The sequence below is a fragment of the Lonchura striata genome, chromosome 30 (assembly GCF_050655825.1).
Source record: "Lonchura striata isolate lonStrDom1 chromosome 30, ASM5065582v1, whole genome shotgun sequence".
Lineage (NCBI taxonomy): Eukaryota > Metazoa > Chordata > Aves > Passeriformes > Estrildidae > Lonchura > Lonchura striata.
In genome coordinates this window covers 3,398,165-3,469,292 of record NC_140732.1, presented here as the reverse complement: position 1 = coordinate 3,469,292, position 71,128 = coordinate 3,398,165, and the positions used below count along the sequence as shown (strand labels likewise).

Sequence of the window (71,128 nt, the reverse complement as noted above, 5' to 3'; positions counted from 1 at the left end):
GGCGGGGCAGCTCCGCCTCGGCCCCTCGCCACAGCTGTCCCGGCACGGCGGCTGCCCCTGGGCCGTGGCAGCCCCGAGCCGGACGGGCCCGGCAGGGAACCCGGGAGGGCTCCGTCCCCTGCTAGCCTCACAAGAGACTCCAGCCCCACTGCCTGCAGCAGGAGGGACGCAAAGCACCGGCACGCTTAGGAGAGTCCACAGCCCTCTCCACACCTGAAACGAGGCCCCAAAACCCCGTCTGTGCTCAGCAGAGACCCCCAGCACCCTGCACACCTTGGCAGAGATCCCAACCCCCCTGCATGACTCACATAGGATTCCAAATCTCATGCATGCCTTCAAGTGGACCCCAGTGCCCTCCATGCCTCAGAGGGATCCTAAAATATCCCTGTGTGTCTCACAAGGGACCCGAGCCTCCTGTGCACCTTATGGGGTCTCCAAAGCCCCCATGTGCCTTATGGGGAAGCCCAGGCCAGCAACGCCAAGTGTTTTGACCTGGAAATCAAGTGTGGGTGCTGCTGTGTTTTTGTGCCTCTGGGGCTGTTCATCAGCCCTATCAGGCCCCAAGGCCACACAGCCCTTCCCTTCCCTTTCCTTATGGCTCTTGCTCAGAAAAGCAGACCCTGTGCTGCACCCTGGATTGGTGATGGCCCATCAATTAGGTCCCACCAATGTGTGTTAAATGGGGAGGAGCTTTGTTTTGCCTGCTGGCATTGCTGCTCAGGCTGTGTCCCTGGAGATTTTCTTGATGGCTTCCCTCTTTTCCTGGACATGCCACTGGAGGATGTCCAGGCCCAGATGATCCCACTGAAGGAAATGTGCCCTCAGCCCAGGGACGCTCAGCATGGGCTCCCCCAGCCCCTTGGGACCCCGCCGCTGGTCACAGCAGCCCCTGCCTGGCTCCTGCCTGCCCTCACCATGGGCATCCACGGCTGCAACTGGGCATGGAGCTCAGCCAGTGCTGGTGTCGGTTGCGCTTTGCTGCTGGTACCATCCAGACACTGGGGTGACAGCTCCATCTCTTTATTGCAATGGAAAAAGGGGCTATTGCCTCCCATGGCAGACGGGGGGAGGGGGTCACCTACAGTGTTGTTTAGAGGGCAGGGCCAGGGGGCTCAGGGGCAGAGGAAGGGCCATGTTGGTCTCAGTTGGGGCTGGAGGGTGCTGGGCTGATCCTGGGATTTCCAGAACAACACGGGAATGGGCTGGGATGGGACAGAGGGAGATCAAAAATGGATGAGGACAGCTTGGGGATGCCCATGGGGAGAGGAAGTGGCAGGGGGGTCTACAGGGTAATAGGGTTTTCCTCGTAGATGGTCATTTTGTGGTCCTCTTCTCAGAACTTCTAGAATAGGCTGCCCACATCCTTACTAGTGATAAAAGTGCTGCGTCGCTGTCTGGGTGTGAGGTGCAGCCACCGTCTTTCATCTCCTGTCCAGAAGCGTGACTGTGCAAAGAAAGAAGTGGCTGAGGCCCCCAGCTGCCAGTGGCACACAGGGACCCTCCTGCACAGCAGGGCCCAGAGCTGGCAGGGCTCCCCAGCACAGCTGGAGCGGCTGGCACACCTTGGCCCAGCTGCACAGCTGCCCCTCGAGGCCCCGGCGAGCAGGGGACGGCTCTGGGCAGGCTCCCTGGCCAGGAGCGGGTCCCAGAGCACCTCTGCCTTTCAAGGCCATCTCATCCCCTCACTTTCTCCTCCCACCTTGCTGTGCCTCTGCCCTGTGCCCCTGGGGCTGCTCTTGGCCAGGCAGCCTCAGGGGAAGCCAGCACTGGCTGCAGCCCCAGCAGACCCCCGGGACAAGGCCCAGCAATTGGGAGGCCAAGGAAAGCACTGGGCAGCAGCAGAACCCTCAGCAGAGTTCTTTGGACAGCCATGGACTGGCCACAACTTCACTGCAGCCTCACTGGGAATCCTCCCTGACTATCAGCAGCCTTTTAAAGGAAGCTGTTTGAGACTGAGATCAGCAAAACACTCACCATTTGCTCTTCCAGCAATACCAGATTCCAGCAGAGCACATCATCAGGCCAAGTGCTGCTCCACCCACAATGGCCATCAACTTCATCAAACAAGATGTTCCCCAGCAGAAATCTCTTCTCATGCTGTTCCAGATTTTGTCAGCACGTGTTGAGGTGCCAGCTGCATCTTGGGACCAAAGGGCAGTGTGAGCCATTGCTATGCTGCACTGCTGAGCTGGCAGCATGATGGATACAGCCAGGACATTCTCGCTCTCTGTTTCCCCCAGAGCTGGGCCCGCAGGCACCTTGCAGTCCCTTGGCACAGGACTGCTCAGTGCTCAAAGCCCTGAGCCCGCATGCCATAATTCCTCTCTGCTATGTTGTTCAGCTCCAAGCAATACTTGTGAAAGAGGGGGATAAAGACAAGGAAAATGCCCAGAGTTCTGGATCTGCTCCAAAACTCCATCCAGCAAAAAGCAGCCTCTCCGCATCTCTCCAGAGAGTGGGAAATTGCAGTCATCTCAGGCCCATGGTGCAGTTTGGGCTCCCTGTCAGCTGGTGCCAAATGCCTTCCTGCAGAGGCTGGGGAGAAGCTGCAGCCAGCCCAGGTAGGGAAACAGCACTGCAGGCCGTGAGAGCAGCAGCGGGGCAGCGAGGCTGCCATGGATCCCTTCCTGCTGTGCCGGGCATGGCCTCTCCAGATGTGCAGGGAAAGGCCCCGGCTGCTGAGGCCCAGGGGAAGGCTAAGGGAAATGCACCCACCATGCTGTCTCTCCAGATAATTCAGGATTTGTTCCAGATGCTGTTTGGATTCCTTCCAGGATTTACTAACTCCTATATGTTTGTTCTTTCTTCTCAGGGGACCTTAGAGAAAAATTTTCATTTCCCAGGCATGGATCCCGCAAAACCAGTGCTCAGCCTGTGGGGTGAACAGGGACACACCACTCACCCCTGCGATGGGAGCTGGGCTTGTCGGCAGTAGCCATAAAAGGTGCTGGAGAAGTCCTCCCTGCAGCCGCACCTGTAACTGAACAGCCACAGGAGCTTCTGTCATCTCTGCAGATCTGCACGGGCAGCACTGAGCCGCAGGAGCGGTGAGGGGATGGCCCAGGGCCAGGGCACACACGTGCGTGGTTCTGTCCTGGCACCTGCAGCGATGCCCCCCTGGCCGAGCTTTGGGCTCTGAGCTGGCAGCTCTCGCAGGGGGAAAGGCCTTGACCTACCCTCACCATCTCCCAGAGGCTCAGTGATGGGTATACGTTGGTAATCCCGATCCTCTTCATCCTCACGTTCAGCTGCAAAGAAAGGCAGGACAGAACAGCTATGGTGACACTGTTGAAGATTCTCCTTCAGGCCACAGTGGCAGTGAGTGCCCCTGGGGGATTGGTGCCCTCCAAGGCACTCCCTCAGCTCTGCTTTCCACTCAGGAGCAGGGGCAGGGGCACCACGAGCCTGCGGTGGCCCCGCACCGGGATGGAAGCAGCCCCTTGTGGGGCTGTCAGGGAAGAAAGGACTCCCTGGAGCTGCCAGCAGCTCTAAACCCATTCCCAGCCGAGGCCAGGGGTTGGCAGAGGCAGCAAGAACAGCTCAGACTTCCTAGGGCAAGCAAAGGAGCTGTGAAAGGCTCAGCCTCGGGCACAGCCCTGGGCCCGGCCCCTTCCCTCTCTGCTCTTCTCTGGGACTGCACAGAGCACAGAGAAGGACACTCTGGCATTGCACATGGTGGAAGATGGATAGCTAAATGCTCCTTCCTCCCACTGAGAGCAATCCTCCTGTGGGATTGCTGTTGGGCACAGGAGTAGGAATTTGAAGACAGGATTTCCAGAATCCATCAAACTTCAAAGGATCTTAAAGGAAATCACACATAAATATTCCTCTGGACAATGATTTCTCTGTTAGGAAAGGGTTGCTGATAACTTACCTTCACCAGACTCCAAGATCCTTAAACCATGGTTTACCAGTCTTTCCAAATGATGCAAGTCATGGTCCCAATCTAGAAAGGAGCACAAATGGGAAATGTTCCATGGTGTGCTGGAATCCCCCCTTCTATGGGGAAGTGAGCACATCAAGGGGCTCAGGTAATACTGTGAGACCACACAGCCAAGCAGCAGAGAGGGCAGCTCAAGGCTCAGCAGGGTTCAGGCCCAGAGGCTCAGCAATTACCTTCAGTGACTGTGCCTGACATCACCTCCCTCCCTGCAGCAGAGGCTGCCAATGAGCCACTGCTTCCTCTGGGAAACCCAGCCTTCAGCAGAGCCTGTCCTTCGATCTCTGGGGAAAGGAAAAGGGACAGCTGGATCATTTGGGCTGTTACCCATCAGGAAGGTGTCATCTTCAGGAGGAAAAGCTTGTCTAAGTCATGGATGAGATTCAAGATAAAGACCAGGTTATGGGGGCTGCTCCAGGGCCTGCCCTCCACCAAACATCTGCCCCTCCAGATGTGCTCAGAGACTGGGAAATTGCAGGGGATCTCAGGGTGTGCATGGGCCAGGGTGCAGTTGGGGTTCCCTGTCAGCTGGTACCAAATGCCTTCCTGCAGAGGCTGGGGTGAAGCTGCAGCCAGGCCAGGCTGGGAAACATCCCTGCAGGCCGTGAGAGCAGCAGTGGGGCAGCGAGGCTGCCATGGATCCCTTCCTTCTGTGCCAGGCACGGCCTGTCCAGATGTGCAGGGAAAGCCCCTGTCTGCTGATTCCCAGGGGAAAGCTGAGGGAAATGCACCCACCTTGTCCTGTCTGCAGTGTTTTCTTCAGCATTGGCTGCATGAGTTTGGATGGATCCAGGGATATCTTGTCTGCAGTATATTGGATTTTCCCTGTTGGGGGACCTTAGAGAAAAATATTTCCATTTCCCAAGAACGGATCCCACTAAACCTGTGCTCAGCCTGTGGCGTCAGCAGGGACACACTACTCACCCCTGCGATAGGAGCTGGGCTTGCGGGTAGTAGCCGTAAAAGTAGCTGGAGAAGTCCTCCCTGCAGCCACACCTGTAAGTCAACAGCCACAGGAGCTTCTGTCATCTCTGCAGATCTGCACGGGCAGCACTGAGCCGCAGGAGCGGTGAGGGGATGGCCCAGGGCCAGGGCACACACGTGCGTGGTTCTGTCCTGGCACCTGCAGCGATGCCCCCCTGGCCGAGCTTTGGGCTCTGAGCTGGCAGCTCTCGCAGGGGGAAAGGCCTTGACCTACCCTCACCATCTCCCAGAGGCTCAGTGATGGCTGTGGGCTGGGAAGCTGCACCACCTTCACCAACAGGTTCAGCTGCAAAGAAAAGCAGGACAGAACAGCTCCCGTGGTGCTGTAGGAGATCCTCAGGCTGCACCCAAGGCTCAGCCCCGGGGCACAGCCCTGGGCCCGGCCCCTTCCCTCTCTGCTCTTCTCTGTGGCTGCACAGAGCACACACAAGGACACTCTGGCATTGCACATGGGAGGAAGATGGACAGCTAAATGCTCCTTCCTCCCACCGACAGTGATCCTGTGGGATCACTCAGGGCTCCAGAAAGGGAGCAGGGCGAGGCTCCGAGATTCCTTCAACCCTGAGGTGATATTGAGGGTAGTGGAAGATGGGGGAGCTCTTGTCACATTGATTATTGTCGTGGTTTGACACGGAAAGATAATTTTTCCCAGAAGGAAGAGGTCAATTTAGATATTGACCAATTGAAAGTAGACACGCCTCTGAGAACACAGAGGGGTTGAAAGCAGAATTCCCAGGGGAACTCGCTCTCTTTGGTTCCGGTCAGCGTGCAGTGCAGACCTTCCCCAGCCCAGCCACGAGCTGGGTGGGGGAGGGGAAGCCCCCATGGCCTGAGAAAGAGGGACTGTGTTTTGGGAGGATGCCAGTGAGTCAAGAGACCTGCTTCAGCTGGGAAAAGGACAAAGTGGAGTGAACAGAGAAAAGGGCATCCTTGAAAGGAAAAATCCTAAAGGCAGTCTGACCATCCATGCATTGGTGGTGAGAGCACTGTGCATGGAAAGGAGAAGGGTCACCATGGCAAACTTTTTTCTCCGGGCGGTGCCATGTGTGACATGGAAACACAGGATGTGAAGCTCTGTTTCTTGGGGGGTCTGTGGCACAGGAGAGACTCTGTTCCCTCGATGGACTGAGCATCGGTTGTTTGAAGGGTGGAAACCTGATTGGGGTCCAGATTGTGTCTCACTGTGGTTTGTTGGAGTTGGGTGGTGAGGGGGAGGAATGTTTTGCAAGGTTTTCATATGGATTTTGTGGGTTATTTTTTTTCCCTTCTTTAGTTTTCTCTTTTCTTTTGTAGTGGTAGTTTAATAAAGTTTTTTCTCCTGTTATTAAGCTTGGGCCTGCTTTGCTCTATTCTAGATTCCACTTCACAGCATTCAAGGTAGGGATAACATTTTCATGGGGGCACTGGCATTGTGCCAGTGTCAAACCATGACAATTATTCTCTCAGAAAAGGTAGACCGAAAACGTGCCTCCAAAATCCTCCACAAACTTAATCTCATTTTCCAGTAGGGCTTCCAAATAATCCATATTGTCATCCCAGTCTAGAAGGGAGCACAGATCAGAATCATTTCCATGGTGTGCTGTGGTCCCCTTCTGCCTTTAGGAACTGAGCACTGCAGGGGGGTTGGGTTAGACCGTGGGATCCCAATGTGAATGGACATGGCCAAAGGTGCACAGGGGCCTGGGCTTGCTCCTGGTCACAGTCCATCCATTTTGCAGGCCCTACCAAGATCTGTGGAGGGGAGTTGGAGCAACCTGGGGCCTCTCTTCCTCCCACAGAGGAAACCCTCTCTAAAGCCCAGGAGAAAACTGCAGAAGGCAGTGCCACAGATATCCCTGCCTCCCTCTGTCCCTCCTGCCCTCCTACTGCTGCGACAAATCCCCCAGCCCAACGGCACATAGCCAGGCCCTCTCAGGACACACTGGAGCCTTGCTCCCCCTCTCTACCCTATCCCCACCATGGGCACCCTGTGCAGTCACTCCCAGGTTTCGGGATGTGCCTCCTATGGAGGGACCCCAGCAGGACTGCTCAGTACCCGAGTGCCCTGAGCATAACAATTCCTCTGGGCTGTGCCAGCTCTGTTTGGGCTGTGCCCGCACTGCCAAGCAGCAGAGAGAGCAGCTCAAGTCTCAGCAGGGCTCAGGCTGAGAGGCTTAGCAATTACCTCCCGAGACTGTGCCTGGCATCGCCTCCTTTCCTGCAGCAGAGGCTGGCACAGAATCACAGCCTCCTCCGGAAAGTTCAGCCCTCAGCACAGCTTCTCCATCCATTTCTGGAGAAAGGAAGAGGCACAGCTGGATCAGGTGGGGCTGCTTCCCATAATGGAAGGGGCATCTTCATGTGGCAATGCTTGTCAAAGACATTGATATGGATCAAGAAAAGGCTCAAGCTCTTGGGACTGGGCCAGAGCACGCCTTTGTGGGGAGCACTCCCTTGAAAACAGCTGTGCTTCCTGATCTGCTCAGACACAGGGAAACTGCAGGGGACCTCAGCATATGCATGGCCCATGCTCCACTTGGGGCTCCCTGTCATCTGGAGCCAAATGCCTTCCTGCAGAGGCTGGGGGGAAGCTGCAGCCAGCCCAGGCTGGGAAACAGCCCTGCAGGCCGTGACAACAGCAGCAGGGCAGCGAGGCTACCATGGATCCCTTCCTGCTGTGCCAGGCACAGCCTGTCCAGATGTGCAGGGCAAGACCCCGGCTGTTGAGTCCCAGGGGAAGGCTGCGGGAAATGCACCCACCTTGTACCCCCTGCAGCATTTTCTTCAGCATTTGCCACATGACTTCAAATGGTTTCTGGTATATCTTGTCTGCCATCTGGTTCGTGTTTTCTATTGGAGGATCTTAACAGAAAGTTGAGCCATTTTCTAGGAATAGATCCCACAAAACCATTGCTCAGCCTGTGGGGTCAGCAGGGACATACTACTCACCCCTGTGATGGGAGCTGAGTTGGTGCGCATCATCCAGCCCAGGAGTTGGAGAAATCCTCTCTGCAGACATGCCTGTAACTGAACAGCCACACAAGCTTCTGTCACCTGGTCCCTTCCAGATGGTCAATGATTAGGAGACACTGAGAACATACCTGCAGGAATGCCAGAGGGCTTCAAAGTGTCATACTGCCGGGCTAATGGAGAAGCCTTCCCATCACCCGCATCTAGAAGCAAACCAAGATGAGAACATTTCCATTGTGTGCCAGGGCTGGCTCTGGCCCTGGGCTCGCAGCAGGGCTCCCGCTCGGGGCTGCTCCTGTGCCTTGGGCCTCTGGGCACTCAGGGCCGGCTGCAGGAGCAGCTGCAGCGGGAGGGACGTTGGTGCACAAGTCCCAATTCCCCGGGGCTGTGAATGAGCTCCAGAGGCCTGGAAGCCGAGGCACCTCCAGCTTTGGCTGCTGCTGGGCCGTGCAAGGGCAGGGCCTGGGGGAAGAGCTGCTGCCACACAGCCCCGCCGAGGGCTGAGCCCGGCTGAGCTGGCACAGCAATTACCTCCTGTGCCCGTGTCCGTGCCTGGCATTGCCTTCCTTCCTGCAGCAGGGGCTGGCACCAATGAGCCACTGCTTCCTTTAGGAAATGCCGCTTTCCACTGAATCTCTATGTCCATCTCTTGGGAAAGGAATGGAGACAGTTGGATCAGATGGAACTGTTCCCCACTTGGCTGGTGACATCTTCAGGAGGCAGTATTGGTCAAAGACATAGACCAGGAAAATGCCCAGTTTTTTGGAGATGGGCCGTGGAGCTCAGGCCCAGAGTCCCTCCTCCAACAGTCCCTCCTCCAAACAGCAACTCTTTCCTGATCATTCAGGGGACTGGGAAATTGAAGGGGATCTCAGGGTGTGCATGGCCCCTGGTGCACTTTGGGCTCCTTGTCAGCTGGTGCCAAATGCCTTCCTGCAGAGGCTGGGGAGAAGCTGCAGCCAGCCCAGGCAGGGAAACAGCTCTTCAGGCCGTGAGAGCAGCAGCGGGACAGCGAGGCTGCCATGGATCCTTTCCTGCTGTGCTGGGCACGGCCTGTCCAGATGTGCAGGGCAAGGCCCCGTCTGCTGAGTCCCAGGGGAAGGCTGAGGGAAGTGCTCTCACCATGCCCTTTGTGCAGTTCCTCCACTATTTGCGTCAGGATGTTGTTTGACTCAAGCAATTCCTTCTCTCCTCTAGCTTTGTTCTTCCCTCTTGGAGGACCTTAACAGAAAATAGTTCCATTCCTTAGGACTGGATTCAAAAACCAGAGCTCAGCCTGTGGGGTCAGCAGGGACACACTACTCACCCCTGCGACGGGAGCTGGGCTTGCGCGTAGCAATCACCAAAGGGGACGGAAAAATCCTCTCTGCAGACACACCTGTAACTCAACAGCCACAGAACTTTCTGTCACCTGGTTCCTGCCAGGTTGTCAGCAATTATTCCTTGGTGGGACAGTGAGAACATACCTGCAGGAGGCTCCAACGGCTTCACAACGTTATGCAGCCAAGCTAATGGAGAAGCCTTCCCAGCAAGCTCATCTGCAATGGAGCAAAGATGAGAAGATTTTCTATGGTGTGCTTGGATCCTGTTCTGCCTCAGGGAACTGGGCACTGCAAGGCGGTTGGGTAAGGCCGTGGGAGCCAGATAAGAATGGACATGGCCAAAGGTGCACAGGGGCCTGGGGAGCTCTGGGCTGGCTCCTGGTCACTCTCCACATTCTATCCCTGCCCTGTGCAAGATCCCTGGAAGAGAAGGTGGAGCAGCCCAGGGCCCAGTGGGAGTCTCTCACTCCCACACTGAGGAAATCCCCTCTAAAGCCCAGGGGAAGGATCCAGCAGGCAGTGCCACAGCTCACCCTGCCTCCCTCTGCCCGTTCTGCTCTCCCACTGCTGGGATACCACCCCCAGCCCAAGGGCACATAGCCAGGCTCTCTCAGGGCACACTGCAGCCTTTCTCTCCCCCTCTGCCCTTCCCCACCATAGGCAGACCATGCAGTCTCTCCCAGGTTTCAGGATGTGCCTCCCAGGCAGGGACCCCAGCAGGACTGCTCAGTACCCGAGTGCCCTGAGCATAACAATTCCTCTGGGCTGTGACGGCCTAGTCCGGGCTGTGCCTGCACTGCCAAGCAGCAGAGAGGGCAGCTCAAGGTTCAGCTGGGCTCAGGCCCAGAGGCTCAGCAATTACCTCCTGTGACTGTGCCTGGCATTGCCTCCCTTCCTGCAGCAGAGGCTGGCACAGAATCACTGCTTCCTCTGGGAAATGCCTCCTTCTGCACAGGCTCTTCTTTAATTTCTGGAGAATGGAAAAGAGATATCTGCATCAGATAGCAACATTCCCAACACGGAATGGGGAAGGTGACAACTTCAGGAGGCAATAATTGTGAAAGCTATGGAGAAGCATCAGAAAACACTCAGGATGTTGGGACGGTCCGATGCGGGTCCCTTCTCCAAACATCCCCTAAACCTAATCTACCCGATAACAGGGGAATTGCAGGGGATCTCAGCGTGTGCATGGCCCCTGGTGCAGTTTGGGCTCCCTGTCAGCTGGTGCCAAATGCCTTCCTGCAGAGGCTGGGGAGAAGCTGCAGCCAGCCCAGGCTGGGAAACATCCCTGCAGGCCATGAGAGCAGCGGCGAGGCAGCAATGCTGCCATGGATCCCTTCATGCTCTGCCGGGCACAGCCTGTCCAGATGTGTAGGGAAAGCCCCTGGCTGCTGAGTCCCAGGGGATGGCTGCGGGACATGCACCCACCTTGTCCTGTCTCCATCGTTTTCTTCAGCGCTGGCTTCATGAGTTTGGATGGATCTAGGGATATCTTGTCTACAGTATACTGGATCTTTCCTGTCGGGGGACCTTAGAGAAAAATGTTTCCATTTCCCAAGAACGGATCCCACAAAACCTGTGCTCAGCCTGTGGCGTCCGCAGGAACACACTACTCACCCCTGCGATGGGAGCTGGGCTTGTCAGCAGTAGCCATAAAAGGTGCTGGAGAAGTCCTCCCTGCAGCCGCACCTGTAACTGAACAGCCACAGGAGCTTCTGTCATCTCTGCAGATCTGCACGGGCAGCACTGAGCCGCAGGAGCGGTGAGGGGATGGCCCAGGGTCAGGGCACACACGTGCGTGGTTCTGTCCTGGCACCTGCAGCGATGCCCCCCTGGCCGAGCTTTGGGCTCTGAGCCGGCAGCTCTCGCAGGGGGAAAGGCCTTGACCTACCCTCACCATCTCCCAGAGGCTCAGTAATGGCTGTGGGCTGGGAAGCTGCACCACCTTCACCAACAGGTTCAGCTGCAAAGAAAGGCAGGACAGAACAGCTCCCGTGGTGCTGTAGATCCTCAGGCTGCACCCAAGGCTCAGCCCTTGGGCACAGCCCTGGGCCCGGCCCCTTCCCTCTCTGCTCTTCTCTGGGGCTGCACAGAGCACACACAAGGACACTCTGGCATTGCACACGGGAGGAAGATGGACAGCTAAATGCTCCTTCCTCCCACTGACATTGAACCTGTGGGATCACTCAGGGGTACCAGAAAGGGAGCAGGGCGAGGCTCCCAGATTCCTTCAACCCTGAGGTGATGTTGAGGGAACTGGAAGATGGGGGAGCTCGTGTCACATTGGCTCTGATAATTCTCTCAGAAATGCACACTGAAAACTTGCCTCCAAAATCCTCCAAGAACTTCAAGCCATTTTCCAGTAGGGCTTCAAAAGAATCCCCATTGTCATCCCAATCTAGAAGGGAGCACAGATCAGAATAATTTCCATGGTGTGCTGGGTTCACCGTCTGCCTTTAGGAACTGAGCACTTTTAAAAGGTTCGGATAAGGCCGTGGGATCCACATGTGAATGGACAAGGCCAAAGGTGAACAGGGGCCTGGGGAGCTCTGAGCTGGCTCCTGGTCACTCCCCAGACTCTTTGCAGGTCCTACCAAGATCCATGGAGGGGAGGCTGGAGCAGTCCTGGTTCCTGTGGTCTCTCTTCCTCCCACAGAGGAAACTCTCCCTAAAGCCCTGGGGAAGGCTCCACAAGGCAGTGCCATAGGTATCCCTGCCTCCATCTGTCCCTCCTGCCCTCCTACTGCTGCGACAAATCCCCCAGCCCAAGGGCACATAGCCAGGCTCTCTCAGGGCACACTGCAGCCTTGCTCTCGCCCTCTGCCCTTTCACCACCATGGGCACCCTGTGCAGTCACTCCCATGTTTTGGGATGTGCCTCCCAGGCAGGGACCCCAGCAGGACTGCTCAGTACCCGAGTGCCCTGAGCATAACAATTCCTCTGGGCTGTGCCGGCCTTGTCCGGGCTGTGCCCACACTGCCAAGCAGCAGAGAGGGCAGCTCAAGGCTCAGCAGGGCTCAGGCCCTGAGGCTCAGCAATTACCTCCTGTGACTGTGCCTGGCATCACCTCCTTTCCTGCAGCAGAGGCTGCCAATGAGCCACTGCTTCCTTTTGGAAGTTCAGCCTCCAGCACAGCCTCTCCTTCCATCTCTGGGGAAAGGAAAAGATACAGCTGGATCATCTGGGCTGTTTCCCAGCAGGAAGGTGACATCTTCAGAAGGCAGTGATTGTCAAGCACATGGTTTCAAATTAGAAAGTCTCTATGAACTATTTGGCTCAACCAGGGCTCTCCGCTCTCCAAAGCGGTGCCCTTTCTGATAGACACAGAGACTGGGAAATTGCAGGGGATCTCAGGGTGGGCATGGGCCAGGGTGCAGTTGGGGCTCCCTGTCAGCTGGTGCCAAATGCCTTCCTGCAGAGGCTGGGGAGAAGCTGCAGCCAGCCCAGGCTGGGAAACATCCCTGCAGGCCGTGAGAACAGCAGCGGGGCAGCGAGGCTGCCATGGATCCCTTCCTGCTGTGCTGGGCACAGTCTGTCCAGATGTGCAGGGAAAGCCCCTGGCTGCTGAGTCCCAGGGGACAGCTGCGGGAAATGCACCCACCTTGTCCTGTCTCCATCATTATCTTCAGTGCTGGCTGAAGAAGTTTGGATGGATCCAGCGATATCTTGTCTGCAGTATATTGCATCTTACCTGTCGGGGGACCTTAGAGAAAAATATTTCCATTTCCCAAGAACTGATCCCACAAAACCTGTGCTCAGCCTGTGGGGTCAGCAGGGACACACTACTCACCCCTGCGATGGGAGCTGGGCTTGTCGGTAGTAGCCATAAAAGGAGCTGGAGAAGTCCTCCCTGCAGCCACACCTGTAACTGAACAGCCACAGGAGCTTCTGTCATCTCTGCAGATCTGCACGGGCAGCACTGAGCCGCAGGAGCGGTGAGGGGATGGCCCAGGGCCAGGGCACACACGTGCGTGGTTCTATCCTGGCACCTGCAGCGATGCCCCCCTGGCCGAGCTTTGGGCTCTGAGCTGGCAGCTCTCGCAGGGGGAAAGGCCTTGACCTACCCTCACCATCTCCCAGAGGCTCAGTAATGGCTGTGGGCTGGGAAGCTGCACCACCTTCACCAACAGGTTCAGCTGCAAAGAAAGGCAGGACAGAACAGCTCCCGTGGTGCTGTAGGAGATCCTCAGGCTGTACCCAAGGCTCAGCCCCGGGGCACAGCCCTGGGCCTGGCCCCTTCCCTCTCTGCTCTTCTCTGGGGCTGCACAGAGCACACACAAGGACACTCTGGCATTGCACACGGGAGGAAGATGGACAGCTAAATGCTCCTTCCTCCCACTGACAGTGATCCTGTGGGATCACTCAGGGATCCAGAAAGGGAGTAGGTCAAGGCTTCCAGATTCCTTCAACCCTGAGGTGATGTTGAGGGAAGTGGAATTGGGGAGAGCTTGTGTCACATTGGCTCTGATTTTCTCTCAGGAAAGGCACACTGAAAACTTGCCTCCAACATCCTCCCAGATCGTCAAGCTATTTTCCAGTAGGTCTTCCAAATAATCCACGTTGTCATTCCAGTCTAGAAGGGAGCACAGGTCAGAATCATTTCCATGGTGTGCTGGGTTCACCGTCTGCCTTTAGGAACTGAGCACTTGTAAGGGGTTCAGCTAATGCCGTGGGATCCAGATGTGAATGGACAAAGCCAAAAGTGCACAGGGGCCTGGGGAGCTCTGAGCTGGCTCCTGGTCACTCCCCAGACTCTTTGCAGGTCCTACCAAGATCCATGGAGGGGAGGCTGGAGCAGTCCTGGTTCGTGTGGTCTCTCTTCCTCCCACAGAGGAAACTCTCCCTAAAGCCCTGGGGAAGGCTCCAGCAGGCAGTGCCACAGATATCCCTGCCTCCATCTGTCCCTCCTGCCCTCCTACTGCTGCGACAAATCCCCCAGCCCAAGGGCACATAGCCAGGCTCTCTCAGGGCACACTGCTGCCTTGCTCTCTGCCTCTGCCCTTTCCCCACCATGGGCACCCCGTGCAGTCAATCCCAGGTTTTGGGATGTGCCTGCTATGGAGGAACCCCAGCAGGACTGCTCAGTAGCCGAGTGCCCTGAGCATAACAATTCCGCTGGGCTGTGCCGGCCTTGTCCGAGCTGTGCCCGCACTGCCAAGCAGCAGAGAGGGCAGCTCAAGGTTCAGCAGGGCTCAGGCCCAGAGGCTCAGCAATTATTACCTCCTGTGACTGTGCCTGGCATCGCCTCCTTTCCTGCAGCAGAGGCTGCCAATGAGCCACTGCTTCCTTTTAGAAGCTCAGCCTCCAGCACAGCCTCTCCTTCCATCTCTGGGGAAAGGAAAAGATACAGCTGGATCATCTGGGCTGTTTCCCAGCAGGAAGGTGATATCTTCAGGAGGCAGTGCTTGTCAAGGACATGGTTACAAATTAGGAAGTCTCTATAAACTATTTGGCTAAACCAGGGCTCTTCATTCTCCAAAGCGGTGCCCTTTCTGATAGACACAGAGACTGGGAAATTGCAGGGGATCTCAGGGTGTGCATGGGCCAGGGTGCAGTTGGAGCTCCCTGTCAGCTGGTGCCAAATGCCTTCCTGCAGAGGCTGGGGAGAAGCTGCAGCCAGGCCAGGCTGGAAAACAGCCTTGCATGCCTTGAGAACAGCAGCGGGGCAGCGAGGCTGCCGTGGATCCCTTCCTTCTGTGCCATGCGCGGCCTGTCCAGATGTACAGGGAGACTTGCCTCCAACATCCTCCAAGAACGTCAAGCCATTTTCCAGTAGGCCTTCCAAAGAATCCATGTCACCATCCCAGTCTAGAAGGGAGCACAGATCAGAATCCTTTCCATGCTGTGCTGTGGTCTCCTTCTGCCTTTAGGAACTGAGCACTTGTAAGGGGCTCAGGTAAGGCCAAAGGGGCCTGGGGAGCTCTGAGCTGGCTCCTGGTCACTCTCCAGACTCTTTGCAGGCCCTGGAAACCCCTCTGGATGATAGGGTGGAGCTGCTCCATGTGCATTGGCACTCCCTCCCTCCCACAGAGGAATCCCTCCCTAAAGCCCAGGGGAAAACCATCCCCAGCACTTCCCGGGGTGCAGGGAGCGCTGTCCTGGGAAAGGGCAGCCAGGCTGCCGGCTCACCTGCTCCCCATGCCTGTAGCGGAGCAGCCTGGGCAATCCTGGCAGGCAGGGCCACGGCCAGGAGGAGCAGGAGGAGGAGGCGCAGGGCAAGGGCCATGGTGCCTTGCCCTGTGCCAGTCCTGCTGCTCTTGCTGCCACCACTGTCCTGACACCGCTGTCCCAATGTCAGCACCGCTGCTGCCACCGCCGCTGCTGCCGAAGCAGTTCTGCTCCAGGACTGCCTGCTCGGGCGTTGTGGTGCTCTGCAACCACGGGGCTCTGGGACCTCTGTGACCTCAGAGCCTGCTGTGACCTCAGCCTGCTGTGACCCCAGAGCCTGCTGTGACCTCAGAGACTTAGCTGTACCCCCAGAGTGTACCCCCTTCTGTACAAATGGCCTGCCCTGACTGTAAATGTTTTGTTTCATCCAAGGGCCATTGCTCAGTAAAACCTTTATTTTGCCTGCTGGCATTGCTGGTCAGACTGTGTCCCTGGAGATGCTCCTGATGCTTGCAGTATGAATTTATTTTATTGTTTCCTTGTTAGGTGGTTCGTTCTGTAGTACCCCCATGTTCTCCCTGAGTTTGTTCACCGCTGGGTTTTACTCTCCCTCAAAGCTGACCCTCATGCCCTTCCCTGCCCCTTGTTCCAGCTCTTTCCCTGCCTATCCTAGCAACCCAGCCCCTTCATCCCCAAACCTTCCCTGTCACTGTCACATCGGGCCAATCCCTGATTGCAAAACCCCTTTGGAATGCCCCAATTCCTCAAGGCCCCACTGGCCCCTGTGACCCATCCTCTCCACCCTCCTACCCCAATGGGCTCCAGACACTGGATGTGATCCCCTCACTCCTCCCCTGAGGATTCCCTCTTGGTGAGCTGTTTGTATGCACCCCCTGACTTGTATCTTGCACAGGAGTGCCGGGGGCTCTTTGTTTCTGCTCTCTTCACCTGAAGTAAACTCTTTTTTGTGGAACCTCCAGACAGAGAGCTGCCTCCTCTCTCCTCTGCCCGGTCCCTGTGGTGGCTTGTGTCTGGCATCTTAGAGCAAGTGGCTCTAAAGTTTCTACCTCTGGTAAATGCCCATAGCGAGGCAGTTCCCCACTCCTGGTGTGGTGCTGGAGTTCTAAGAGCTAGACTGAGTTCTGGTAGTGACTTCACTAATCTACAGAATGCCCCTTCTACAGTGCCTGCGCTGGTGCTCTGCCATCTCACACACCAGAGTGGGATTCACATTCTGCAGCCCAGAGTTAGGTTTTTGCAACATTGAAATGCGTGTGAACAGCAGGATTGCTGGGGATAAATCTCTGCAAAGCTAAACAAAATGTGTGCATCATCCCAGGCTGGATTTAAATAGGCACAGCAATTTTGGAAAGATGAGGACACAATAGCAGAGAACAAAGTAAAAATTGGCTGAAAATAAAAGGAGGAAATGCTAAAGGAGTGATTTGTGCACATTTGGGGATTTATTTGTCTTGAGTGCAAAGCAAAATCAGAAGGTCCTAAGTGCCCGAAAAATTGGCAATGTGAATGTCCTCCATAGCAGAGTGTTGGACCTCTGGATCCTTAATACAATTTTATTGTGCTGGAAGAGTGGCAGTTAGAGCTGGTGCCTCTGGGGGATCCTGAACAAAGAACCTCTGGGCTTTTATACCCTCCCAGCTGAAGTGTGATAGTCTGGGGCCTTCCTGCTGTGTCCGAGTGGCCGGTCACGGGCTGGCACCACAGGTCCCCAGGTCCTCTGCTGAGCCATCCCTCTCCTACAGTCAGGTTTAGTCTGTCACATTTGGCTTTTCTTTCTGATCCACCACTGCCACGGTGTCTGTCCTGGAAAATGCTTGCCCAGCTCAGCTGGACACCGAGGTCAGCACTGGCCACCTTCCCAATCCTCGGGAGGTAAGGATAGCGGCTTTGGGTTTGGAATTCCTGATCCCCAAGGAGACCTTGGCTACAATGACAAAGGCAAGGAGTTGTCTCTTGCAGGGGTTTGTATTCCAACTTTATTTGGCAGCTCAGAAGAGCTTCTACCCGTCCATCAGTCGACGTTCTGGGTAGAACCTTCTAGAAAGAAAGGAAGGGCTGCCGAGTGATGGATGGGTCCATGGCCGGTCCTCAGAAGGGCTAAATTTCAGGGGAGGAGGGAAAGGAGGATTGACCTAGGGATGGGAGGAGGCAAGGGAGGGCAGGACCACTTACAAGGGGGTACAGGAATAAACCACTGAACAAATGGAACAAACTCAATAACACAATACAACACACCACCAGGATCACAAGAGCACATTGTCCTGAGGATGTAAAAATGCCTGTCCTTGCTGGAACGTTGCTGTTGTGTGACACTTCTGCAGGCAGAGCAGGCAGGTGCAGGGATGTTGACTCTCTTCCCTGGTGCCAGCCCTGCTGCATGCATCAGAGCTCCTGGGCCTTGGTGCTCGCTGGGACGTGGCCCGGCACCACAGGGAGTTACAAATCATCTTCAAGGAATCCCCACACGTTGAACCACATGATTTAGTATGGGATTTTGAGTTGTTTCTCAACTTGAAGAGACCCTAAACAAGTCTGTAAAAGGCCTAAGCAAGTCCCTTATGAATTGTCTCCCTGGCAAGTTCAGTTCTGTCCCCGAATGGCCCTCGGCGTTCTCAAGGCAGTGGCAGGAGCCGGGTGCTGACCCGGAGCCCCGTTGGGCAGGGAGAGCGCGGCACAGAGCGAGCCCTTGGCGCCCGGGATGGCCACAGGCCCGGGAGAGCCGGGCGGGCAGCGCCAGGGCCCCGCTCAGGGCCCCCCGGGCTCCTCTGGCATCGGTTCCGTCCCCTCGGGCGCTGAGCGGTGCCGGTGCCGCCGCTCTGCCTGCGGGGCTGTCTGTGCCTGGCCCCGATGGAGGCAGGGCCACGGCTGTGGCCCCTGGGCTCGGGGTGCCGCCTGCCCGGCGCTCAGCACCGCCCGTGCCGTGCCCGTGCAGCGCGACCCGGCGGGGCAGCTCCGCCTCGGCCCCTCGCCACAGCCGTCCCGGCACGGCGGCTGCCCCTGGGCCGCGGCAGCCCCGAGCCGGACGGGCCCGGCAGGAACCCGGGAGGGCTCCGTCCCCTGCGAGCCTCACAAGAGACTCCAGCCCCACTGCCTGCAGCAGGAGGGACGCAAAGCACCGGCACGATTAGGAGAGTCCACAGCCCTCTCCACATCTGAAATGAGGCCCCAAAACCCCGTCCTGTGCTCAGCAGAGACCCCCAGCACCCTGCACACCTTGGCAGAGATCCCAACCCCCCTGCATGCCTCACATAGGATTCCAAATCTCATGCATGCCTTCAAGTGGACCCCAGTGCCCTCCATGCCTCAGAGGGATCCTAAAATATCCCTGTGTGTCTCACAAGGGACCCGAGCTTCTCGTGCACCTTATGGGGTCTCCAAAGCCCCCATGTGCCTTATGGGGAAGCCCAGGCCAGCAACGCCAAGTGTTTTGACCTGGAAATCAAGTGTGGTTGCAGCTGGGTTGTTGGAGAACAATTGTTGGAACAAGGCCATGATTCTATAGAATATCTGTTCCTAAAAACCTCTGTTTGAGACCCCAGAATCAGGCTATATCTGGCCTGGGAACAGAGCTTGGAAACCCAGCTCTGTGTCTAGGCCTGGGGAGCTGCATTGTTGTACAAGGTCTGGGAATGAGACAATAAGGACAGGCATAGCCTTGAAGATATGCTCAACAAAGATGAACTGTCCTTGGAAGACATGACTTAGAGATGAGAACTTGGCTTGAAAATCTTAGCTACAGCTGTAACATCAAGTAGGATAAAGAAAACAAAGACCTGTGTAAATTAACCAATGAGGGCTTACTGATGATTTTGCTTGTAAAATACCTATATAAGATAAGTGACTTTTTGATTAAAGGCTAGCTTGCTATCAATCATATTTATTGTGTGCTTGTTTCCCCACTGCCCACATCATACTGGCACCTGAACTCAGGGACTTGGTCTCTGCCCCAGGGACCTGGTCTCTGCCTGGTGGCTCTGTCACGAGGATGGTGAGACCAGTACAGCACCGAAAAGCAGCATTTGGCAGGCTAAAAGAAGACCAATGCTGGCATAAGGAGTTGCTCTCATGCCTGAGTCTGCAAAACTCTCCAGCCAGGAGGAGCTACAGTGCTTAGAAGGTACAAAAGGCTGCACTAAAAAAGGATAGATTATAATGGAAAGCAAAGTAGCTCTTCAATTGTTAACTATTTTCTTAAAGAAACGTGAATGAGCTGATATAGATCTTGATAAAGATCCACTGGCATTATACACCTATGGCCAAGATCAAGGCTTGTTTAAAGCCTCAGGGGATCTCTTTGATGAGAAAGAGAGGCTTGAATTAGGGAACATTCTTTGGTTTAAGGTGATTGATGATGATTAGGCTGCCAGAAAGTTAATGAAGGCTTGGTGTTCAGTCATAAATTGTTTGCAGAGGTATCAGGCAGAAAAGAAAGTTGCTGCTCTCACTACTGCAACCTTGGAAAGAGTTAATAAAGCAGGAATGCATTCCTTAGGGGTAGACTACAATCCCACTCCTCCAGTAGGGAATATTATTGAGATAAGGAGCAAACCAAATGAGAAACAACCTACTGCTCTTCCTGCTATTAATCCTGCCTCTAGTTCTACTCAGTTGCCCACAGATCCCCTCCCCGGGAGTGAACAATTAGCAACAAGGAATGAGAGACTCCCAGACAGCGAGGCAGAGCAGCTGCAGAATGAAATTGCTCAGAACCACCATAAAGGAGCTCTAATGATACCTACTGGTGCTCTTTCTAAACAACAAACTTTTAAAGAATTACCAATAATACACAGAATGGATTGGTTAAGTATCCAAAAGAAAGCAATAAGTAATAAGGATTATGCCATGTGTTCTGCTATTACTGACACAGATTTTCAGGCTTTCTCTGTTGTGTGTACACCAAATCCAGCAGGAGGGATGACAGCTAATTATCATCCTGTAGATTGGAAATTGCTTTCACAATTAAGAGCAACAGTTAATGACTGTGGGTTACACGGGGAGCCTGCAAAGCAAATGCTTGGTTACATAGGGGCTCAGTTTTGCTTCTTCCAGAAGACATTAAGGGTATCATGAGAATGATTATGATGCAGTCTCAGCTGATGATGTGGCAAGCTCACTGACTTCAATTGACTGATCGTTTTGCTGGAATTCTACAACAGCAAAATGTTCCTTTAGAAGGGGTGGCAGTTGAACAGTTGATGGGTACAGGACAGTTTGCCACAACTGAGATGCAGGCACAAGTAGGGGCTGAGAAATTAAAAGCTGCTGTGCAGTTAGCTAAAGAAGCATTCCTCAAGGTTAGAACAACACCAGTGTCTCCATCCTATATGTCCATAAAGCAAGGCAGAGAGGAATCTTTTGCCTCCTTTGTTGATAGGGTAACTGAAGCTATTAACCAAGGCTGTGTACAAGACTTTATGAAAGGAAATCTATTACGACAGTGTATTTTAGAAAATTGTAATGCTTCTACCAGAAGTGTTCTTAATACAATGAGCATTGAAGCATCAGTAGAGAGAATGTCGAGAGTTCTTGCAGGTCCACAGGCAATGTTAGTTGAGGCACTTAGGGATGTAGGGAAAGATTTGGTGCAAGCCCAAATGCAAGCCTTTTCTTCTTGAATTCCATTGCAACCTATAAATAATTCTAAGCAACAACAACCTTGTCCAAAGTGCTCCAGGTGTAGGAAAATAGGACATTTTCTTTGTAACTGCAGAGAAGGGACAGTGTGGTGTAACAAATGTTCCATGAACTCCCACTCCACTGAAGCCTGCAGACGATCGGGAAACACGATGAGGAGCGTGAAGAGCCGTGGCACGAAAAACCCAACAGTGGCTCCTGTGTGGCAGGTCCCAAACAGCTACAGCCAGCCAGCTGCCTCCGGCCAGCAGCAAGTGGAAGCCTCGGCCTGGACCTGGCAACCACAATACACATTATGTTAATTGATAGAAAGCCTGTAAAGATCCCTACCGGGATCCAAGGACCAGTGATGCATAAAGAAAAACCTTGTGGTGCACTTGTTTTGGGTCGTTCTTCAGCAGGTTTGAAAGTACTTTTTGTACTACCTGGAGTAATCGATCCTGATTTTACAGGTGAAATCCTTATTGTTGCTGTGATATTTTATCTACCTCTGATTATTCCTGATGGCGGCAAAATTGCTCAGCTTGTACCTACGCTGCAGCTGACAGAAGCTGCCTCTTCCATTATGCAATGGCAGAGGGGACCAGAGGGTTGTGGATTTACAGGAGGTATTGCTTTATTATGTTTGCTGATGGAGGAATGGCCACAAGCTCCTGTTCTTTTGGAAAATGGCCAACAGAGGCTACAGCTATCTGCACTGCTGGATACTGGAGCTGACACCACCATTGCCAGCAAGGACTGTTGGCCTGCCAGCTGGCCTCTGCTCCCAATGCTCTCTGGTGTAGAGGGAGTAGGAGGTTCAGCTTCAGTTTGTAAGAGCAAGGACAAAATTCCTTTATCACTGGATGGTCCCACTTGTGTACAATTTGTTACTGTTATGTCATTACCACACAATGTTCAAGCATTAGTTGGCCATGACATTCTCATGCAATCAGGGGCTCGCCTTGTGACAAAAGGTCGTTTTTAGTAGCAGTCACTACTTGGGCTTTCCTGATCTGCCTGACCTGGAAATCTGATGATCCAGTGTGGATCCAGCAGTGGCCGCTAAAGAGAGAAATCCTAGAACAAGCTCATTCCCTTGTTACTGAACAGTTAGAGCAAGGTCACATTAAACCTTCTACTAGCCCCTGGGATACTCCAATATTTGTTATTGAGAAAAAATCAGGAAAATTTTGTCAGCTGCATGATTTACGTGCAGTCAATGCCCAGATGGAAGCAATGGGGACCTTACAGCCAGGTCTCCCAAATCCAGCTATGCTGCCTGAGGGTTGGAATCTCCTTATAATTGATTGAAAAGTCTGTTTCTTTACAATTGGCCTTCATCTAAAGGATACAAAAAGATTTTCATTTACCTTACCTTCTTTAAATCATGAAGCACCAGCAAGCAGATATGAGTGGACGACCCTTCCTCAGGGAATGCGCAACAGTCCTGTGCTGTGTCAACCTTTTGTGGATGCTGCTCTGTTACCTGTTGGAGCTGCTTTTCCTGACACGGTGATATATCACTACATGGATGATATTCTGTTGGCACAAGAAAGCTCGTTCACTGCTCAGCAGGAGTCTTTCATTCTTGCGCAGTTGCTGAGTAACAACTTGTGTGTTTCTCCGGAGAGAGTACAGCACTCTGCTCCCTGGAAATATTTAGGCTGGGTGATTTCTGACATGCATATTTGGCCACAGAAAGTTGATTTGCAGCTGGAGTTAAAAACCTTACATGACATGCAACGATTTATGGAGATATACAACTGCTTCTTCCATTGGGGTTCTAATGAGATTATTCAAGTTGAGCACAGACTTTCTGTTCAGCAGATGCACAGGCAGGGGCTTCTTGGGCCACTGCTTTGGCACCTATATTTTTAAGTAGGGGATTGCAGGAAAAAAGAAGAGAAGCTCATCAACGACTGAAGAGAAACAGCCACAGAGAGGAACCAATGGGTGAAGAAATGTCAGGAGGAAAAAGGCAGAAAATACTAGATCAAAACAAGTTGTCTTGATTAAGGTAAATTTGGAAGAGAATTTTTGAAGAGCTTTTTTTAGAAAGCAGATTTATTTAGTGGTAGTTTTTGTTTAAAAGTTTTAGGCCAGATTTTGTCTCCCAGCTGTATAGTAGAGTAAGTTTTTCACATTTGGTCTTGTATTGACTGGGTTCAGGGTTATTGTCTGTTTAGCTGCTGACTTCGGTTCACTGTTTGGTTTAGCTATAACCTGAGTAGCTGGGCTGTTGACTGCAGCTTGAGTTACTGGGGTAGCTGCTGATTTATCTCCCTGCCCCCTGCTTCTGTCCACTCTTCTACAGTATTTAGCAGTCTGCGATAAGCAAAGGCTAGGGCCTAGCTTATTGCAATGATCTTTTTCTCATTAAAGTCATCATGGTAGCTCTCTCTAGATATTTCTATACCTCATCTGCCTTCTGAATTTGTTCATATGAAAATTTCTAGGCTGGGGGATCAGAAAATTCTTTCAGGGTTTGACTCATTCTCTCTTATTTTCTACACGACTCAGAATTCTCCCCGCTTGGGTCTACTTCTGGGTTGGGGGACTCATCAGCCCCTCTGGACATCTTAGCCCTCAGTCTAGAGAAGCTGTAGATTATATAGAGGAAGTTTACCAGATTAGGTATGAGGAAAGTGGTCTCTTTAACATTCAGGAGAAAATGAACATTTTCAAAAAGGGATGAAACAGATCCAAAGGATAAGAAGGAAAGGAAAGGCTGGAAAGCTTCATCCCTTGTTTTTCCTCTAATGAACTGGGTGTAATTTCTAATAAGCCCCAAAAACATACTACTGGAACTGGGACATAGGGTAGGATGGAGAAACTATAAACCAAATATATCTTGAACTTCAGTACTTTTGTAAACTCCCTATAAACTCCCTATAAATTATTATTACTGAGCCTAGCACAATAGCTACTCAAACTCATGCCCCTCTACTGTAAAAGCTATGTATTAGAACAATAGTGGAGCTGTTTTTAGATAAGAAAATAATCCTAGTGACTAGAAAGCTCTTACAACTTCAAAAAAGCCTTGGGACTAGAAGCGCGTGAAGGCCCCCACCCCGAGAGACATTACCACTTCAAGTTACATGGTTACTGACGGCTTTGCACCACTACAGAGTAAGCACAACCAAAATGCAATCATTACAGGTTTTTCTTCTTTCTTGGGCCTCACATTGGGTGCCAAAAATGGCTGGTTTAGGGTAAACTTGAGAGAGAACTTTTGCAGTGGTTTTTTTAGAAAGCAGATTCAACTGGCCCATCCCGCAACCGGTATGGGAAAAAATACTTCTTTGGAGAGAAGTGACAATAAGAGAAGGCGTTAACAAGAATGCAACTTCTTTATTGATGAATTCAATACTAAATTCTGTCATCTTAGACTAACTAATCCTATGTTTTTAACAAATAATCATCTACTCAATCCTAACTTGAAGAATCCTAAGAACTTAATCTTCTTTTAAAATAAAACAGCCTGAGTTCACAGATGTTTCCTTGCTGAAGCAGACGACTGGTGCCAGGACTCCACTTGCTGCTTGCCAAATTCAGATACTCATTGCTGAATGTGGGACAGCTTTTTGTGGAGGTGCTGGCATCTGCTCTTCATCTCAGAGTAGCTGGAGCTACCCTAGGATGGAGAAATCAAAAGAAAATTAGGGCATGTCAACATTTCTGCACAGTTTAGAATTTCATGACCTTTTCTTTCAAATAGCCTTGAGGCAGACTCAGAGGCTACCAAGCCAGGCCAGTCTGGTTTTATTCATGTAAAAAAATAAAATTACTCTCAGTTTGACTTTGGAGGTATTTTTCTCTGTGAGCCACCATCCTTCTGGGAAATTTGCAAACTGAGGCTGTTGTATTACACACCTAAGAACAAACTCTAGACAAGTCTGAAACCACAACAACAACAACAACAACCCAAAGCACAGCAGCTCCTAAAGAGGGCAAAACTCATTAACGCTTAAAGCCACTGAAGGGAGTCAAACCTTCTTCAATCCCTTCTCCCTCAAATCAACAGGTGTGAGGTTTATCAAGCTCATGATACAAACCCAAGATGAAGTGGCAATGAGAATAATCAATGCCACATCCCAACACTGTCACACCAAAGCTTCTGCTCCTCTGGGCCTGGAGATCTGGTTCTCTTTGCAATGACAAAAATTCATTCCACATGGGAATAAACACTTCAAACCATCCTGAGATAAATATTTACAAGGAATTAATCTTTAACAAGTTAAAATTCAATGCAAGGACAGACAACAACATATGCCAGTTATGCATCCCAGGCCAGATGCGCCTGACTGGTGTGCAGGATAAGTTTGAAAATAAAACTCTAGATGCCTTTCTACATTTTGAGAGGTTCCCGAGAAGCAGCAGCTTCGACTACTGGCCTCTGCCCAGTGACATTTGCTAGCAAGAGCCCGAGCACAGGCCTCACTGCACTGCTGCCCTGCAGGGCCAGGCTTGCCCTCAGCCTTCCCCAGAGCATCCCTGGCTGTACCCAGCGGGGCCCAGGGCCCTGCCTGCTCCAAAGGCCACAGCTGCCCCAGAGCCCCAGAGCTGCAGGAGCCTGCCTGCCCTTGCCAACATCACTGCTCTGAGACAAGCTGGGAGCAATTCCCAGTGTTTTATACCACACACACCCACACCCATTTCTCCCTCCCCTCCTGCACTGCAAATACGATGAGGGGATGCAGCAGCACTGCTGCAGCTGAGCCTGTGCAGCTGCACTGCAGGAAGGGAGGGCCCATCCGGGCCTGACCCACCTCGGTGTTCATCTCAGCACTTCTCCCCACCTGGCCCATATCCTCCTTTAGCTTTCTACCTCCTTAGCTGACATTTACTATTAAAGAATGTCTGTATTATTGACTCTGGAATATGGTCTTTCTTGCACCTTAATTCATGCAGAGGCTTAATCATCAAATCTTTACTCCATCATTATCCACACTGGAGTTAGGAAAAGATGCACATTGATACTTTCATGGAGATCCAAGGGACAGTACTGCTTCAGCCTCCCAAATTCTCTACACATCTTTCTCGACACGGTAGTCTTCAACACACAAGTGCTGTCATGGTAGAACTCAAAAATTTGTGTCTTTCTTGAACCTGAAGGGTGCAGGGGAAATGGAGCCGACATTTGCAGACAGGTAGAAAGTAGAATGGGATGTCACAGCAAGCACCCAGGAAGAAGAGTGGCCACCAGGTGCTGGCTGGAGGTAACTGAGCTACTGCTCAATCCTCCGCTTCTTGCTCATCGCAGGACTGGTCAAGCCAGAAGCCCAAAGCTGTTTCTACAACAATAACAAAACAGTTCATTAATCTCTGACTAAAGTCAGGTTTTGCCCCCATTCTAAAAAAGCAGGATTTGTGAACTGGCAAAGGCTGAAAACACATGTTCTTTAAATTAAAACAGCTGTCAAACATGGAGGACCTCCAGGTAAATATCTGTTCTTTCACATTCCTAGTTTCTCATCTTAGGACTTAGCCAGTCCTTCTCCAAGTCTACTGATAAAAGGCTTTGGGAAGCAGCCACTCCCTTCAGCAGTTCCAGCAAAACCTCCCCAAAGGGGAGAGCCAGTAAGTTTTATCTGGGTCCCAATTTCTGCTTGCACACACCAGGAAAAGACTCAGCTTTTGCTGTCAAACATCCACATGATTTACTGAAGAGGCACCTGGCTGTTTTAGAGTTTTATGTGTTAAAAACGAGATTAGTGCTTCACTCTTAGAATTCAGGAGTACAGGGTGTGACGGTTGGTTGTGAATTCTCATCAGGATGAACAAAGACAGCAGCCACATGTCAAGGAATTCTTGTGCTTTTAGGAGCAGCTGTCTTAAATCCAGCAGGCTACCTGCTGCGCAGACTCAAAAGCTGCTGGCTAACAAGCCATTGAATTTGTACAAGAGAGTGTCACAAGTGGTTACCAGCAAGCCCTCGCTGTTGCTCAGTGCCCTTCAATCATCTCTCAGCTCCTCCCAAGGACCTTCTCACAGCTGCTGACTCACAAGCCACAACACAGAGCCACAAGCTCCCCAAACCCCCAGCAAACTTCCAACCTGAGGATGGAGTAGAACAGGACAGCCATGTGTGCCCAGACAGAGTGAGGGAGGAGAGAAACAGAGGCAGAGGAGGGACTGAGGAAATATCACCATTCTGTAGCTCCTGTGTTGGTGCAGCCACATGGATAGTGCAGAGCTGGAGTCAGCAATGAGAGTGACAGAGAGACAGAGGGACAAGAGAGCGAGAGGGCCCCATCTGCCCCAACCTGCTGCAGCCTCTTATGTACAGGAGATTTTCCCTGCAGAGCCAGCCCTTTGAGGCCTCCTCCAGGGAATGAGTTGAGGGTGGGGACTGAGCTCAAGTCTTCAGGCAGAGCAGAAATGTGGCTCAGGACAGTGCTGCTCCACCTCTGCTGGATCCTCTCTTCTCATCACAACTTCCTGTCACAGCACTTGGAATGTCTGAGGCAAAACATGCTTAGGACTGGTCCGGCACATTCACATCACAGCTTTTATACCACCAGCAAGTCTGCTGAAACCTAATACAGAGTACAGAATGTTAAAAATGCACAAAATACCTGAGCAGGTCTTGCTGGAGCATCTCTCTCAGAAGGCCCTGGAGATGTTGCTTGGCTGCTGCTAGTGGGGTTCTGAGATGGAGCTGCTTTTCTGTAAGGATGGTCCAATATTTCAAGTTACAAGGCCAAAATATCAACTGTCATAATCCTTTCCTTGCAGATCTTCAGTGCCAGGACTCCAGGAATCAGCATGAAGCTGAGTTGAGGGAGCTTTAGGCAGGATATCAGGAAAACATTCATGCCCCAGAGGGTGCTTGAGCACTGCAACAGTGGTCCCTGCAGCAAGGCTTCAGGAAGTGTTTGGACAGCACTCTTGGGCACCTGGTGTGATTCTTGTGGTGTCCTGTGCTGGGCCAGGATTCTGGCAGGTCCCTGCTGCCTCAGCATATTCTAAGAACCTAGGCTTCATTTCCCAGGGCTTTCTTTTGAAAAGGCTCTTTTCCTTCCCCAAAGGACTGAACTTACCTAGAAAGTATTAACTTCAAATTCGCTCTCTCAGTTTTGCTGTAGCCAGGCCAATCAGTCTAAAGGGTTTGAAACAGATGTTCCTTCAGCCTGAAGGAATTATCCTTTGCATTCAGGTCAGCAACCTACAGGAAGACATTTTGGAAAACAAATGTTCATTACACCTATATATGCAAACTACAGAAACCTACATGGGCTACTTGAGTTGGGATGGCAAAACGTGGCTCCCATTATATTGTGAATGTCTTCAGGGTGAAAAATCCCTGCCACTGCCCAGGACAAACACTGCAACAAACCTCACAGGTTCAGGGAATCAGTTCCTTAAAGTCACTGTAGGATCAACTGAAAGTGTATCCATGTTGAATTGGAGTCCTTTGACTAGGTTCCAAGATGCTTTTTCCTAGCTAAAGAGGAAATAGTCCTATTCGGTATATTAATGCTTGCATTATTCAGCAAAAGCCTATGTGGATGGGGAATATTTAAGAAGGAAGGAAGGATTTACTGCATCTTTCAATGGGTGTGCATTTTATGAAAGCCTATGAGAAAGACATCCCAGTGGAACTTAACTCAAAGGAGTATTGGAAAAGTCTCTAATTTAAACAGGTGAGGAAGTAGTAAAATTATGAATGGCAGAATAGCATGATGGAATAAGTTGTGGCACAAGCTCCACGATCTCACCTCCTGAAGGATTTTTCCAAGGGAATCCTTGTCCTTTTGCCTGACTCCATCTCTCTGCAGCCAAGCAAGTAACTCTGGCTCCTTGTAATCCCTCAGAGCAAGTAAATGAATCACCCTGTCCCTGTAGGGTTGGCCGTAAACAGCAGCGCAACCGCTCCAGTCAATGTCTGCAAGTCTCACAGACATCATCCTCTTCTTCTCAGGCACAGGACCTGAATTGCTTTGCTGGGCTCCTCTGACCTCTGCTTTTTCTCCTAAAGAGAGGGAAAACCAGAAACAAATAGTTCAAACTGGAGGTTTGGAGAAGGCAAGGAAGCTGATACAAAAGGATGTACCAAGACTTCTGAGCCTCTATTTGTCCGTCATTTACAGATCTCCAAGAATCCAAATGTAAAGCATTAAAAAGAAACAGTCATTAAAAGCTGGTAAAGGAGTGATGCTGGATGGGAAGTTTTTATGAAAAAATATTTTTATGCATTTTGCTTTTATATGATTTCCCCAGTTTGTAAGCTCAAGCATTCAGCTATGTTCTAGAATGACACTAAGTGCACCCTCAGCAAATGCATCCTCTAGAATGGATTAGGTGCATCCTCAGCAAGTTTGCCAAAACCAGAGGCATGGGATGCCATCTGGAAGGACCAAGAAGTGGGGCCTTTGGAACCTCATCAGATTCAGCAAGGCCAAGTGCAAAGGGCTGCATCTTTGGGTTTGGGACATTCCCTGACACCAAGACAGTCTTGGGGATGAAGATGAGGACGACTTGGAGGTGCCGGTGGATGGGAGGCTAGATATGACTAAAAAAACATACCAATTTCCAGTAAAAAATGAAATGGAAGCATATCTAAAAGTGGTCCATCAGTTTCATACCCTTTGCACTTGGACTGTGTGACTCCTTTTCTGCTTGGGTCCTGCACTCTCTTTTCATCTCATTGGCTTTGCTCATGGCAGGCATTTTATCGAAATCCAAAGGATGGGATTCTTTCCCCCTGTCTAAGTCTGTTTTCTCACCTTTGGAGCTGGGAGTCTTCCCCTGCACCCTGACAGGCGCTGGGATTCCAGACAGAGTCCGAATTTTATCTATCTCTTGTAACTGATGGGTGGAGGTGGAAATGGAGCTGACACTTGGAGCCAGGTTCAAAGTTGAGCAGGATGTGGAAGGCAGGTCCAAGGAAGAAGGAGAGCGGCCAGCAGCTGCTGGCTGGATACTGCTGGGCTCTTGTTCAATCCTCTGCTTCTTGGTCATCACAGGATGGATAAATGCAGAAGCCAGAGGCCGTTTCTGCAAAGATGATTCCAATTAGTTTTGCTCTGAAAAAGCAGTGTTTCTGACCTGGCAATGGTTGAACACACACCTTTCTTACCTAAAACGGCCTGTCATACAAGGAGGTGCTGCAGCTCAATATGTTCTCTATTTCATTCCTACTTTCTCACCTGAGTATTCAGCAAGTCCCCCTCCAATTCTGTAGCTAAATGGCTTTGGGAGTGTTGCAGCATTTTTGAGAGAAAGAGGACATGAATTATGAGGTTTGAGCAACCCAGTCAGACTAGGCCTGATAAGCAGCCTTGATGGGGCCTCGAAGCCTTTGATGCAGTGAGAATTCAGTAGTGGCACAGTTAGAAATTATGTTAAAGTACCTACAAAGTAATCAGCTATCGGAGCATGAATTAGAGTAGAGCTGCAGTGTGAAAAGTACCTTAAGGAAAAGGTAAACAATGTTAGTGTGCCAATCAGAGTGTCTTTGTAACTGTAAACTATGTAGAAGCTTATATAAAATACTATATTATCTCGAATAAGGGGAGAATGTTTGATTAACCACATTGGTTCAGATCTACATTTGTCCTGTCCAGTTTCCTACTTCCTGAGATTCCCTGGCTTTTTGGGAGAAAGACATTCCCTTCAGCACCTCTATTAAAGGCTTCCCCAAAATGAGGAGCTCAGGTTGGTTTTATCTTGCTCCCTATTTCTGCTTAGACACACCAGGCACACACTCAACTCTTGCTGTCACACAGCCACACGATTCACTGAAGTGGCCCCAAGAAGCGGTCGGTGCGGTGCTGATCACAGCGTGTCCAGTGCAGAGATGATAACAACAGAGAGAAGCCCCAGTCTGGCTGCAGGTCTCATTCCTGCTGCTCTCCAGAGGAAACCCTGGATCACAGCCTCTTCCCTACCAAGCACACGCTGCTCCCACCATCAGCAGCTCAGAGCAGGACTGCCAGACACAGCTCAGTGCCAGCCTGCTGACAGAAGTGCTGTAGGCATGGAGGTAGGACATAAGAGGATGCTGGGCCCTGCAGCACTTCCTGCTCTGGCTGGGAAAAGAGCTAGGGAAAACCAGGGCTGTTTAAAGAGAATTCTTTAAGGTATAGAAAATATACCTTTCATGCAGTGTTTTCCAAGATTCTTTCAAAAGTTTTTCCTTGCCCTCTTGTATTGGCCATTGTCCAAGATTAAAAAAAAAAAACGTTTTCCTATTTACCATCTGAGTAGGAGTTGCCTTGGGGCAGTTTTCCTTATCTGCTGTTAATAGCCCCATCAATGCCTTGCCCCATGACTCAGAGATAACACTGTCCAGGAGCAGGTGATTAAGGACACACCTCGTGACTCATAATGACCCATTGTGAGATGCTCTGCCCAGGGAGGAGGAGCTAGGCATTGGAACTGCTGCAAAATACCTGCACCCCAATAAAGCCACTGGTGTGAGAAGTGCCTTCTGGCCAGGCTGAGGCACTGCTGCTGTGGGTTTTGCTGCCCTTGCAGGTGTCAGCGGGGCAGAGCGGTACCAGCTGCCTGGTGAGCTGGGGCCAGCTGGGACTCACTTTTACAAATGCATGTGGGGGTTTAGATAAGCCCCTGTTCCTTGCCCAGGTCTCTGGCAGCAGGCAGGAAGTTTATTGAGGTGGCCAGCACCCCAAAACCCACTCTGGTTCACAAGTTTTTTAAGAATAGCTGACACAGTCTGTTAGAGAATGAATTCTTTCTTTAATAGACACAAAACAGACATAAGGCTTAAAACAAACTAATACTACTCAGGAAAAAAGACAAAAAGAGACTACTAGTAGGTATATACAGCATTGAGTTAAAGGTACCATTCATTTCACAGCTAGGGAAGAAATAATATGACTTAGGATCCAAAGGATCTTACTGTTGGAGTCCAGGACATCCCTCTGGCTGCCCTGGATGTCTCGAGACCCTGGCAGGGGGCTCGGAGACCCTGGCAAGAAGTCAAAAGCACCTATGGCTTTGGTTTTACTTTCTGGGAGAGGCTGCCAACACTGTATGAGGAATTACAAGCCAAAAGGGTTTGAGTAGTGTAATAGGTGAATTGACACAGGGTGCAAAAGTAGAATTTTAGAGTTTTTAGTATGTAATTCTGACCAAACTGATGCCTTGTAAAGGCTGCCCTAGAACAGAGGCTAGACTGAGTTAATGAATAAAGTAGGTGTGAGAAACTGCATTGACTTGTTTGTTCATCAAAAGTATGAAATTACGATAAAAGGGGGGGAAGTCGGGACATGGAATTTACAGGCTTGACTGGTAACCACAAACAAAGATTGTGAAAGATTTTGCAGGACTGGCTGGAACTGATAACCGCAGTGGAAACCCATTGTTGCTGAAAACTGATAAACCGCAGTGGAAGGAGACACACCACCCCACTTGTGAAATCCATTGTTTTTGGGACTGATAACCACGGTGGAACGAGACTCATCACCCCCACACATGCAAGATAAAAAGGGACTGAAGAGAAGGAAAGGTTGTCAGCTTTTGGCGGAGCCAGGCTCCCAGCTGAACCCAGCGCTGTTTTGCTTGCTATCGCTTGCTGTAATTAATAAAATTATTAATTGATCTTAACAGGCTGAATCAAATTATTCGCCTCAACTTATAACAGTAGGGATTTATGAAAAGGCCTCAATGGATACACCCTGAGCAGTACAAGACTCCAGCCATGTCTACAGCCGAGGTGAACCCAAAATGGTCACAAAATGCACAACTGCTCACAGGGTCTCTCACTTTGATCACTTCTGCTCCATTTGCATATTGGAGTCAATTGTTCAATTCTAGCTTTAGCCCATGAAGTCCCATCCTGCTTGTTTTTCTCTCTTCAACCCACGTTGTTTGTGCCCTTGGGCCTGAGATTTGGATGATTTGTCCTTGGTCCCCAGCTAGAGAAGGAATTGTTTTGTCTCTCTGCTCTGTACAGAGGGCTCACCATCCCCTAATACGAAGCCCAGACCCACACACTAAAGCAGCCCGGAATGTGAAAAATAGAAAAGTTAAAACCCGAGGCATCATTGGGATGCTTCACAATGTTTTTATGCAGTGAATCTTCCTAAAAACTAACGTAACTCAGGGCACCCATTGCCTTCATGGACATCCATGCTGTGGCTGGGCTCAGTGAAGAGTCCCTGAAAGCAGAACCAACTGGGTTCCTCTCACTGAACACTGCTCTTCCCATCACCAGGATAACTCCCACTTGTGAGAGTCTGAAGGACTTCTCAGCCCCAGTGTGGTGCTGCAAGGCTGACTTAGGAGGCTTTGTCCTGCTGCAGAGATTTCTTGGCTTTTGCTAATAAATCTTTATTCTAGTGCACCAATAGAAATACTTGGCACTATATGGCACTTCCCACATGGAGATTCCAAGGCAACTTAATGTACTGCTTAGCCCAGACAAGAGAGTCACCACTCAGATGGGAAACCTGAAGCTTTTGTCACTCAGCTGTCCTCCCAAAGTGCCTGGAAATGAATGGCAGCATCAAAGTAGCCTTAGAGCAGATTTAGGGCTCCAGCTGTGAACTCCCTGCTAACAGCAGGTAAGGCCCCAGCTGGGCAGGTGCTCTCTGCAGTACCATTGTTACCTTCCATTACCACAAGTGATGCCTTAGCATTTCTGCTTTTATATTTTCCATCTATTTCTAACCCTGCAGTTCTTTAGTGTAGAACTCTAAACTCCACACACAGTGTGAGCTGCTGCTTTCCCATTTTGGGCAGACACAGCAATTCCTCTCCAGGCCTGGCAGTCAAGGACACCTCACTGCCGCAGGCCCCCAGAGATGGAAACAAAAGTGAGCTGGGGGGAGCAAACTTGGGGTAAATGACTTCATTACCTGAAGCTGGAATTGGAAGCTGAACCCTCAATATGCAAATGGCCCAAACTTCTAAAAGTGTGAAAACCTGTGAGCCGTGGTCCATTTTTGGGTGCAGCCCCGCGGGGGCTTCATCTGCCCTAAATGTACCTGAAGGCCGTTCAATAAATATAAATGCTTTTTTATTGCCTTAATTTTGTCTGGCTTCTGTTTTCAGGTAGCCCAAAAAGGTGTCTTAGATGCCAAAAAGGCATCAGAGGTACCAAAGATACTGCATTCTGGCAAGTCAGAAAGTCAGATTTAATTTGTTTCCAGCTGTGATTTTAACTGGCAGCTTCTGCAAATGAAGGAGCAGTGAGAGCAGCTCATCAGCACATGGATCAGTGTCTCTGTGCATGCACTTGCCAGGAGCCCAGCAGCCTTCTTGTCTTTACAAGCAGTGTTTTCTTTGACCAGACATTCACTGTCCCCTTTGAGCTGACAGTGGTTGAGGCCCAATGCTACTTGAAGGGAAAATAAATGGAAATATATGACCCTTAATTAAAATAACATTTTAAAAAGGAAAGTAGACTTTCAGTGATTCATAGCAAGAATTGAGAGAGGGAAGAAGAGAGGTCACCCTGAGAAATTTAAGGAGACTTAAGCAGGATTTGATTTGTACAAAAGGATCTGCAGTGCACCTTGAGGCTACAGAACTATCAATCATGTTGTTTCAGGGCTCATTTATCACCGCAGTTTCCCCCAGGATTTGGCAAAGGAGGTAGAAGTCTTCCAGCTGTTTCGTGCAGCAAAGTGTCATTGATAAGTGCAAGTCTGCAAAGTAAACAATAAAATATCAATTATAAGTGAGACAGTTGCAAGGAAGCTGCCTAGAATCAGGTTTCCTCTGGCTTGCAGTGCTGTCTAGATAGTGTCTTCTTGCTCACTGGTGACACAGATTCCTGCATACTGGGAGATTCCTGCATATTGGAGATTCCTGTGTATTTGGAGCAGTTCTCCCGGGTGAAAATAGGTGACCCAGGCTTCACAGTAACTTACTCTCAGTAGCAGGTGCGCAGGAGTGAGCAAGGCCAGGGGAAGGTGCAGCAATTTTGACATGGTGGAACATTGGATCTGGGACACGTCCTGTGCCGGTCGGATTTTTTGGAGGCGGCAGCCCACTCAGGGCCCTGTACAGGCCCCTGACCAAGAACGCCGGCCCTTTTCCCTGGAAAACAAAGCTCGCAACCCCAGGTTCCTGGTGTCAGGTTGCCAGGTGAGCTTGGGACTGTCAGGGCAGAGCAAGTTCGAGGTGGTGGCAGGTTGGGGGGCCTGGGACACATCCTGCGCTGTTTGGATTTTTTGGAGTTGGCTGCCCACTTAGGGCCACAGGCCCCTGAACACAAACAGCGGCCATTTGCTCTGTGAAACAAAGATCGCCACCCCAGGTTGCTGATTTCAGTTTGCAGGGAGCACTTGGGACTGTCAGGGCAGTAGACATTTGAGTTGGTGGCAGGCTTGGTCTGGGAGACATCCTGAGCCGTTCCAAATTTTAGGCGGCGGCCACCCACTCAGGGCCACAGGCCCCTGATGCAGAATCCGCAGCGCACACAAATGAGAACTGGGATTTCAGGGGGTGGCAGGATAAACTAAATCCATCTGCTCGCTTCCCTTTCCTGCCATGTCCACGCTGATGCAATTCAAAGAATTGCTCCTGCTCAGGAAGCTCTCAGATGATAGGAGCAAAAGCCACGTGTTTCTGAGGTGCTAGCTGCCAGTGTCTCAGATTTTCCTTCCCAGTTCTAAATGGTTTTGACTATTTTTTCCATTTCAACACTTTCTGTGCATCCCTGTGAGTTAATAGGCCCTCACAACCCTCTCCCTCAAAGCCTTGAGATACTGCCATAGCAGAACTGGTTCATGCTCTTTTCTCCTGGTGATTTTATAATCTTATGCAGACTCTGAAAGCAGGGGTGCCCAAGGCGCGGTGCAGGATCGGCCCTGCTCAGGGCATCGCGGTCCCCCGCAGCACAACGGCGCCCTTGTGCCCCTGGAGCCGGCACTTTTGGCTGTACAGCATCTTTCGGGTCCATTGTCCCCCAAACCTGTCAATGGTGGTCCCATTGTAATACCAAGTAGCAGAGAGCAGCACAAATGACACAAAGAAACTATGGCAAAAGAATAAGAGGAGATGCCCAGCGAGGAAAGGATGTGGTGACACACTGGCACATCAAATGAGCTGCACTCCCATAACCTCTTGGCTAGCAGGTCCTGGTCTCACATTCTCCATTTGTTTATTTATGTTTAATTTATTTTGGTTTTTTAAATCATCAAAATAAAATATATCCATGTTATAAATTTACGCCACAATGGATCATAATCCAATTAGAATTTTATTAATTACAGCAAGTAGGATATGAGCAAAAACAGCGCTGGACGGCCGGGGAGTCTCTGCTCCCTCTCTGCCATCCCGATTCGTCTAAACAGTTTTCTTTTTATTCCGTTCTTTCCATGAAGTCCTGACAGGCTCCTTTGTTTGCAGTTTCTTTCTGTTTAAGTAAGCCGTAAGTGTGGTTATCTTTATCTTGTATCTTCAGTCCCCAGGTGTTGTTTGTGATTTTTCTTTATCTTGCAAATGTTGTGTCCGCAGGCTATTTGCGTATCCTCATTTCCTAACCAATACCTTAGTCTGTAAGCAGTATGTATTTTCTCACACTCCGTTTCCTATCCTCCGTCTGTGGTTTCTCACGAGTCCGTTTCCTAACCTTTATATATATATCTTAATAAACAATACCTCAGTCTGTAGTTTTCCACAAATTTCCCCATTTTCTTGTTTTATCCCATTATTGTTTATTAGACACTGCTTTCACTTTCGGCATTGCAAATAAACCTTTTTCTACAATCCCAACATTTATCATAGCACTCACAAGGTAATACTTCACAATTACAATAGGCGTAGCCCCTACGTCGCACAACACATTCACAACAATCTTCATCCTCATCAATAGATGCACTTTTATATTTTGCCCCCGACTTTGTAGTTAAAATAAGTAGTTTAGCTATGTTAAATAGTTGTTTAACATCGTGTAAAATACAGCGTAATATACAAGGCATAAATATAAGTCCCAGCATCAATATAATCAGTGGTCTTGCTAAGGCAGACAACAAAGTGGTTAGCCAAGGTGAAACATTAAACCAATTTTCATACCATGACCTGCCCGCCTCATGATCTTTTTTGCGTTGATTTAACCTTTTCCGGAGTTCAGACATAGTATCCTGGACTACTCCTGTATACATTCATTAGGAGTCTTGCTTGCTTTTATATATTTATCAGGAGCCTTTACTGACTAGCCCGAGGCTATTGTTTCACATCCCTAATAACTACAATAATAATGTCTGGGATAATTACAGTAAGACGGTCCAGAGGCCGGGCATATATAAAATGGAGGTCCTTTTTCACAATGTATTGGTACTAAATTACAAAGTTTTACTATGAATTCAGGTGGACCTGGGTTGCTAAAAGTGGCTATTGTTCTCGTTCCTTCCCAAGATATTAATTCCCATTTAAATGGTTCATGAGAATTTCCCCTTTCTGCTTGGGTTATTGTCAATATCAAGACTAACGGTATACCAGGAAAAAGGGTGTCTGTCCATTTTGCCAATTTAAGTATATTTTTACCAATCCTGGGGAAGTTCGGCCGTTGCTGCCTCTGCGTCCCATTGTTCTGGTTCTTTTCTCCACGGTTTGTTCCTCTTCTGCCTCGCCCGTCGACTCGGTTGTGTCGAGTCACGGGGGGTATCATCTTCTCGGCAGCAAGGGAATTCTTCAGGAGAACAGCTGTTTCGGGATTTCTGCCTCTTTATATAGGCTTCCCACTTTGCATCTTGAACTAATGGGGCAAAGCAAGACACAGTTAGTACTTCCCCTCTACACTTTATAGCCAAGATTTCAACCACAAAGGGGGACTGGTTTGTTGGAATGGTAATAATTATATTGAAGGTATCCACCTTCACAGTGTGTCCACCATTTATCCTGGCATACCTTGTACCTAAAACAAGCAAATGGATAACAATTATAGTTTATATCATTACTACAAATTCATATATTTAGAGTACATATATATTATTTACATCAGCATACCTTCTATATTCACTATGGTGTGGCTACATATGTTTAGCAATTTCCTTCAACACACTTTGTACGCTTCTATATATAATAGATAAAAAAAAGAAGTAATTATAGCATATATAAACAGCAATACACACTTTATACCAAAAGGTAATGCAGCAAAAAAATCAAATAACGTCTTTATCATTATGTTATCTTTTCAGGGTTATCTCGGTGTCACCTGGGGTATTGATTACTTTCCAGTGAGGTCTCGTTACTGGGCCTTTAAGGCGGCTGGCATGAGTCCATCCACGCTCAGCAGTCCGGACGGCTGTTTCTGTTGTCAACAAAACAAGATAAGGTCCCTCCCAATTGGGCTTTAGGGTTTCTTCCTTCCACACTTTAATCAATATCCAATTCCCAGGTTTAACGTTGTGTATTTTTAGGTCCAATGGGGGACGTTGCACCATCAGTCCATGTTCCCAAAGCTGGTTATGATGTTTTGCTAATTGTGAAACATATTCATTAATCACACGGTCTCTATCATTAATCACACGGTCTCTAATTAAAACATTTGTTTGTGGGCTTTCAATTCTGTAGGACATTCCGTACACCATTTCAAATGCTGATATTCCTACATCTGCTTGGGGTCTGGTTCTGAGAATTAATAGTGCCATGGGTAGGCATTTAATCCATGATAATTTGGTTTCTATAATTAATTTAGTCAAAATAGTTTTAATTTCTCCATTCATCTTTTCAACTTTTCCTGAACTTTGTGGATGCCATGGTGTATGGTATTCCCACTTTATACTTAAGCTTTCTGTCAATTTTTTTGTCTTAAATTTTTCTTTTTTCCTACTTAACGATGGCATATCTGGACAATTGTTTACTTTCTACTATTTGTGATGACCCATCTATGAATAATACTTCTCTACATTGTAGTTCTTCTAAGTCTGACCTAATGCGTGTTTGTTGTTCGATTGTTTGAAAACAATTGTGTAATGGTTCATTACTTTTTCCTGAGTACAAAAATTCAGCGGGGTTAACTGCTCCAGTAGTTTTTAAAGATAATTTAGGGGATTCTATAAGTATTCCCTCATACTTTAATAATCGGCTATCTGTAAGCCATTTTTCTGCTTTTTGTTGTAACACTCCCCTGATGTTATGAGGCGCATATAAGACAACTTCTCTATTAAAAGTAATGCGATTTGTTTCCTCAAGCAATAGGGCAGCAGCAACAATGATCTGTAAACAACTCGGCCAACCCCTGCTCACAGGATCTAACAGCTTTGATAAGTATGCCACCGGTTTCTTTTGTCCGGCCCATTCCTGAGTTAATACTCCGAATGCCGTTCCTTCATGTATGTTAACAAATAAATGGAATGGCCGTTTTAAATCCGGGAGACTTAAAACCGGTGCTTGACTTAGCTCCCTTTTGAGATTAGCAAACTGCTCTTGATCCTGAAGAGTCCACTAGGGTATTTTGTCTTTAAGCAGTTGTTCATATAGGAATTTAACTTTAAAGCTGTAGTTCTCTATCCATTGCCTACAATACCCAAATAGCCCTAATGCCTGCCGAATTTGCCTCTTAGTGACAGGCATAGGTAATTCCAGAATTCCTTTAATACGCTCTGGATCTAGTATCTTCTGGCCGTTAAACAGATAATGTCCCAGATATTTTACTTTTTCCTCTGCAAATTGTAACTTTTCCTGTGATACCCGTAGTCCCTTTTGTGCAAGAAAGTTTAGGAGTCGAATGGTTTCTTTTCTTACATTCTCCCTATTATTCCCCGCTATGAGCAGATCATCTACATATTGTAACAGCACATTCCCCGTTTGTACTTGATATTCTGTTAAGAGCTCTTCTAGGGCCTGTCCAAACAGATTAGGGGACTCAGTGAACCCTTGGGGGAGCACGGTCCATCTTAATTGCTGTCTCCGGCCGGTCTCTATGTCTTCCCATTCAAAGGCAAAATAATTACGGCCTTCTTCTGCCAATGGACAGACCCAAAAAGCATCCTTTAAATCAATCACACTATACCAGGAGTTATGGGGTCCTAGTTTGCTTAGCAATGTGTATGGGTTTGCTACCACAGGGAACCGAGTAATAGTTCTTTTGTTTATTTCCCTTAGATCATGTACGAGCCGATATTTCCCATTAGGTTTCTTTACAGGCAAAATGGGGGTGTTCAAGGGTGACATACAGGGCTCTAAGATTCCTTGTGCCAATAATCGATCAATTTCTGGCTTCAATCCTCTTCGTCCTTCTAAGGATATGGGATATTGCCTTACCTTCACAGGTATGTGGGGTTCGGAAATTTGGATTTTAATCAGTGGCATTTCCAGTCTACTAATTGTGTCCGGAGAGTACCAGACATTTGGGTTAATTTGTTTTTGATCATCCACGGTCAAAGGATAAGCAGACACTGCCAACTCTTGATTTTTCACTTTAATTTCTAATTGTAATTCAATAATTAAATCTCGTCCTAACAGGTTAAACTCTGCTTCAGGGACGAGCAAGAGTTCACCCATTCCAAATTTATTTTCAGTTTCGAATACCACATTTTTGATTTTACTTACTTTAAAGGGTTCCCCTTTTGCCCCAATTACTTGTACTTTTTCAGGGGAAACCTTACATCCCTCAGGTATCTGTTTAATAGTTGATTTCTCAGCCCCAGTGTCTACTAAAAGGTGAACTCTTGTTTATGGGGACCTATTTTTAATTTTATCAAGGGCTTATAATGACTCCAGTCCCCTAAGATATAGAGCCCCTGACTCCCCTATTCTATTTTCAATGTTCCCTCATCCCTGATTCTTCCTCTGCAATTCCTCTTTATATGTCCCTTCTTTTCACAGTAAAAACAACACCTTTGTTCTCTCCTTCGGGTTAAGGAGTTTTTTATTATTTACCCAGAGGTTTAACTGCTGTCTCACCCAATCTTTTTCTGACCCATAGACTGGCCAAAATACATTTTTTTGAAATCTTCTTCCCTCCCCATATCTTAGTACAATATTCTATCATTTTTTGCTTATCTTTCCCTAGGGTTCCAGGGAAATATCTCCAATTATCTAAGATATATGCCAGAGGGGTATTCTTAGGTACAGTGGGTACCCTTCCCATGGGAGTTGAAGGCTTGCTGCCCTTCGCCCCCATCTTCTGGAATATCTCCACACACACACACACTCGCTCCTCTTGTTCCTGGCCCAGTCCCTCGCGGGAGATGGAAAATGCAGTACTTAAGAGTCCACACTTGCTTGGCTCAGTATATCGAACCTCTCATTCATTATATTCCAGGAAACCCAATCCCGCCCGAACGGAAAACCCATGAACAATTTCGCCGCGAACAATTTCGCTCTGTGAATAATTTCACTACTTACGCGTCCTGCGTCTTAGTCCGGACTCCTATGCACAGAATTTTTATGGGATTTTACCGGTCTCTCCTTTGCTCATTATCCTAGACTTTAGGTTCATCGGTAAGGTGGGGTAAGCTGTTGGTCGCGGGGCCGCGAAATGTCGTGGGGCGCCTCCCCGGAGGACGAAAGCCCACCGTTCCTTATCCGAGTCATGGCACCAGAAATTGTTATAAATTTACGCCACAACGGATCATAATCCAATTAGAATTTTATTAATTACTGCAAGTAGGATATGAGCAAAAACAGCGCTGGACGGCCGGAGAGGCTCTGCTCCCTCTCTGCTGTCCCGATTCGTCTAAACAGTCTTCTTTTTATTCCGTTCTTTCCATGAAGTCCTGACAGGCTCCTTTGTTTGCAGTTTCCTTCTGTTTACGTAAGCCGTAATTGTGGTTATCTTTATCTTGTATCGTCAGTCCCCAGGTGTTAAGTGTTTGTGATTTTTCTTTATCTTGCAAATGTTGTGTCCGCAGGCTATTTGTGTATCCTCGTTTCATAACCAATACCTTAGTCTGTAAGCAGTCTGTATTTTCTCACACTCCGTTTCCTATCCTCCGTCTGTGGTTTCTCACGAGTCCGTTTCCTAACCTTTATATATATATCTTAATAAACAATACCTCAGTCTGTGGTTTTCCACATCCAGTTAAAAAGATGTCATCAAAATTCAAAGATAAAGTCAAAACACATTATTCAAAACTATGAGAACATATGTACATCTCTAACTATACTAAAAGAAATCTATAAAAGTCTATAAAAATCTATAAAATTCTATAAATTTCAATAAAATTCTATATAGTTCTAAAAATGCTATGAATCCTATTCTTGAAACATTCTGCGGACGTTGGGAAGCTTCTTCCTGAGCCTGGAGGAAACAAATCTCTTCCGGACTGCAGGCAAGGACTTTATGGAAGAACATAAGTACATCTCTAACTATACCAGAAGAATTCTATAAAATTCTATATAGTTCTAAAAATGCTATAAAGCCTAGTCTTGAGACATTTGTTGGATGGTGGGTAGCTTCTTCCTGAGCTTGGAGGAAAGAGAGCTCTTCTGGACTGCAGGCAAGGACTTGGTGGTAAAGGGGACATAGAAGGTGTCCAGAGAAAACTTCTTGGTATCCCTACGACCAGTCAGATCTGCAAAGTGGAGAGACCAAGGGTAACAGAGGCCACAGTGCAAACCTAAAGCATATAAAGCTCCAGATTTCATGGGACAGACTCCTTGGAATCTTCTAAGGAGCTGCAGGGAAGCATGCTGCTGCTGGCAGCCCCTTGAAGCAGGCCCGGGGAAAACCCTGACCCGCTTCCACAGGGCTGCCAGAGGAACAGCCTGGCCTCTGGGCTGCCCTGGGACAGCAGGGAGCCCAGAGCCCTGTGCTTTCCAGGAATGGCTCAGCTGCACATGCAGCCTCCTGCTCCTCTCCCTGCCCCACAGCTGAGCACTTGCAGAGCACAGCTGATTGCAGGGGCACATGCAGGGCACAGCTGTTCCCTGGCAATGTGCACAGGCTCTCTGGGCTGCCACAAGAGCCTTCCTCCCACCAGAGAGCGGCCCAGCTCCCCCCTCACCTTTTTGTGAGGCTGAGCCATGCTCAGTCTTCACATTGTCCTCATTGTTTGGAGTTGCTTCAGGGCTCCCATTTCATGACGATGAAGGGCGATGGAGAGAGCGGGGGTAGATGCACACCCTTCCTTAGTGTTTTGTCATTTTTGGCAGACGTAAATAAAGTCACATCCGGAGGTGTCCAAGTCAGAACTTTGTCATCTTTCCGGAGAACATGAGACCTTCACCAGCCCAAAATGTCAGAGAGGTTTTCCTGCACGCGTGGAGGCTTGCTGGCTGCACACTTCTTCAGCTTGGTGCCCATCACCTCGTAGAGGGCCAAGGCAAGCCTGGTGGCCACCGTGCGGACGCTGGCGCTTCGGACAGGCAGCGCCTTGTTCTCCAGGAAGGACCAGAGCACGGGCAGGGCGTAGCGCTCGACGACTTCAGGGCTCCTGGCATAAACCCACTCCACAAGCACTGCCGGGAGAGAGGCACAGCTTCTTACCCACCAGCCTCCATGCAAACAAGGGTCTACCTCTGCCTTTGCTTCTTGGAAGCCTTTCTGGCTAACATCAGCAAAATAGCACACAGAGCCCCATGATCCAGAAACGGGCAAAGCCGCTGATCATCCTTGAAACTGAACCACCAATACCTCAGGACTAATTTCTCCAAACAGAGCCTTGTCCCTGTGGCAGACTTTGTACTTTTACTAAATTATTTCACAATTTGTTTCTGCATGAACAATGAATGAAATATCAAATTGCCTTTTATTTCCATTTAGAAGTTGTCTAAACCCACACTGAAGATTTGGAAATGCACTGTAAGGAGGCAGTTGAGTGATTTCTAATAAAGGGGGTGATTCCATTTTGTAACTTCCATGTAAAGTGCCAGAAGTCTTATCTGACTCCCCTTTGCTCAGTGGCACACAGCAAAGGGCAGTATTAGAACACACTTCAAAGCCCCAGCCCACCAGAGATGGCAGCTGCTTGACAGCTGCCTTAGAAACATCGGTGACTAGCCGGTGTCTTTGGCAGAATGCTTTTGTGCCTTTCAACACGGAGCTGTTTCAAACCTCAGCATGTCTTAGGGAATTACCCAGACCCCACTGCCATGGAATTTGAGCATCTTCATGTTTTAATGGCAGTTCCCCTCCAAATGTTAGTGGCATTTTTTCTTACAATGTGCACTGAAATAGGGGCATAGAGAAAGAAAAATGCTACACAGGGGACTGAAATGTAATCAGAAGGCAAGTGTTTTCTCACATTGTCTCTGAAATCTGCTCTCTGCTCATTTTCTGGACTGAACTATATCAAAAACAGACAAAAATTTGCTAACAACAGGCTCCTTGCATGGCAGATTTGACTGAGGGGTTAAAACCTGAAATGCTAGGGAGACCAGTCTTATTTTCTGATCAGACAAAAAGTTATCTAGTAGCTACTTATTATTCTGTGGTGGAAGAGACTTCATTTTCTCTATGCTGTTAATCCACCAGCAGTCATCAACACTGAAACAGCTCCTGAAAGTACCCAAAACCAATCCTGCTAAGCAGGAAACGGGTAATGGTCCACATTTCAAAATGAGACTTCATTTGAGTTGAAATGCAAATAAAGTCATTGGTCACGACAGAACTTCAGAAAGAGCTATCTGTTCCCACTAAACCTGAGTGAGGACATTTGCACTTTCTAAAGTAGTCCTCATTTTTGTTCATTCCTTTATTTGAAAAAGAGATCAAAATAACTGCAAAACTATATTCCCTGTTCCTGGGGATCTACTTGATTCAAATGCTCTTTGATGGTGGTTTGAAAGAGCCTTTGACATTCCCAATCGCTGAACATGCCCTGTTCAGATTCATAAGGAAGACACAAAGACTATGAAACCTTCTATTTAAAGATGCTGGCATAATTAGCAGTGCCATTAGCCCCAGTTAAAGCAAGGCTATCAGTCGTCTTCTCTACTGTATGTTGAGATTGTCATTTTTCCAATCCTTGGCTACTGCTGACACAGCAAGCTCCTCTGAGGAATCAATTCTCAGCTGCATTTGTAGCATTGTGGACAGTGCTGACACAGGAAGAGGCTGTTTGCACAGCCTGAAATGCTCAGTGCAGTGCCATTTTCACAGCACAGGCAGGCAGCCTCAGCACTCTGCTTCTGCCCCTCTGCCCCCAAAGGCTGCCTTGCACTAAATCCATGCAAGGATAAGTGTGATAGACTCTAACAGAGTATCTGATAGAGTGAGATACACTCTGTGTGGTGAGTTTTGACCTAAGCTGTGACCCCAAGGCTCCGCATGCTTCAGCCTCAAAACTTTCCAAGAGCAAAACAAGAATTCTGTGAGAACAAAACAAACTGATCCCCTGAAACAGCATTTTTCACCATTTTTCCTAAAGGCTCACAGATGTCCCTGAGGCTCCAAGAGAGGAGCCAGCTGGGCTATTTTTAGCCCCTTCCTATCCTGGAGGTGGGTTCTGAGATGTCCCCGTGAGAGCTCAGCCCCCAGGCCCAGCGCCGCCCCCATCTCAGATGCTGCACAGCTCTGCAGCAGCCAGGGAAACCTGCCAGAGACACCTGCCCTGGGTATTGGGCAGGAGGGACAAGCTCAGCACCTCCTGCTGTGGCGGAGCTACTCTACTGTCCATTCCCAGGCATTCCCTGTAAATAATCCCCTAGAGGACCTCTTGGCTTAGAAGGGGAGGCCATACCTGTGATACACTCCGTGACAGCCAGCAGAGCTTCGCCATTCAGTTGGCTCCATTGGTTGCTGAGCTCTTTCATCAGTGATACTTTATCTACAAGTGAAACACACGTTTCTGCTTACTCTTCTGAGGTCATAGCAGAAAGGACAGTGGGGAGGGAAAGGGCAGGGGCAATCCCATTTTATAAAAGAAAGTCATATTCTGCTGATTTTTGAATCCTTTTCTTCTTTCCTGCCAGCCTACTTGGCAGGGTTAAAAGTTCCAAAAGAAAAGCTCTCCTTTCACATTTGAAAATCCAAAGTTGTCTTCTGTACCAGGAGCTAAGTTAACACATTTCACATCAGGCACCTCAAGAGTTCAGTTTCATGTAAGCACTGAAAAGGTTTTGCATCCCACAGTAAAAAGGAAGAACTCCATCCTTGGGACACAGAAAGGCACTGAGTCAGGCAGTTCATGAATTCACAGAGCAGCTGAGGTGGAGAAGGTGGAAACACCCCTTGAAGACCTGCCTCCTCACCACTCAATTTTTCAGGCATTTTCAGAGCTGACAACAATCTGTGTGGCAAAGGAATTTAGAGCAGCCCTTGTCTATGTAGGTGTTTGCTAGAGCCACCTTGCCCCATGCAAAACAACATGTGGAACAAGGCATGATTGACAGCTGGATTTAGACCAGTTTGTTCGAAGGAAATGAACTTGGTGAATCCTAAGTTCCCCTTTGAAAAAAGAAGACAAAGAAGAAAGGTGGAAAATAGGCAGCTAATGCCTATCATGTAGAGCCTTCCAGGTGGCTGCTCTGCAGAAGCTCTGATGGGCTGGTGTCCCTTCATGCCAACAGCAAAGCTGTTCATTTGGGAAGTCAGATGGGGCCCAAGCAAACTTTGCCTCTGAATTGTAGCAAAGCTGTAGTCCAGGACTTTGTCTTCAGATCAGCAGCACAGAGCCAAGGGCTCCTGGGACTTTTGGGAATTGCTGATCACATTCAAGCCTGTTGGAGGACTGGTTCCTAAGGACTGCACCTCCAAAGCTTCTGTGGGTGTCTGCGAGAGCCTTCCACAGACAACAGCAGCTGTCAAGGCACTCAGCGTTCTCTTGTGTCGCAGAGACAGAGACGCAGTTGAGGAGAGTCCATGCTGGGGCTCAGCCTCACCTAAATGAGCAATGGATCCTTCCAGCGCTCTCACAGCTGCGGCATGAATCCCGGGATCCTTTGAGTTTAGATTCTTTGTTATTCCTTCCACCAAACGGATGATCACGGGGCTCAGGGCATCTTCCAGGAGGCCTATGATTTCTGCCAGCACGTCCAGCGCCTTCTGCCTCACTCTCTTATGCGTGTCACATAGTCTCAGGTCAAAATAATCAAAAATCTGTGAAGAGAACAAATAACATGAGAACTTGATTAAAATGACCTTGTTTGAAGAGGGGGTGTGGAAATGAGCACTCAGCAATGTCAAAGGTGAAAGTGATCCTTTCTGTCAGGTCAGCCCTTGCATGCACAATTGCAATGTTTTCCTGTGGGCCTCTCGCTGGAATGGTTCTGCAACCTCATGCTGGTTGAAAGATTTTCATCTGTTTTAAAGAGGTTTAGTTGGGGACAGGAGAGTTCCTATGATGTTTCTCCCCAGCTATAAATCATTCAATCAATTCCCTTTATTAACTGATAAGACTACCTTTGCTTTACAAGAGTGGAAGCTGATATTTACAATGCCCGGGTTTCTATACAGTTGCCTCAAGTACTGAGGGCAATTATGATTCTGCCAAAACTATGGCTGGAGGAGATCTAGGTTTTATTTTGTTTGTCTCAGAACCTGTGTCTGGAGATGGGCAGGGCTCTGATCAACTCTTCCAGGACTCAGACCATTTCTCTAACTAACAGGTAGACTTCTAAAATGCAATGTGCTGTACAGCTCTCATTAGAGCAGGCTCAGTCCCTTGAAAGCCCATTATCAGGCACCAGTTTCTGGAAGAAGGGGAAAAAGCATCTACTGGGAGGAGAAAGGATAGCTCTGTCCTTAACTGTTTTCCTCCTTTTCCAAAGAGAAAAAAAAAAAGCCCCCCTGTGGGAACTCAAAATGTCTCTCAGACATTTTTAGAGGTTCCAGGCCTTGGTCAGAAGCATTCTAGACCCTGGCAGACAGCTGAAAAACAACTGTGATTTTGAGTTTGAGCCATGGAATGAATTACCAACTTTGGAGGTGGAACAAGCAATCACAAAAGGTTAGATAGTATAGTATAAGTAGTCACAAAGTAGAGGGGAAATTTTTTAGTATTGTACAGGGGGGTTTTAGCACATGTACAGGGGGGTTTTCACTTTGTACATGGGGGTCAGAAGTTCTAAGATGGAGGAAAGTGGGCTGAACCCATCCTTCTTCCTTCTTCTTCCTTACCTCCATGTTTTTGGTGATGTTGGCACTCATAGATTGGTTTAGAGTAGAAAAACACTTAGCAACGTAGGTAGTAGGTATTGGGGAATAATTGTAAACATGTTATACGTAATATATCTTATAAAAGATAGCAGCAACCCTGGGCGGAGAGAGAGACGAAGAAGACAGCAGATAGAGAGGATGCCAGGGTGTGTGTGTGCCTCTACCCAGGCCACTGATCAAATAGCTGCAGTCCAAGAACATAATCTGTTAGATAACTAGCAATAAACTGCCTTGAGACCGAACAGCTAAGCCTGCGGAGTTTTTCTTTGGAAGCACGGGTTGGAGGAGGAATTTCACCACCACATGTGGCCCCAAAACAAGGCTGGGGTTCCCACACCCCCCAAGAAGGGTGAGCACCATCTTTACCTAGAGGAATAGGGACAAGGATGGAAATGAGTAGCCAGAGCTGTGCCTGTGCCAGACAAGATGGAGTTTCCAGAAGTATCCTTTAAAAACATTTAGTTGAAACCAACCCAGCCTGAAACATCTCTTCCCCACTCAAACCCATTTTTTGTCCAGAGAATAAGTGCCATTATTGCTTTCAATGGCTGGATTCCCTTCACATAACCCAACTGGCAGTAGGAGACAGCAGCAGTTAAACCAGCAGGAAATTCTGTCATCATCTGATCAACAGCATCAATATAGAAAGCTGCCAGACAAATACAGCTGGACTGAAAAAACTTGTCCTGAAGCCTGGACCTGAATTCAATTTCTCTGGGTAAGAGGGACCAGCCTGTCCCGAAGAGCCAGGATGTCCTGCCAAGACACACTGAATTAACTTTACTTCCCCAGGCCTGGGAAAGGAGCTGATGGAATGGAACAATGAAGATACCCTACATACTTGGACAATGTTAGTGGAGATGAGCTGGGGTTTGGTTTTGGACAGGTCTAGGAGGAGTGCCACTCCTTCCATCCGTGTCTGAAACTCCTTGGCTTCCAGGAGAAGGTAAAGCTTCTGGAGCGGCTTCATCTCTTCCACAGCTGGAGGTAACGTGACCTGGGCTTTTGCACGGTGTAGGAGGCGTCCATCAGAGGTAGACTCCACCCTGGAAAATAAAACCAAATTAGGACCTGTTGGTAATAATAGCTTCAGTTAATTGTGACCAAAACATCTTGAGGAGCTTTCCTAGTGATGTCATTTCAAGCTAGAATATCATGAGGCTCTGAAGAACAACGTGAGCCTCACGCCAGTCATTACAGGAGACAATCTGCAAGTAACATTCTCACACTGCTCACTCAGAAACACCAAGGATGAGCTGCATCTGATCTATCTTCAGATGACTTCCAAGGCGAACTGCTCACATTGCTTTGTGGGGAAAGATAGACGCTACTTCCAAGTTTAAATGCCTCCTCATATGGGAGGTGTGTGTCTTATAATAAGGAAACACATCATTCTGGAGAAGTGTCTCTACACCAGGCATGACAATCTGGAAAAGTAGCTCAGATGCATTTGAACAGATGAACAGGGGCGTATCTGAAGGGTCCAGAAAAGCAGTAACAGAGATAAAAACAGAAGCCAGACATGCCAGAACTACGCTCACATTTTGTTTGCTTCCCTAGAGACCAGATCCACAGCTTAACAAACCCACTGGGAACAATTCTCCTGGATCAACCTGTCTCTTCCATGAGCATGGGCAGATGCAAGCCATGCTACTGAGACATGTGGTCACTTTCCTGCCACCGCTGAGCGGGACAGCTCTAAATAAATCCCCTCTGTTATCAGAGGAGAACAGGCACAAGCAGCTCTGCCACTAGCATGAAGAGACAGCAAGAACCAAATTCCTGTCTTAAACGCTGATTGCAGCACAGGGGGAAATAAACCAAACATGCTGTCCATCAAGTAAACTATATGAAGGACAGGAATATCAAGACAAAAAGTCCACATTGAGGCACCTGTTGGCCAAAGTTGCTCAGGAATTCCCTTACTACTACTACTGCTACTACTACTCAAACGTCATACTGTTTGAGGGTAAAAAAGCCATGAATCAGCCAGGCCAAACCACATGGATGAGAACTGTATCTTTGGGGAATGGCATCTTGTTTCAAGACTGGGACTTCTCATTAAAACACCCATCTACAAAAAGACAAAAGACTACACTGGGATTTAAAAAGAACACCCTGGTTGCATTTCCTTGTCCCAAGTCAGGCAGCAGAAACCTGGCCCTCTTCGAGCCTCCACAACACTGCCCTTGCCACTGCACTGGATGGTCTGAGCTGTTACCAATGGGTGTCTTTTGTTGCCCAGTTTTTGTGGAAGCCTTCCAGAGAAGTTGTGTTCAGCATAATGCAGAAGTGGACAATTTTTATCCTAGAGCATTTGTAGGGAAAGGAAAGAATCTCTGGCACTGGTCATCTCCAGCAGAAAGATTTTCCTGAGGAAGAGGCATGTAAAGCACATGTCATGTGCTTTGTCACATCTAACAAAAGTGCTCCCATCTGACAAAAGTACCGATTGCTAGAAGGCGATGTGGCCTGGGGCTTCTTTGAGCCGTCGCTCCTCTTCTTCACCAGGTTCTTCACAGATGGGCGTTCAGCCTTCTGGTTTTCCATCCCCTACAAAGACATCAAGAAACTCCATGAATCTTTAGAATTCAAAATAGGGAATTCCTGGATTAAAACACAAGTTAGAACCAGGACCACTGCTACCAAGGCTTAAGGAAACATTTCCTAACTTACAGAAATAAATGGAGCAGAGATTCAGTGATGCCAACTCTTTGTTTACAATAGCCCAAGGCAGGTTATGGGTGCTGTCATACGGCAGTGAGCAGCAGTCTAAAATCCTAAATTCATTATTCTTGAGCATAAATGGGAATAATGCAAACTGGTAGGCAATGAGTGTTCTCAATGGAAGCAGCAGATTTGGACTCCTTGGGGGTTGGCCCACTATTTGGTTCAACACTTACTCTCCCTGCTCCTGCACAAAGTCACACTCCCTTCTATAATGTAGATAAAAAGAAGAAAATCCCCCCCAAACAAACAAACTATTTTCCACTGGATGCTGATGGATTCACCAAGCCTCTTCCAGCTCCACAAGGCTTGACAGCAGGGAAGATATTCCCAAAAGACCAACAGTAATTATAGCAATTAGGTTTGACTTGGACATCTTTTGTATATTTGGAAATGTCCTTGGCACCACTACTTCTGGTGTCTTTTGCAAAGACACTGTTATCCTCAGAAGCACTATTCTCACTTAACTGCTTGACTGGGGGCAGAGTAGGGAGAGCCCGTGGGGCCTTGCCCTTGGATGTAAACCCATTTTCTCCTCTTTCCCTTTCCACTTTGTGATATTCAAAGAATTCAAAGCCCCACTTTTTCCCAAATAATATCAGTTCCTCTGTGGTCTGCAGATGAACAGGCTGGGGATTAACAGCTCATTCCAGGAGCAAAATGATGCAGCAGAAGAGGAATGAGGTAAAGACACATCGAGTATGTTTGATCTCATATTAGCAGTGGCAATACTTGCACAAAGGAGACACTGCTTCTGCCAAGCACTTACTTTCTTCTTAATTCTTGCCAGGATATCTTCCAGGTCATGGGTGGAAAGAGATTGTTCCAAAAACTTCTTAAATTTTGGATTATTCAGCAGCATCTTCACCATCTCCTGTCCATAATGCCTAAGGAAGGAAGGAAGACAGGAAATGAAAAGTGAACAAAGGAAGAGTGTTAACAGAAGCAGCTGATACCTTAAACTGATCAGGTGCAATCCTTGCAAGAGAAGGCATTACCTACTCAGCAAAGAGGGACATTTGCTTCACTGGACACTGCACAGTGTTGTCAGCTGAACACAAGGGACAAGAGGAGAATGTGGGGCCACAAAAAAATACCATTTCACTCTGAAACTGTGGGTGTGCTTCTGTGGGATCAAAGGATCCCAGGGAACAGGCAAAACACATCTGCTTTGTTGTCAGAGCCTATTAGCAATGTCCTGCTGCCATTGCACAATAATTTGCCTTTCTTTCACTGGCAGGGAAGCCGGAACAAAACACCTCATGCTTGCTTTGGATTATTCTATACTATATAGAATAATCAGGGGCATGGGCAGATAGTTGCTCTGGTGTCCCTGGCAGCTATTAATGGGAATTTCATCATCAAAGTAAGGGGATTTTGGTGGTTTGGGTTGGTTTTGCCACTAGGAAATGACAGATTTCTTCAAGAAGAAATTTGGAGGTCACTGAGCCACAGATAACAGCATTCTACAAACCTGCAGAAGTAGTTTAGAAAGACTGAATACATAGGCTAAAGACCTCTGAAATATTTCTAGGGAAGTCTTAGGTTAATGTGAAATAGATGTTTAGGATCCTTCAGTGATGAAGCCAACACTTTGCCTTTATCGTGTGCACCTAAGGCCAGTCAAAACTTTTTGACTGGCTAATCAGAGCTCTTTTGATCTCAGTAAAGAATCCTTCAAGTCACAGGAAGTTGGCAATGCTCTTTCTTGGTGGCCAAGCTCAGGTTACCCACTACAGTCATTTCCCCAGGCCATCCAGAGCAGTGGTCACAGCACCAAGGCTGACAGAGATCAAGAAGTGTTTGGACAATACTCTCAGGCACATGGAGTAACTCTTGGGGTGTCCTGCACACAACCAGGAGCTGGACTTGATGACCCCGATGGGTCCTTTCAAACTCAGCATATTCCATGATTCTGTGACCCTTATCCACACTGTGAGGTAACTTAATGTAACCTTTAGTTTCCACTCCTTTGTAGTTTTACCCTTTATAGCCAGACACAAAACCATGTTCCCGTTTTGGGAGGTGAAATGAAGATCATTACCTTGTGTCCTGGTGACAGTCCTGAGCAAGTGTCCCTGCCACGTGTGCCAGTGTCTCAGCCCTGGGTGTGCCTGCCAGCTTCGTGACTCCAATTCTCTGCACCAAGGACAGGAGGAGCTCGGCCGCGCACTTCCGCACCTGGACGTAGCGGCTCCTGGGAAGAAGAGAGCAAACCCTGGGCACAGGGAGAAGGAACAAGAGCAGCACAGGCCTTGGCCAGAGCCTGCTCCCTGTCCTTGCTGGGGGAAGGAGGCCTGGGCTCTCCCTGCAACTTCAGACACCTGTAGAAGGTTCTGTCCTCAGATAAACACAACGTTAGCAGGGAAAACACGCTGTGGGGCGGGAAGTTGCCGATATCCAGCAATGCAGCCTCTGTCTTTTATAAAGATTGGCAAGGGATACATCTGAGTGTTTTGACCCTATTCCAAAGCTGAGGAAAGGGTGGCAGGCATTTTGGCCAGGTTGTCCTGATCTAGAGACTGTCTCTTGGGAACTGTCAGGCCCAGCACCAACACTTAAGGCAGCATTTTCTTCAGCTGTCCCGTTGCACTCAGCCTGTGAAGGTGCCTGTCAAGTGATTCATCATCTCAAGGCTAAGCTGAAATATCAGTTTGAATGGAAAGTAGAGCTCTCAGGCCAGGACAGTCATACAAGCCTCCTTTTGGCAGGAGCTGCACCTGCTGTGCAGGCAGTGCCACACCCAGCACATTCTGCCCCATGTGCTGCACGCCCCAGCAAGTACCCTCCGTATTTCTCACGTTAATTGAATCATGAGGATACGTGGTTTTTCCCAGCACTGCAAAATACCCAACAGCGCTCACAGCGGTAATTGCAAATGTTTTCCCTCTTCCCAAAAAAGCACAAGGCTTTCTCCTTGGCCTTTGCAGGCACTTTCTTTTCCCCAGTGGTCACCAGGTCTAGGAAAAGCTGACAGACTGGGAGAACTCCAGGAAGCAGCAGGAAGCTGAGTCAGAGGAACTTTAGACTGGATATTAGGAAAAGGTTTTTCACCCAGAGGGTGGTTGGGCACTGGAACAGGCTCCCCAGGGCAGTGGTCACAGCATCAAGCCTGACAGAGTCCAAGAAGCATTTGGACAACAATCTCAGGCACTTGGTGTGAGCCTTGGGCCCTTCTGTGCAAGGCCAGGAGCTGGACTCAATGGTCCTGATGGGCCCCTTCCAACTGCCCCTATTCTACAGATCTGTGATTCTGAGAACTAAGAGGCTGCAGCAGGGCAGAAATAGGTGACAAGAGGAAAGAAATGAGGTTGAAAGAGAATCAAGTCCCTGAGTTCACAGAAGACCCAGGATACAGGACCCTTCCCTGCGACCATTCCCATTCTCTCTCTCTCACCCCTTCCCCCACCCACACAGGAGAAGGTGAAGAATATCACTCAAAGAAGAAGAACCTACTTGGCTCCCTTGTCCATGAGAACAGTCATTGCTCGTGCAGGAGTCACCTTCTCTACCATGATGGCCAGGGCCTGACAGGCTGCCTTCTGAACAAACTCTGGGGAGTTCCACACCATGTGGAGAAGGACCGGAGCAACCTCATCCACCTCGGAATCCATGTCCTTCCTCAAGAGTGCAAACAGCTCTCCCAGAGTGACGATTGCAGAGCAAGACAGCTTTGACCGCAGGCTGGTCACCTGGGGAAGTCATGAGGGGAAACATAAGAATCACCTTGAAAAGAAAACCAGTTGCCTTAGACAAAACTCCCGGGAAATCACAACACCTCCCACTGTGTCCAGAGGAGCAAAAAAGCACAGTAAGAGCAGAAGAGCCCAAGCACAGAAAGGTACCTCCTCTGGCACCAATTTCTGCCCTCAGACCTGCTTACTACAGGCCTAAAAAATATATTTCACTAAAGTGTGCTACTTGACCCTTCTGTAATAGCAACTGCTTTGATTTTAGGGCCTTTTGTTTGAAAAAGAAGCAATTAACGCAAGGGCTGCTTTCAAACCATAAAGGCACAAGTCATAAAGATAAAAGACTCAGGTGCTCCTGTTCAAAAAAGCAACAGCTGTAGTTGAAGCACTCAGACAGGAAACACAAAACACAGGCTCAGGTCTACAGACTAATTTGCAGTGTTGAATTACAGCTTGGGCAGAGAAGGCACACCCTGAGCACACATGGAGATGAGCGAGCACACAGCTACTCTACACACTGTGTATGAAGTGTGGGGGACAATTCAGAACAATGTTCTCACCTCGCTGGTAACTGCCAAGCAAATCTCACGAAGTCGACAAAGCAGGACTTCTGAATGGGACTCAGCCAGCTGTTTGATGATGCAGAGTCCCTTCTCCTTCATCTCCCTGAAAGGCAAGTACCAAAAAGATGGATTTTTCTCTAGCCAAGAGCTAGGCAGCACCCTCTGAAATGACCAGGCTGGCAGCTCAGTCAAACCATGGGAGGTGCTTTTCATAGCGTAGTTAATGAAATCATAGACTCAGGATGCTGTGGCTGTCAAAAGCATACAAAACTCCAAGAGGCAAACAGGGGGGTGTCAGAGTCTTCATTTGTGGCCTTTCTGAAAACCTCTGGCACACCAAGTCTCTCTGTCACTACTTCCTAGAAGTTGTGAGGCCAGGCCATGCTGCTGTTTCTTGTCACGTCCCTGTACCTGTCCCTGAGACACAGTCCCATGGGGCTGTTCCTGGGACATTTTCCTTCTTTGTCAGCCCCAGCAGGCAGTTCAGCAGGGAGAGTCTGCGCTGCCACTCTGGAGCCAAGTTTCCACTCTATAGTCTCGGCCTGTGTGTCACCTACTCCACTGCACTGCACACTTTCCCCCAAAAAGCATCAGAGTGTCCCAGAACGGTTCCACCCCTGGGCAAGAACTGTTGAAACCCTGGCTTTTCCCAAAACACTCCTACCTAAAACAACCCCCACAACAGCAACATGTTATTTAAGAGGTGCAAACAACTCTATCTCTCAGCACTTGCTTTGCGCAGGCTCTCAGGTACAGGAAGGTCTGAGGGCTGCAGCACAGGGCTGGTGACCGATCCCACGGGCACCCCTGGGTGTCCTCCAGACCCCCACACCTGCAGGAGCTCTCTGCACCTCACAGGGCACCAAAGAGAAAGGGGAAGAGGAAGCAGAAGAGAAAAGGCAAAGCAAAGGCGACTGCACAAGGAGGCAGATTTTTCATGCTTATCCCAGTGGGAATGGAGGCCTTATCCCCCTGTGTGAATGAAGCATCCAGCAGAGAGTGGATGCTAACCCAGACATCACAAAGAGAACCAGTATCACCTGGCATTTGTAGAGTTATCACCTCTGGGCCTCCTTCTGTCTGTGTAAAATGTTGGGACACATTGTGAGTATTGACAAAACATCTCAGGCCCATATGAAGCAGTGAGAAGGAAAAGTTGAATTCCAAAAATGCAAGGCTCCTAGAGGATTTTCTTTCTTTTTCCTTCTCTTCTGCCATGAGCTCTTCAGAAGTAATGACAGACTGAGGGACTTGAAAGCACAACTCAGTCGGTTTCTCAGAAAGAGGAACTCCCTGAAGCTGCTTCTGGGACTGCCATGCAGGAGGTCACAGGGAGACCCTGTCACCTGCCATTGCTGGCAGCAGTGGGAGCAGAGAGGAATCTTACTCAGTCCCACTGGCCTAGTGGCCCAAGGCACCCAAACCTGCACTCCAAACTGCTGCCATCCTGCTTCTCCCTTCAGCCAGCAAATCATGTCGTTCCAGGGCCTTCTCTCTCCCCTCAAGATTTCCTTTGCAGCCCCGTGGAGCAGCAGGCAAAGCGAGGAAGCAGCACGGACCTGCTGCAGCTGGAGCACTGCTGCAGAGCAAGGCTGAGAAAAGGCTGCTCTCAAATCTTGATCCTCTCAGTGCTCTGCAGTGGTTTCACCAGTGCCCTTCGGCCCTCTGGGCTCTCGGGGCTCAGAGGCAGCAGCAAGACTCACTTCTAACCAACCTTAATGCTAAGAGGGACGCAGCGTGAACGGGGCCTTTCTTACCAGTCGTCGCTGCCGAGCGAGGACAGTGCCTCCTGCAAGGACTGCTGTGGGTCTGCAGAGGCCGTGTCCTTCTGCCCAGTCCCACGGCGCGGCTGCTCTCGGCGCTGGGCACCAGCGGCCGTCTGCGAGGTCACTGTAAGGACAGGGTCGGCCATGGGCGCTGCAGCCCCGGGCAGGGCACCCCGCCATGGAGCGGCCTGCAGCCCATCTCCCAGCCAGGGCTCCCTGGGCACACACGGGCACTGGGGCAGAGGCTTCCCTGCTGCCTGGCGCCTTGGGCTCCTTGCTTTCCCCCAGCCTCCCCGGCTGGGCACAGCTCCAGGCTGAACCTGACCATGGCCCCGCAGCGCCAGCTCCCCAGTGCCACAGGGGCCACAGCCAGCGGCAGGTTCCTGCGGCCGCAGAGCTCCCGCTCCCTGCCAGACAGGGCCGGCAGCAGGGCTGGCCAGCCAGGAGGGAGCCCCTCAGGTGCCTCTCTTGTCTCAGCGCCCTGATTTCCCCCAGCCCTGGGGATGGGGCACTCTGCAACTCCCTGAGGAGAAACCTGCAGCTGCCTGGCCACAGCACCGAGCCAAGGCTGAACAGCCCAGCCCTGCTGGGCCCGGCTCAATCCCCACGGAGCAGCTGCCAGGGAACAGCCACACCTGACCCTTCCCACCTGACAGTGCCTCTGCCTCCACTGACCTCAAATATCCTAGACAGCAGCCAGCTGAGTGTACATACATTTAGCCTGCTATTGGGAAGGGAGTAATTTATGGATTTGCTTCTTTCCAAGCATCATGAACCTTTACTCTTTCAGAGGTACACACTTGCTGTATTTCAAAGATGCTGAGGTGAAATTTATTTGTCACCAAATGGATGTGTTTGCATACTGTGCACTGCCTAAGCTTTCTCTTGCAATTTCCAGTCTAGATGGTTGATAAAAAAGCCTTCCAAATGCAAACTGGGGAAAAAAGAATGCGAACACCGATGCAAATTGTTGGCAGACGCACTCTCTTGATAAAAAGCTGCATGCAGAGCCGGACAGCAGCACAGGCAGAGGGCCCAGATGGTGAGTGCACAACTGATCCTGGTGGTTCTCGTAGGTGCACGGTGAACACACCCTGGCAGGCTGCCCTGCAGCTCATGCCTGCAGTCACAGCAGCCTCCTGGCACCAGTTATCCAGATGGGCAAAAGGCAGAGCTTAGGCCTTTACCCCGATTTCATTCAGCTCAACTTTCCAATGGATTTCTAGAACCAACTGCTACAGTACTACCAAGCTGGAGTAACTCCAAAGTAGATTTGATGTTCAATCTCAGGACAGGCTATGGACCCGAGGTGCCAGCTGTTCTGCCTGAGGCAGGAGGCAGTTTGTGCTCCTTGTGCAAGGAAAAACCCGTGCAGGGAAAAAGCTGCCAGGGAGCAGGCTTACCTGTGGAGTTGCGTGGGAAGCTGCCATCCCCATGGATGGTGGACGTACTGGGCAGTAAGGGCACGTTGTCCTTCACAACCTGCTTCTTCAAGTCGCTACCAGGCTGTTTTCTCTGCCCACTAGCAGCTGTGCCATCGACAGGTGGTAGCCTAAAGCCTGCAGGGACCAAAGAGGAGCTTGTAAGTGGAGGGTGCTGGGCAGGGTGACAGTCGAAAGTCCAAGGAAACTCGCTGGAGGTGGGTAACATCTCTGTTATCCCAAAGAACTTCAAGTATAACAATGGCACACTAACATGGGACAGTGATCACAGAATCACAGAATATTAGAAGAGTTTGGGTTGGAAGGCACCTTTAAGCACCATCTAGACCAACTCCTATGTACAGGGACATCTTCATCTAGATCAGAGCCCCATGTAAAGTGGCCTTGAACACCTTCAAGGATGAACCAACAACAGCTTCTCTGGGCAAACCCTTCCAGCTTTTCATCCCCTTTAATTTAAAAACAAATTCTCCCTCATATATAATCTAAATCTACCCTCTTCTAGCTTAATAGCAAATTGCAGTGATGCTTGCCCTAAGAAACAAGGAAGAGCCAGTATTGCTTTGCTTTTGTTGTCCTGTTGCAGAGGCTGTCAGGGGAAGTTCCCAAAAGAAAGTGCAGATAACCTTGCATGATGCTCTCGGGCTGAGTGCTGCCTCCTTAGGGCCCTGCTGCCGCCCTCGGGGCAGCGCTCCCAGCCCTGCAGTCAGAGCCCCTGGGCCGGGATTCAGTCGGGAACGCTGCTTGCTCCTGGGGCTACAACAGAAGCAATGGATGGGGCTTCAGCACAGCTCAGCAGTGCCAGCTCCTCAGCAGGGAGCGGCAGGAGGAGGAGCTCTGGTGTTTTAATCAGAAGGAGCTGGACTTTGTTTCTTCCAGGCTGCAGCCTGGTTGAAAAGCATTCTTTTGGACTTGCCTTCCCTGGAGGCTGCTCTCCAGGAGAGTCTGAAGCCCCAGTGTACTTTGCAAGACAGAATTTTCTACTCTGAAAGACTGCAGAGGTGAAGGTGGGAAGCTGATATTCTGGTACTGACTCAGTGAGGCTATGGGCAAGACACTTCATGCATCTGTATTTTTCTTTGGCAAACAGAAATAAATCCTATGCAAGCTTCCGCCCCAATGCAAGCCAAACAGCATCCCAGCCTGATTGCAACACTGTGCAAAGGGCAAGCAAGTGGTCAGAAAGGACCACAAGTGTAGCCAACACTTACTTGCTCCAGCTGCATCCCCAGGCTCAACTGGCTTAAGAGGAAGCTGCAAGGATGCTTGATTTTGTCTCCTTCTCTCCAACTCTTTCTCCAGAAGCTCCATTTTCTTCCGCTCCAAGTTCTTTTGAGCCAACTTGCACAATGCAGGACGGATCTAGGTGCAATGGAAATACAGCACAGACTGTAAGCACAGACACACAAACTAAACACAACATCTCATCAGGAGCACAGAGTCCACAGAGTGCTACAGGCTTCAGTGCAGCTCCACAGATATTCCAATAGTTTCAGAGGAAGGTCTCCCATCCTCACCCTGGCTATTACACACAGTGAGGTGAAACACTTCAGTGCCATAACCTTCTACTGCTGCCACTGCAACCTCTGTCAGGAAGGCCTGCTTGAGGCATGAAAGTCATAGGAGTGCCCCAAGACAGATGAAGAGCTCACATGGCCAGTGAGCAGGCAGTTCAGTTCCCACAGGCCATGGCAGGAGAATAAACACTGTGTGCAATACCCAGCAAGGAGGGGTAATGAGCTGCTGCTTAACACTCATGGCCAGGAATTGCAGCTGTTTCTCACTTCCTGCCTTCGCAAGGATTCAGCTCTGAAGGGATCTGAAGGATTTGGGCTCTGAGACCACGAGACCAAAAGGAGGAGTCATATGAAAACAAGTTGCAGAAACACTGATGTTAATGAGCAGAAAACTTGAGAAGGAGAAGGCTGTGAGATGCAGCCAAAGGTATCCTGGAAAAGTCAAACTCTCCCATTTAATTTTGCAGCCTTGCTTACACTCAACATTAGAACCTTTGCTTCTCTGCTTCTGAGGATGCACTTTGCCCACGTTCACTGATGGTTCTCTGCCATTCAGAACTTCTCTAAAAGAGCTTTTGCACATAAAGAATGCTTCTGGCATGACCTTAGCACCATCTCCAAACCAGTGACCCTTTCTGGCACCACTGGAAATAGCCAAGCAATTGCTCTGTAGCTGTCCAATAGATTCCCAAGATAATCTCCATCCCCATCTCCCAAGGGGTGGAAGATGATAATTTCCAGTGACATTTTTGGCCAAGCACTAAACAGCCACTGGAAATGAAGTCTGCTCATCCCTGTGCTTACCCCTTACCTTTCCAGAGCTGTCCCTCAGGTCACTGTCACTCATTAAAACAGGACTGGTGGGATGATCCATCTCCTTGGCCTGGCTCAGTGGAAGGCCTGGTAATGGAAGCAAAGGTTCATGTAAATCTCTGGCAAACTTCAAGCCCCCAAAAACATAATTGTGGGCAACAGGCAAGTCAGGTTGCAGACTGCAGAGCTTCCATAAAACACAGAGATTGGGATGGAGAGCAGCAAGGTACATATGCCTAGAGTGTGATGGAAGCTTCCAACTTGAAAGCATTGGCTGACCCAGATGCACCAGAGATGGCATTTTGTCTGGCACAATTCCACTTGTCAGGGATCAGGCAAGGCAGGGAGGGAGGACAAGGCAGAAGGCATCTCCTCCCCCAGCCTCAGCCTGCCACTCTGACACAGGCAGAGAGAGCTGGGGAAGAGATTTCCAAAGGACTTTCTGTTCTAGGAGGTTTCCCTATTTCTGCCAGTGCAAAACCAGGCAATGCCCATGAACCTCCTTCACTCCTCAAAGAGTTCAGCTCAGAAACTGCCCCAGGGAATGGTATTCTGCTTCAAAGGCAGGAGGAAGGAGTGGGAACATTTGTCATTTCATGCTAAATGCCTTCCTTTGCTCTACTAATTTTGACTCTCAAAAGCTTGCAGGGAGATGAAAGCCATGTGAAGCATGGAGAGGAATGTTTCCTTTTCCTGCACTGCATTTCCTGGGCCCCAAAGTACCATTCCATCTCCTGCCATTCAACACTTCATACTGGAGGAATTTTCACTGTACCACCAGAGAACACTCCCAGTGACTGGGCTTTGGGAGAGTCCACTGAGCCAATCAAGGAATTGAAATGACTTTTAAGGAATGTTCAAAAGAATTGGTTTGAATCTAGTTTTCCAAATGTTCACCTCTGAGTCTAGGTTCCAATAGTCATTTTAGGACAGACATGCCCTGTACCTACCTGCATGGTCAGAGCTCTTCCCTTGGCTACTGCTGCTGGGTCTTGGCCTGGAGGAAATGGAGGACAAAGGAACAAATGAGGAGATAGAAAGAGAAGGGAAGGAACGAGTGTATCATGAAAGGAGGCAAACCTTCTTAGCATGGTCACTGATGAAGGAGGAAATGCAACACATAAAGATGCACAGCAAGATGGAAAGCTGATTAATTGTCCTTAAGCTTTCAGTTGCTGTTGTCACTCAGAGCTGGCTAAGCTCTGGGTGAAATAATAGCCAAGCCCTGACTCCTCTTCCCCACCTCCACCTCTCCTCTGGGGCCGTCAGTGTTGGGTTTGACATTGTGCTGGCCCTTCATAGATGGGCAAAATAGTGAATGCACATAGATCTGCCTAAATACATGGGACACTTTGGAAAGTCACTGCATAAAATGAGAAGAGAGATGTGAACAGCACCCTGGAGCAGCAGACACCTTGGCTTACCTCATCTCCTGGGACTCCTGGAAAACCAGCTGGAGAGGGCTTCGCACTGACCCTGCAGCACTGCCAACAGGGAGATTTTCTGCCTTGCGTATTGGGGGGATCAAAGGTGGTCCCAGTGACCTCTTCTTCAAATCCCCTTCAGTGGAATTCACCATGGAAGCCTGGAAAGAATAGAACACAGTGCTCAGATCAAGCATCCAGCCTTGGCCTGATTCATGGCCCAAGACATTTAGGTATGTTTTCAACTGGCACACGGCAGGAAACAACAGTCAAACTCATGGAGCAGCTTGGCCCAGGATGGGAAATGCAAAGGGAACTGCTGAGGGAGAGACCACGTCACACATTTGACACCTCTCTCCTCACACTCCTTCCTCTGCAAGTGTGGCTACATTTAAAGGTGGCATGCAGATGTGTGACATCAAGATGTTCTGAGACATAAAGATGGTTCACAGATACATGTAGGATACTAAATGGAGAAGGATTTATCTTCCAGAGTGGACAATTTTAGCGGCTCTGACTGCTAGTTGGTGTTTTCTCCACCATAACACAGAGGAGGAACCACGACACAGCCCAGAAGCCATTCCAAGACCTCTCCTGTTACTGACACATGCTGAGGACACGAAGCCTGCACTTCACACCCACTGCAAAGGCAGCCTGAAGTGCAGTGTCCAGCTGAGATCTTCCTTGACTCAGCAGCTTCCCTGGGCTCACACCACAGGAAGAGGTCTCCAAGTTCTGCCTACAGCACTTTAACAGAAATTCTACCATACAAGACTTATCTTGGCATTCTTACCTTACACCTTATTCCATCTGAGCTCAGCTCCAGGCTCTTTCTTCTGATATCATTGTAGGCAGTGCAAATTTGGCTTTTGTCTTTTTCTTCATTATATATCTTGCTTGGTTTGATGGAAGAAGAGCTCTCGGGGATGGGTGGCAAGGGCTTGGAGGGAAGGAGTGACATCAGATGTGTCTGGGGAAGGTTCTTGGCAATAGTGTAGCCAGTTGGGGCTGCAATGTGAAGACACAAAATATAACAGAGGCCACAATGTAAATCGAAAGGATCTGAAGCTCCATGGCACACATTTCCTGGAATCTTCTAAAGAGCTGCACAGGGAAGCATGCTGCTGCTGGCAGCCCTTTGAAGCAGGCCCGGGGAAAACCCTGACCCGCTTCCACAGGGCTGCCACAGGAACAGCCTGGCCTCTGGGCTGTCCTGGGACAGCAGGGAGCCCAGAGCCCTGTGCTTTCCAGGAATGGCTCAGCTGCACATGCAGCCTCCTGCTCCTCTCCCTGCCCCACAGCTGAGCAGCTCCAGGGGCACTGGCAGAGCACAGCTGATTGCAGGGGCACATGCAGGGCACAGCTGTTCCCTGGCAATGTGCACAGGCTCTCTGGGCTGCCACAAGAGCCTTCCTCCCACCAGAGAGAGCCCTACTCTCCCTCACCTCTGTGTGAGGCTGAGCCATGCTCTCAGGTGAAGAAGGGTGTTGGGTGAACTCCCACCTTTACAATCAATCCATCCAAGGCTTGATGGGGTACCCAAGGGGATTTTTAATTAATCAGGCGATAACTCTCTTTTTATTTTTCATGAAACTAGGATCACTACAATTCCTCTGGACTGCATGGAGCTGGTGAGCCAGCAAAGAAAGCTTCTACAACTTTGCTTATGTGCTGCTCCTTGCCAAATCTACTACATTCACATCCCTTTCCTTCTAAACTGTTGGCAATCCACATGGTCGCCAGAATTTGGCAATTACACCTAGGAAGTAATTGTTTTCCAAAGCTGCTTGTCATGGCCTTTGTTTCTCTAACTCCCGCTCAGTTCTGGGTTGGGTTTGGTTGGTTTCTTTTACTTCTCCTCACAACAAATGAAGTGCCAGCTCATGAACCATGGCACTTAATTTGTTAGAAGAAGCTTTGCAATCCACATTACATGTCCCCAGCATTCAAGGAGTCTGTATCTGCAGGAGAAACACTGGCCATGAAATTGTAAATTGCCAATTTTGCCCTGCTTCATTGCTCCATGGGATTTTCCCATGCTTTCTTTCCTGTAGAGATAACCAAAAGCAACATAAAACATTAACTGACTCAAAACATTTATGATCCTGGCTAATACTGACAATTCCAAATTTCCTTACTGGAAATAGCAGAGGGCAGGTCATTCTGAAATACTCTCCAACAGAGTGTTTAGAACTAAAAGAACTAATTCTTTACATGGTTTCACAGAGGATAAAATCATGTGGCATCCTAGCAGGAAGAGAGGAATACCTGCCATAATTTCCTGCAGGAATTTTCACTGCACCACCAGAGAACACTCCCAGTGACTGGGCTTTGGGAGAGTCCACTGAGAACATCAAGGGATTGAAATGAATTTTAAGGAATGTTCAAAAGAATGGGTTTGAACCTAGTTTTCCAAATGTTCACCTCTGAGTCTAGGTTCCAATGGTCATTTTAGGACAGACATGCCCTGTACCTACCTGCATGGTCAGAGCTCTTCCCTTGGCTACTGCTGCTGGGTCTTGGCCTGGAGGAAATGAAGAACAAAGGAACAAATGAGGAGGTAGAAAGAGAAGGGAAGGAATGAGTGTGTCATGAAAGGAGGCAAACCTTCTTAGCATGGTCACTGATGAAAGAGGAAAGGCAACAAATAAAGATGCACAACAAGATGCAAAGCTGATTAATTGTCCTTAAGCTTTCAATTGCTGTTGTCACACAGAACTGGCCAAGCTCTGGGTGAAATAATAGCCAAGCCCAGCAGAGGGGCTGTCCTGCAGGGCTTTGAAGCCCTGCCTCCTCTTCACCACCACCACCTCTGCTCTTGGGCCATTGGTGCTGGGTTTGACATCGTGCTGGCCCTTCATAGATGGGCAAAATACTGAATGCACATAGATCTGCCTAAATACATGGGACACTTTGGAAAGTCACTGCATAAAATGAGAAGAGAGATGTGAACAGCACCCTGGAGCAGCAGACACCTTGGCTTACCTCATCTCCTGGGACTCCTGGAAATCCAGCTGGACAGAGTTCCGCACAGACCCTGCAGCACTGCCAACAGGGAGACTTCCTGCCTTCCGTATTGGGGGGATCAAAGGTAGTCCCAGTGACCCCTTCTTCATTTCTCCCCCACGGGAATACAGCAAGGAAGCCTGGAAAGAGTAGAACACAGTGCTCAGATCAAGCATCCAGCCCTGCCCCCATTCATGCCTCAAGACATTTAGCCACGCTCTTAGGTGGCACCTGCAGGAAAAGACAAGTCAGACTGATGGGGCAACTTGGCCCAGGATGGGGAATGCAAAGGGAGCTGCTGAGGGAGAGACCATGTCACACATTTGATGCCTCTCTCCTCACACTCACTGAGTCTGCAAGTGTGGCTACATTCCCAGGTGGCATCCACATGTGTGGCATCAAGAAGTTCTGGGTGCCACTGGCTCCACTGGCATTTTTGAATGGCACAGGAAGGGGTTTAGATCACTGTTCTCTCCCTGTTCCTAAAGGTACCTAACAGGCAGGGCTGATCTCCAGCCCAGTCCCCACAAAGCCATTCTGCAGGATGTCAAACCCTGCTTTTCTCAAGCCCCTCTTTGCTTCTGCTGCTGCCCTTCCCTCCTGCAGTTCCTCCACAGCCTTTGAGCCCAGATGCTGCTGAGCTCTCAGGATGCTTTCTGCTCTCCAGCTCCCACACTTCCATCATCTTAGGCTCACTGGCATTTAGGAAGTTCAGCAGAGCTCCCTGTCCTGCAGCTCTCTGCAAGGTCTCAGCCTGCCCAAGTTCTTCCAGGCCCCCATGCCGTGGCCAGGAAGGGAGGTGGAGGCAGCGGGGACAGACTCACACCCATCCTTAGCAGCCCATCATTTCTGGCCCAGCTAAAGAGCCAAATCAGGAGCTGTCCAAACCTCAGCAAAAGGGTCAGTTCCTGTCAGGGAAAAGGTCTCAGAGCCCTGCCAACAGCACAGAAACTGAACATTTACCACACAGGACTTAGCTTGCTCTCCTTACCTTATGTCCTTTTCCATCTGAAATCAGTCCCTGTTGTTTTCTACTCTCCTCATCACAGCTGCTGACGTTTTTCCCCTTCTCCTGCTCACTGCTGTAAACCTGGCTTGGCTTAGTAGATGGAGAGCTCTTTGGGATGGGAATCTTGGAGGGAAGGAGCATCAAGGGACTTGCCGCAGAAAACCTCTTGGCAAGAGGGTAGCCAGTCAGGCCTGCAAAGTGGAGACAGAAAATATAATAGAGGCCACAATGCAAACCTAAACCATTTGACACTTCATATTTCATGGCACACTTTTCCTGGAATCTTCTAAACAGCATGGAGAGGAACGTTTCCTTTTTCCTGCACTGCATTTCCTGGGCCCCAAGTTACCATTCCAGCTCCTGCCACTCAACACTTCACACTGGCAGAGTTTTCACTGCACCTCCAGAGAGCACTTCCAGTGACTGGGCTTTGGGAGAGTCCACTGAACCCATCAAGGACTTGAAATGAATTTTGAGGAATGTTCAAAAGAATGGGTTTGAACCTAGTTTTCCAAATGTCACCTCTGAGTCTAGGTTCCAATGCTCATTTTAGGACAGACATGCCCTGTCCCTACCTGCATGGTCAGAGGTCTTCCCTTGGCTACTGCTGCTGGGTCTTGGCCTGGAAGAAAATGAGGACAAAGGAACAAATGAGGAAGTAGAAAGAGAAGGGAGGGAATGAGTGTGCCATGAAAGGAGGCAAACCTTCTTAGCATGGTCACTGATGAAGGAGGAAAACATATAAAGATGCACAGCAAGATGGAAAGCTGATTAATTGTCGTTAAGCTTTCAGTTGCTCTTTTCACTCAGAGCTGGTCAAGCTCTGGCTGAAACACAACACTCATTCTTCAGCTTGCATCAGAACTGCCCAATTCTGCTTTCTCTCCTTTTGGAGCCACGTGGCTCCTACAGCCTCTCTGAAGCAGCCACAGCTGCTGAGCTGACACAGGAGTCTGCATGCAGGGCAGCAACTTCTGTACTGCTGCCAGAGCCTGACTTTGCCTTCTCGTGCTACCCCAGGGACAGCCTTGTGCTACACGTGGTGAGAGCACTGCTGTCTCCTGAGAATGATATTACACCTCCTGGCTCTTTCCAGAACAAAAAGGCTCCTTCCAACTCAGCTGCTAGGCAAGGACACTCAGATTGCACTTTAAAAGCCCTACCAAAGATTTTCAATTGGAATGATAATTCTGTGATTCCCTCTTTATTATTATTACTCAGATAAGCTGGACAGCTACGTATTCTCAAACATATCCAAGCCAATATCTTTCCATTAGGTGATGTCCTATAACACTTCTTTAGCACCTTTCCATCTTTGACATTAAGCCCAGAAAAGAATATTAAACATAAAACGGATTTTAAATCTATAGACTAAAACTTGTCTGGGATTTCATTTCACAGTGGGGGCTGAGAAACAGAGAAATGACACCTGAAGTTTACAGAAGCAGCATCTGAATTTGCAGACACCTCTCCAGTAGCCAATATTTGCACAAGCCTATTCTCAGGGGAGGACAATTTAACACCCAAAGATCACAACATTCAAAAGCCTGCAGGATCTAGACCCGTGCAAAACACTACCAAAAGGCAGCACAAACATTACAGAGGGAATGTGTAAGCAAGCCCAGCAGAGGGACTGTCCTGCGGTGCTTGGAAGCCCTGCCTCCTCTTCTTCACCACCACCTCTGCTCTTGGGCCCTTGGTGTGGTGTTTGACATTGTGCTGGCCCTTCATAGATGGGCAAAATGCTGAATATACATAGGTTTGCCTAAATACGTGGGATATTTTGGAAAATCACTGCATGAGATGAGTAAGGGGAACAGCACCCTGGAGCAGCAGACACCTTGGCTTACCTCATCTCCTGGGACTCCTGGAAAACCAGCTGGAGAGGGCTTCCCACTGACCCTGCAGCATTGCCAACAGGGAGATTTCCTTCCTTGCGTATTGGGGGGATCAAAGGTGGTCCCAGTGACCTCTTCTTCAAATCCACTTCTGTGGAATTCACCAAGGAAGCCTGGAAAGAGTAGAACACAGTGCTCAGATCAAGCATCCAGCCTTGCCCTGATTCATGCCCCAAGATATTTAGATATGTTTTCAACTGGCACATGGCAGGAAACAACAGTCAAACTCATGGAGCAGCTTGGCCCAGGATGGGAAATGCAAAGGGAACTGCTGAGGGAGAGACCACGTCACACATTTGACACCTCTCTCCTCACACTCCTTCCTCTGCAAGTGTGGCTACATTTAAACATGGCATGCAGATGTGTGACATCAAGATGTTCTGAGACATAAAGATGGTTCACAGATACATGTAGGATACTAAATGGAGAAGGATTTATCTTCCAGAGTGGACAATTTTAGCGGCTCTGACTGCTAGTTGGTGTTTTCTCCACCATAACACAGAGGAGGAACCACGACACAGCCCAGAAGCCATTCCAAGACCTCTCCTGTTACTGACACATGCTGAGGACACGAAGCCTGCACTTCACACCCACTGCAAAGGCAGCCTGAAGTGCAGTGTCCAGCTGAGATCTTCCTTGACTCAGCAGCTTCGCTGGGCTCACACCACGGGAAAACGTCTCCAAGCTCTGCCTACAGCACTTTAACAGAAAATCTACCATACAAGACTTTGCTTGGATCCTTACCTTACAACTTACTCCATCTGAGCTCAGCTCCTGGCTCTTTTTTCTGATATCTGTGTAGCCAGTGCTAGTCAGTCTTTTCTCTTTCTCTTCATTATACATCTTGCTTGGCTTGATGGATGAAGAGCTCTCTGGGATGGGTGGCAAAGGCTTGGAGGCAAGCAGTGGAGCAGGACTTGCCAGGGAAAACCTCTTGCCAATAGGGTGTCCAGTCAGGCCTGAAAAGTGGAGACACAAAATATAACAGAGGCCGCAATGCAAGCCTAAAGTATCTGGAGCTCCAGTTTCATGGGACAGATTTCCTGGAATCTTCTAAAGAGCTGCACAGGGAAGCATGCTGCTGCTGGCAGCCCCTTGAAGCAGGCCTGGGGAAAACCCTGACCCGCTTCCACAGGGCTGCCACAGGAACAGCCTGGCCTCTGGGCTGCCCTGGGACAGCAGGGAGCCCAGAGCCCTGTGCTTTCCAGGAATGGCTCAGCTGCACATGCACCCTCCTGCTCCTCTCCTGTCTGCTTCCACAGAGCTTCCTTGGGAACAGAGGCATCCCAGCGCCTGTCTTACACTGAGAACTCTTTTCCTTCATTCTCTGGCTTTTTGGTATAGACTCAGATGAACTTGTAGACCAGGTACAAGAGAAGAACTGAGTTCATTGAACTCACACCTTTACAGTCAGCCCTTCTAATGGGTGAGGAATTCAAAGTATAATTTAGTAACTGAAAAGCTTGGTTGTTTTTTTATTAGTCATGAATCTAGCAGCAGCTAAATTTCTCTGAACAATATGGAGCTCGCAAGCCAAGAGAGAAGGGTTCTACTACTTCATGTGTTGCCCCTTGCCCCCCCCTTTCCTTCCAAACAGTTGGAACTTCACCGTGATCTCTAGCATCTGACACTGGCAAGGAAGTAATTGTTTCCAAAAGTAGTTTTCAAGGCCTTTGTATCTGTATATCACTCCATTCTAGGTTGGGTTTTGCAGTTTTGGGATTTTTTATATTACTCTTTACAATAAAGGAAGTGCTGGGACACAAACAATGGCACCATATGTTAGATGCAAAAGAAGCTTTGCTTTCTCCATTAGATATGCCCAGTATTCTGTAAGCCTGTATTTGTAGGGAACAAAGTGGTCATCCAAAAGTTCCACTTTTGTACTACTAACTAGTTACTGGGGTTTATTCTCTGTGTTCTCTTCAACAGAGACAGCCAAACCCAACATAAACATGACCTGCCTCAAAACATTTCTGATCTTGGCTAATACTGACAATTCCAAATTTCCTTAAAGGAAATTGCAGAGAGCAGGTCATTCTTAAATACTCTCCAACAGAGTTTTTAGAACTAAAAGAACTAATTAATTACATGGCTACACAGAGGATAAAATCATATGGCAGCCAAGCAGCACGAGAGGAATGCCTGTCTTAAGCCTGGATTCCTTCACCCAGTAGAGTGCTTGGGTCAGTAATAAAAGTGAGACAGGTAAGGATTAATGACACAAGTAATTTCCAGTCCAGAATTATTCCTGAAAAAAAGGTACCTTACTTAGTGAGCAATACTTCTCCCTAGCTGCATTAGGCATTCCAGCTGCATATCAGCAATAAAGGAGTCATTACAAAGGGGCCATACCAGGATTTGGCAGAATGAACCCTGAGACCAGGGGATCTGATCCCTTTTTCTGCACCAGCAGAATTATTTCTTCAAGTCTCACCTCTCGTATTGTTAAACACCCAGAGATGGCAAAGGAACAAGAAGAGTGCCCTGGAAGTATTCAACTTGAAAGCATTGGCTGACCCAGATGCACCAGAGATGGCATTTTGTCTGGCACAATTCCACTTGACAGGGATCAGGCAAGGCAGGGAGGGAGGAAAAGGCAGAAGGCATCTCTTCCCCCAGCCTTACCCTGCCACTCTGACACAGGCAGAGAGAGCTGGGGAAGAGATTTCCAAAGGACTTTCTGTCCTGGGATGTTTCCCTATTTCTGCCAGTGCAAAACCAGGCAATGCCCATGAACCTCCTTCACTCCTCAAAGGGTTCAGCCCGGAAACTGCCCCAGGGAAATTTTTTCTACTTCAAGGGCAGGAGGAAGGAGTGGGAACATTTGCCATTTCAGGCTAAATGTCTTCCTTTACTCTATGAATTTTCACCCTAAAAAGGCTGCAGGGAAATGAAATCCATGCACAGCACGGAGAGGAATGTTTCCTTTTCATGTTTCCTTTTCCTGCACTGCATTTCCAGAGCCCCAAGGTACCATTCCAGCTCTTGCCATTCAACACTTCACACTGGAGGAATTTTCACTGCACCATCAGAGAGCACACCCGTGAGGGAATTGAAATGAATTTTAAGGAATGTTCAAAAGAATGGGTTTGAACCTAGTTTTCCAAATGTTCACCTCTGAGTCTAGGTTCCAATGGTCATTTTAGGACAGACATGCCCTGTACCTACCTGCATGGTCAGAGCTCTTCCCTTGGCTACTGCTGCTGGGTCTTGGCCTGGAGGAAATGGAGAACAAAGGAACAAATGAGGAGGTAGAAAGAGAAGGGAAGGAATGAGTGTGCCATGAAAGGAGGCAAACCTTCTTAGCATGGTCACTGATGAAGGAGGAAAGGCAACAAATAAAGATGCACAACAAGATGCAAA

At 49.0% G+C, this 71,128-nt stretch overlaps 1 protein-coding gene across 1 annotated transcript; it reads right to left on the bottom strand.

Moving 5' to 3' along the window:
* Positions 1-42,228: 42,228 nt before the first annotated feature.
* Positions 42,229-56,799, bottom strand: LOC146764957 (TOG array regulator of axonemal microtubules protein 2-like). The gene is made up of 11 exons (XM_085563116.1): positions 56,645-56,799; positions 54,885-54,990; positions 54,089-54,324; positions 52,677-52,829; positions 51,402-51,519; positions 50,355-50,458; positions 48,747-48,951; positions 46,630-46,846; positions 45,489-45,575; positions 43,039-43,266; positions 42,229-42,380 (listed from the first exon to the last, which is right to left on the bottom strand). The coding sequence occupies exons 1-11, from the start codon at positions 56,797-56,799 to the stop codon at positions 42,229-42,231; spliced, it is 1,761 nt and encodes a 586-aa protein (XP_085419242.1).
* Between the last annotated feature and the right edge of the window lie 14,329 nt (positions 56,800-71,128).

Excerpts from the sequence above, each read along its gene's own strand:
- LOC146764957 (XM_085563116.1), bottom strand. The coding sequence starts at position 56,799 with ATGGCCGACCCTGTCCTTACAGTGACCTCGCAGACGGCCGCTGGTGCC. Across the intron at positions 46,847-48,746 it reads TCTCCACTAACATTGTCCAA|ATTTTTGATTATTTTGACCT; the intron begins GTATGTAGGGTA and ends TTCTCTTCACAG. Across the intron at positions 42,381-43,038 it reads AAACCTCTCTGACATTTTGG|ATCTGACTGGTCGTAGGGAT; the intron begins GCTGGTGAAGGT and ends TCCACTTTGCAG.